Source organism: Mustela erminea, chromosome 5, assembly GCF_009829155.1.
Source record: "Mustela erminea isolate mMusErm1 chromosome 5, mMusErm1.Pri, whole genome shotgun sequence".
NCBI classification, from domain to species: Eukaryota; Metazoa; Chordata; class Mammalia; order Carnivora; family Mustelidae; genus Mustela; species Mustela erminea.
Window position 1 is genome coordinate 88271124 of NC_045618.1, and position 72089 is coordinate 88343212.

Consider the following 72089-nt stretch of genomic DNA (forward strand, 5'->3'; position numbering starts at 1 on the left):
TTGAAGGAGTGAGTGAGAATGGCAGATTGACATCTAGTCTGTGCACCCCCAAAGAAATGTTAGGGCTCCCTTTTCAGGTGTACAGGGTGGTGAGAACACTGCAGGCAGCAACCTGCTTTTCAGTTTTGAATGTGTATCACCTGTAGTCAACTGGGCCCTGAGATCGATCAGAAGTGTGACCTACAGTCACAACATTTACGTGGGTGTTCCAACATCAAAAGCATTCTGCCTGAAGTTTCATTATTTCTTACTCAAATCACATCAACTGCCTATTTCAAGTTAAGGTCCTTCTCCAAAGGAGAAGCCATAGATAGCCTTGAATCTTTCTCTTTCTGTCTTCTGGGAATGATTGGCCACTCTCTCCTGCAGTTCCACCTCGGACATGTCTCTTAATTGTGCTCTTTCCGCTCCCGCCACCTCTGCCCTAAGTCACTTAAGGCTCTTATAACAGCCTCCAAATCAGCCTCCTGGTTTCCAGTCCCACAGCTCCCCATTGCCCCTCCTACCCTGCACACCACCTCACAGGATCTAACTTAGGTCACACTCCACTCCTCCTCCCTCCCCACTCTTTCTTCCAATTAAAAAAAATTCTACATGGCTTCTTATTTCCCTCTAACAGCACCATTAGAGTAGGCATTTTGGTTCTAACAGGATGCCTGGCAGGCAGCAGAGAAAAAGTCATGGCCAGCTATCAGGAAAGTCAGAGGCCTGTCTTGGCAGCACTCCAAAACAAAGCCAACAGACCCCAGATCAGAGCAGATAGGCCCACGATGGCTGACAAAACAGGCCAGAAACCCTTGACCAAATAGGGAAGAAAAGGCATGAAACCCTGCTTCCAAGAAATTCCTGCCCCAAGTCATGATATTCCACTCCCTTGTCAGCAACTGTCAAGAAATGATAGAGACTGAGACCCTAGGACATACAACTCCCTCTACATAGTTCACCTGCTTTCAGATCTCTGGAGTGTACTTTTGCTTTAAAAAACTTTCCTGCTTATGTCTCTCACCCAACATGTCCTGTCTGTCCTTGAGTTCTTTCTTGTGATGATTCCAAGAGCCTTCTGTGACAGCTTAGGGATGGCCTAAGGCCTCAGGGCCCAGGGTCTCCATAGTTCACTGGGCAACAGAACTAGAAGCCTTTGCTCTATGAACATAGCACCTTGTATTATTTGCAATTGTTTCCTGTGTGATAGTCCTGTTTTCCTAATTCTATGTCTTGGAGTATTAACTCTTTGTAATGGGACTGTATCCATATCTTCCAGACCAACTACAATAGCAAAATGCAGATTGTTTGATTAATATCCATAGCTGATACGTGAAGTTCATGGGTGTCCTGTTTTATTGCTAGAGGCCGCTTAAGACTGTAACTTGCTTTTCCATAATTAAAATAATAAACGTCTGCCTTATTTGAGCAATCAAAGTGTTTGGTTGCCTGTGGAGGTTAGCTTTCTTTCCTTTGAGCCCTTGGTCTCTACACACTGGAGGTCATTTTTGCGAGGGCACTTCACAAACATTCACCCTATTTTAAATCATCCAATCGTTACATCAGACACTGCTCACAGAGTTTAGCACATTGATGGGCTCTCCTTTCAGAGGAGCTGGAGAGAAAATAGCTTCAAGGTGTAAATCTTTTAATTTCTTAAGTATACAGTGGACAAGTAAAACATGCTGACAGGTTTAAACTGTGTATGCTCTCAAAGGAAGTCAGTTGCGATCTTTCTTTTTAATACTGGACACAAGAAGAAGGGTCTGGAAAACACATTCTTCGTTGACATGATGATGGAGAGAACTGCTTTCTTTCCTTTTTCTGTTAACATACTCTGAGAGTTTAATTCCAAGCCTGCCAAGGTTTTAGTAAATTTCCACGCTTCTTGAATAGTCATCGAGGGTATATCGCAACTTTTATTAATTTCAAATATTCTGAAGTTTTAAATGAAGATAGGGAAATTTTAGAAACAACTGAATTTAGTAACAACTATCTCTACCTGAGACTCCTTAGGATAACAGTCAAGATGCTCCTTAGTTAAGATCTGGTTTGGTTTGGATTTCACCATCAGGAAATTTCCTTTGATTTGCAGACCTACAACCTCTTCTCAGGAAACTGCTTCAGTTTCTTCCTACCCCAAATGCAATGGATTGAAACAATATTGTTTTTCTTTGCATTATGTTGAAATCTAATCTCTTTTAACTGCAATTTAACTTGCTTGAAATTATAATTACCAGGGGGTCTGATGCGTTAGATACAAGAAACAGTTACTACAAGTCAACAAGTACATTCATCTAGTATTTTAAAAATCCACTTGGAAAAACTTTCAATGAAATAAATCTTTTCATCCCTTCCCAATAATGAAACCGTCCACTAATCTCCATTCCTGGAAAGCTAGACAATCCAAAGTAGAGATGATTTCATTCCATGTAGTTGCTTCATACTGGTCCCTTGCTGCTTATTGTGATGTCAGTTTTCCTGATCTACGCCCATCACCTATCTGCCACTGACCACACTGCTTCTCCAAAAGGAATTACATCATTGATTTTTGGCTCTAATATTTACTCATTTTTAAATAGAAAATGTCAGTATAGCAGAAAAGACTTGTCTGATATTTAGAATTTTTGTAAGAATCCCTGTCACATTTTTTTCTGAATTAAAAAAGTGCATCTTTGAAATTTCAGAGTGCATCTTTTACTCAAACACAAAGTGAGGCTAAGTATTGCATTTATTGCCTCATACCATTATATTTATAATCTTATAAGGACAACTTTTTTTTTAAGATTTTATTTATTTGAAAGACAGATCACAAGTAGGCAGAGAGGCAGGCAGAGAGAGGAGGAAGCAGGCTCCCCCTTGAGCAGAGAGCCTGATGCAGGGCTCAATCCCAGGACACTGGGATCATGACCTGAGCCAAAGGCAGAGGCTTAATCCACTGAGCCACCCAAGCGCCCCAAGGACAACTTTTTATAATGCCTTTTAATTTATATGTTCCTGCAAGTTGTGTTTGTCTCCTTTGTCCACACATATAAATGATTCTTTGTTGTTTTCAATGAATCAACTAAGACCCTAATAAAATTAAAATGCAAAAGGGGACATACTGTTTTGGAGAAATGAAAATCAATTATTATATTTATGTATACTGATTTTTTTTTTTTTTAAGTAGGCTCCACGCCCAGGATGGAGCCCATCACAGGGCTTGAACTCATGACCTTGATCAAGACCTGAGCTGACAGTACAGACAAAAGACTGATATCCATGATCTATAAAGAACTCCTCAAACTCAACACACACAAAACAGATAATCATGTCAAAAAATGGGCAGAAGACTTGAACAGAGACTTCTCCAATGAAGACATACAAATGGCTATCAGACACATGAAAAAATGTTCATCATCACTAGCCATCAGGGAAATTCTAATTAAAACCACATTGAGATATCACCTTACACTAGTTAGAATGGCCAAAATTAGGATCATAGGAAACAACGTGTGTTGGAGAGGATGTGGAGAAAGGGGAACCCTCTTGCACTGTTGGTGGGAATGCAAGTTGGTGCAGCCTCTTTGGAGAACAGTGTGGAGATTCCTTAAGAAATTAAAAATAGAGCTTCCCTATGACCCTGGAATTGCACTACTGGGTATTTACCCCAAAGATACAGATGTAGTCAAAAGCAGGGCCATCTGTACCCCAATGTTTACAGCAGCAATGGCCACGGTCGCCAAACTGTGGAAAGAACCAAGATGCCCTTCAACGGATGAATGGATAAGGAAGATGTGGTCCATATACACTATGGAGTATTATGCCTCCATCAAAAAGGACAAATACCCAACTTTTGTATCAGCATGGATGGGACTGGAAGAGATTATGCTGAGTGAAATAAGTCAAGCAGAGAGAGTCAATTATCATATGGTTTCACTTATTTGTGGAGCATAACAAATAGCATGGAGGACAAGGGGAGATGGAGAGGAGAAGGGAGTTGAGGGAAGTTGGAAGGGGAGATGAACCATGAGAGACTATGGACTCTGAAAAACAATCTGAGGGTTTTGAAGGGGCGGGGGGTAGGAGGTTGGAGGAGCCAGGTGGTGGGTATTATGGAGGGTACGTATTGCATGGAGCACTGGGTGTTGTGCATAAACAATGAAATCTGTTATGCTGAAAAAAAAAAAAAAAAAAAGACCTGAGCTGAGATCAAGAGCAGGACCACTTAACCACTGGAATGGAAACACATGGAGGTAAATCTCTTCCAGCCAAAAGATTTGCCAACATATTTTGGTGATAAAACTATTCAATTTATAAGACTGTTGTGAGGATTAAATATAGTGATATATATTCTTTTTAAATGTTGTTTTGAACATGATGAATAATCACTAGTAAAGAGTATTATGACAGATGGGGGAGGAGGTTGGGGGGAGGACAGAGGGAAGGGGTGGGGGTGGGGGGCTTCTACGTGTTTATCTCTATCTCCCAACAGGGTGCAGAGTTGGAATCAATGGACTAGGGCTTCCTCCTTACCTCTATCATTGGGGAAACTCAACCATAACCATGACATATTACAGAATCACCAGGTGAAGTCTGAGGAGTTAGGTATGAAAAGGAATAAACATGGGTGCCATTGACACATGTCCCCAGTGTTGGGGCCTGGACTAGGTTTTCCCTGATGGTGCACTTGGAAAAGTATTCTAGAAATGTGTGGTGTTGGGCACTGCTGGTCCACATACCATATGCTATTATCTTGTCTTAGACTGGAGGCATACAGATGAATTTGGTGGGAAGACTACTGAAGAAATGTAGAAATTCTTTATCCATTTTCTTGTTTCTGAAACAGTTGAATAAGTCATTTTTGCCCAGGGTGTAAAAATAAAAAAGGGAAAATTCTTCTTAGCAAATAACATGTTATAATTCATTTGATGTTCCTGTTACAAAATAAGCATTTTGACTAAACAAAATTTGAGACTAAAGTAGCTTATGACTGCGCTTTTTTTAACCTTATGTTGACAGCTATTTTTAAACCACTGAAAACTCAAATAGTGCTTTCGTTTGAATTAACAAATTATTCTTCAAATTTTAAAAAAGGCATTTTTATTCCATTTATGAGTGCCTCAAACAGGAAGGAGATTTTGCAAATGAACAGGGAAACAAACACAAAGAATGTTACATGGATCATTTATTTTCTAATAGTTGTATCTGAGAAATGAAATTTGACTGTTGACTGTGGGTGGTGAGTGTTGCCATAGCAACCTATTCCTTAGCCGAAACTGGAGGATGCTCATGGTGACAAGGGTAAAAGTCAGGAAACAGACTAATCGAGATGTATTTTGGGGCATTATGAGATCACGGATATTTCCGTTCAAGGTATGTGAGGGAAAGCAGTTCTGGGAGAGTCAAAGGTTTCAGGCGACAGGTGCAATGCTGTGCTTTAGTCCAAACACTTGGTCCTTATGGGATCTGGTTGTTTTGGTTCACACAGTGACAATTCTTGCATTAGGCAGCTGAGCGATACCAGCCAGAGTGAGAAAGCATTCAGACTATTTTCTGATACCTCATCATAACAACAGGAGCCCACACCAAAGTCATCAGGGCCTCTCTTGGGTGTGCTTGACATGTATTATTCTTCACAATCTTCACAAGAACATGAGGAGGTAGGTAGTATTGTTCTCCCTCTTTATAGATGGAGCAACTGAGGCACAGGGAAGTGCAATCACTTTCTTACGGTCATGCAGCTGGTGAGCGGCCAATAGGAATTAAACCCAGACTATTCGACTCTGTGCCGTTCTAACTCCTGTCATGGCGCCACTCGGCTTGATAGGAACAGCAGGAGCAGCATGGTGTGGAGCAGCACGGTGCGAATGAGGGAAGCACGACTGCGTTTGTGAGAAGGCTCCACTTTCCGTTTCCTCAGAGGTGAAAGATCATCTTGAATAGAGGGAGGGTCCTAGCGGCAGAATCCTTGAGTGCAACAAATGGTAAGGTATTTGTCCTTACTGGACATTTTAAAAAGAAAAAGAGTATAAGGAAGGGCCAGTCAGAGACTACTGGCTTGAAGCTATTAGTTCTTAAAATACATGTCAGCTAAACACTTTCTACAGTGTTAAGGCAGAAAGAAGTTCTATGGTCAGGAGTTGAAGTGCCGTGGGTTCATAGTCGTCCTCTAGGTGACAAAAAGGCAAACCATTTTTTAAAAGACAAACCTTTTTTTTTTTAAAGAGTTTATTTATTTATTTGTCAGAGAGAGAGAGAACACAAGCACCAGCAGGGAAGCAGGCTGCCCACTGAGCACGGAGCCCTATTCAGGGCTCCATCCCAGGACCCTGAGATTATGACCTGAGCTGAAGACAGACGCTTAACCAACTGAGTCACCCAAGCATCCCAAAAGGCAAACCTTTTTAACCCCTTTGTGCTTTAGCTTCCTTATCTTTCAAAAATAAGAAAGAACAGTTAGCCACTTTTGTTGCAGAAGTGTTGTGAAAATCCAATGATGTAATGAATGGGAAAATGGCTCATAAACTCAACAGGACAAAACAAACATAAAGGGAGGATTATTAGAGTTAATGACCATCAGCATTATTTTCAGCTTTTCTTGGCCTTGATCATTAGTGTACATGTATTTGCTTATCTAGGGAAGATGTGAGGCTGGAATCTGGTTTTCAAAGGCAAACAGTTCTTGCTGGAAGGTTATTCAGACAAAGTAGAGAGAAAGGAATTGGTTTTAAAATGGCTTTGTAGGATTTGTAGCTTTTTATAATAAAAGCTAACAGGCACTGATAGCTCACCACTTGCCAGGCACTGTTCTAAACACTTTTTGCCTGCTTTCATTCATTTATTTTATACAATAGCCCTATTCACTAGATACCCTTTCTATTTCTCTGCCATTTATAGATGAGGACACTGGAGCAGTTAAGTAAAAAATTCACTCAAGGTTGCAGGTATTGTAAGTTACAAACCCAGGTCTTGAGACTTGGCACTGGACTCCAAAGCCAATGCTTTTACCTGTTGTTCTGTACTCTCTCTCTATTACATAGTGTTAATATATTAAAAATAAAGTGTAATATATCAGAATATATGTGTGCAGATTATTTTAGTTATTTGTTTTCAGTCAAAAAAAAAAAAAAGACTTTTCTAAGCTACCTGGGTGATACACATGTCTTAACTATTGAGAGAACTGGAGAACAGTAAGTTTTGATAAAATGCTGAATTTTTAAAATGTCAGTTATTTCACAGATGAACAGATTCATGGAAATGACAGTCAAAGAGAAAGAGTTACTTTCTAGCCAAGATGCCCACATTATGCTATCATCTGTTCAACTCTATGAGGCAGCAGCTCAGGATACCAAGTGTTCCCAGGAATAAAAGATGCATTTGTTCGTTTACCTGTTTTCTGGGAGCCTTCAGTCTAAATGTGAAGCTAAGACGTGCGCATGATAGGAAAAGGTAGCATACAAGAAGTTCAAATAAAATGCTAAAAGCCGTCAAAGGAATATCAGTACTTCTGCTGTGGTTGAGGGTAGGGCACAGCCATGACCTGGACTTCCTTCCCTTTTAGTTTTAAGTAACATTCTTATTTGTTCCATTACATAGTCCTTTAACTCTGTCATTAATATGTGCTACAGGTTACTAACTTACTCATGGGTTCTGCCTATGTCTCACAAGACCTATTTCTTCACTATCCATACTTACTATAGGCTGTGAATTTTGCCTGCATGTCAAAAGCTACCAACTTAATATCAATGCTTAACATTTCTTTTTTTTTTTTTTAAGATTTTATTTATTTATTTGACAGACAGAGAGAGAGAGATCACAAGCAGGCAGAGAGGCAGGAAGAGAGAGAGGGGGAAGCAGCTCCCCACTGAGCAGAGAGCCCCGATGCAGGGCTCGATCCCAGAACCCTGAGATCATGACCCGAGCCAAAGGCAGAGACCCAACCCACTAAGTCACCCAGGCGCCCCAATGCTTAACACTTCTTATGCATTTCATCCATCTTGTGTAGTAGTTTTTATAGCAGAATTGAATATTCCCAAATAATACAGCAAACTTCTATTAGCTGTGATGGGGCATGATCTATCTTCAGTGCTTATGGAAAGTTCAAAGCAACAGAATGTGAGACTGGAGAGAATGGAACTAAGGATAAAATCTAAGGGGATTTCCTTAGATAGCCAAAAGGAGAAAGAAAGTAATTCAGGATGTGGAGAGGTACAAAAGCTAAGATACTTTCTTTCCAAAGTATCATGGAAGTCAAAAGAACAGTTTCAAGTTGAGGAGATGCAGAAAATGTGAGATTAGGGAATTAAATCAAAAGGGTCCTCCTGAAGACACTGGTAAGAAACAAGTCCTTCCCAGAAGACAAAACTTCTGCCGAGGATTTGGCTGTATCCTGGCTCTTGGGAAATACCAGCAATAAGCAAGGAGTAGTACAAGTGAGGAGTATAGACTTGGGAGGGCCAGACACCTATAACATGGAAGCTAAATGCACAAGGTATTGACGTCCATCGGATCAGGTCCCAGCTAATGAGCTGACTTTGGACAATTTGCTTAACTTCTCAAGACTGAATTTCCTCAACTGTAAAATACAGTAACAGTAGTACTCTTAGGGCTATAATAAATTGAGATGATATACACAAAGTAAGGACCTGAAAAATTACTACCTGTTATTTTTGAGATAAACATTAAGAATATAGGAGATTTTTTTTTTTTTTTTTTAAGAACAAAATGAGGGCTCCTCTATGGTCACAGAACTGAGGTTAATAGAGTGTAAGTTAAGAGTATGGAGGGCAAGATCTGGATTGAATGTGGGGAAAGATGAAGGTTGGGGTTTGAACGACTGTATCTAAAGCTGGATTTTGGGTAGACTTCTCCTAGCTGCCATTTACATGGTTCCATCCATCTGTAACCCTAGAACAAGATGATTAGATTGAATAGCTTTATTCTTGCCAGAAGCTATACCTTTGGGACGGTACCAGGGATTGCTTCATGTGTGATCCAGATTCATGATAAATCTCTTCTTTAATAATAAATGGAATAGTAAACTGGATTCACAATCATTTGGACATTATTTTAATCCTGGGAGGTAGAAATCAGTCTAGATAGCCCCTTTTTTTTTTCAGGTATTGTGAAATTTTTATTACAGAAAAACAATTGGAGAAATAAGTTAATTCTCAGACTCCTCTTACTAATTATCATTTGAATAAAAATTCATTTCTAAAAATTATCCATAAGCTTATGCACAAAGTTAAAATCATTTGTAGTTTAATCAAAATAGCTCATTAGTGGATGCCTAAAAAAATCTTCAGTTCATAAACCCATTGATTCCTTTGAAAGCCTAGAATGAAATTTAATCTTGACTTGAAATTCATTTCCATTCTCTCCCACCAGGTTTCTATCCACCCATTACAATTCAGTCTTACTGGTTTAGTCATGTGAGGTGGATGGATGACAACAGGATAGCCAGGCAGATGCAGTGCGGTGTGAACTGAAGGGAACAGGCATGTTTGAGATCATGCAAAAACACTCCAAGGGCACAATTACTGAAACACATTTGAATCCACAGAAGAAATCTGCACACTGTTATCGGTCCCACTGAATAGGTCAAGGAAACTACTGGCATGGAGGAATGGCACTTCAATGAGGACATCTTGTTTTCCAGGATGAAAGTGACAAAGACAGAAGTTCCACCAGAAAAGAAAATTCTGATTGCAGCATATATAGATGAGAACTTGATTCTTCCTAGAAGCACCATAGTTAAGATAATTTAAAGATGAGTAAGAGCTTTCTAACTATAGCCCTGCTATTTATGAAGGAGAAATGCATACAAAGATCCCTATAATCGCCAATATACAAATAATTTAATGGTAGTCAAAAGATGATTCAACAGCCCCAAAATGAATACTCTTAGAGTAAATACTTCTTTTATCCATTTTCAAGTATTTTCAAAATATTTATATTTGAAAATATTTGGGAAAGTATAAACACAAGTTACATCATATATTCCGAAATATCTGATTAAATAAAGAAGATACACTAAGACTTCCTGAATTTGTACTTTGCCTTGCTTTTACAAAATGGGAGGTAGTTTCAGGGCACCTGGGTGTCTCAGTCAGGTAAGGATCTGACTTTTGATTTTGGCTCAAGTCATGATCTCAGGGTCACAAGATGGAGCCCCTGCTTTGGGCTCTGTCCTATTGAGGTTGGAGTCTGCTTAAGAATCCATCTCCCTCTGTCTTTCTCTCTCAGGACCCCTGCTCGGTTTCCCCCTCTCCCACTTCCCCTGTTTGTGTTCCCTCTCTCACTATGTCTCTCTGTCAAATAAATAAATAAAACCTTAAGAAGAGTGGAGGGGTAGTTTAACATACACTTGTAGAAAGTGGAAGTACTTGGTGTAAACAATAAACAGTCTTCTTTAAACTAGGGATGAAAAATAATATTTTTCAGTAGTGTCATTTATATCCAAATGATAAATATGCAAATTACATAGGCCTGTTCTTGTTGTTTCCCCTCTTAGAGTGGATGAATTTCCCAAATCAAGGTAGTTCTTTTTTTTTTTTCTTTTTCAAATCAAGTTATTTCTTGAAGCAAAGATATGATTTGACAAGGTAACATGAGGGGGCGAAGGAGTTGATTATTGGACACTAAAATTTCCCTGGAAATTCTGTGTAGTATATGGGGTACATATCTTTTCTTTTTAATTTTCTATTTTGATTAAGTTCGTGCACATGATGCACACAGTGTAACAAGGCTTGGTACTGAGACAGTCCTCCCCTGACCACTGCTCCTATTCACCACTCCCCACTCCTCACTATCTGTCTTTTGAAATTGACCTCTTTATCTTTCTTTCTTTTGTCCTCCCCCCCTTTTCTCTCTCTCTCTCTCTCTCACATTCTTTCTTCCTTTTCTTTCTTTCCTCCCTCTCTCTCTCTCTTCCTTTCATTATTTCTCACTTTTTCTTTCTTTCTATAGAGCGAGAGAGCATGTTGGGGAGGGGCAGAGGGCGAGGGAGCCAGAGAATCATAAGCCGACTCTACATCCAGCATGGAGCCCAAGGTGGGGGCTCTATCTCATAACCCTGAGATCATGACCTGAGCCAAAATCAAAGAGCCTGAAGCTTAAGCCACTGAGCCATCCAGGTACCCCAACCTCCACATCATTAAATATCATGCTTATGTTTTAACTTCTTGATGTTCCAATTCTAGACTGAAGAAAAATAAGGGTTTAATTCTTCAATCACTACCATATTCATGCATACTTCCCTGGTTCTAATTTGTCAAAATAGTTTTATTTTTTAAATAAATTTTTAATTTAGAATTGTTCTGTTTTATTTACTTATTTTTAAGGATTTTATTTGTTTATTTGACAGAGAGATGAGCAGCGAGACAGGGAACACGAGCAGGGAGAGTGGGAGAGGGAGAAAGAGGTTTCCAGTTGAGCAGGGAGCTGGAAGCAGGGCTTGATCTCAGGGCCCTGGGATCATGACCTGAGCTGAAGGCAGATGCTTAATGACTGAGCCACCCAGGTACCGTTAGAATAATTTTAGATCTACAGAAAAGTTGCAAGGATAGTACAGAAAGTATGAGTGTACCTTGTACTTGGTTTCCTGTATTGTTAAACTTCCTCTTCATTCATTAAATATACTGGTGTACCACCCTTTCCTTCTTGAAGAGGTCTTTTAGATCCTCACCATGCTCTAATTCAGGTTCATCTTTAAGGCTGCTGGAGCTTTGCAGTCTTGGAACCTGTATTCACCTTTGTCTCCTGTGTTATTTTCTTGCTTCTTTGACCCTTTGTCTCTGTCTCTCTGCCTCTCTCTTGCTCTCTCTCTTTCATTTTTGTTAATTTATTCCTTCATTCTCATAGAGCACAGCCTCTAAAGAAACTTGGCATTTCTGACAATGACTTTATTTGACTCTTGTGTTTACTGGATATTTGTTGGGTCAGGAATTTTAGAAAGCAGTAATTTTTCCTTTGTATTGTGTGATATTGCTTGATTGATTTCTATATTCCAGTGTTATCCTTGTGATATCCAAACCATTCTGCTTTATGTCCCAGCTATTCTTCTTAAATTCTTTTATGAAATCTGTTTTTTCTTCCTTGATACTTCAAAAATCTTTGTCCCCAAGTTATCTTTGAAAACTTCTGCTCTGTTCTCTAAATATTATAGGACTCTTACCTGTTCTTTTGGATTTAAGAGAAATACACTAACAGTGTAATGAAAGCTCTGTGTGCAAGTAGGCAGTTTATTGTCTGAGGGCCTTTCTATCAGAGAACCTTCAGTAATAGCCAGAGTTCTGTGATCTTTTCACTTGGCTGTTAGACTAGACTCTGGGAGTCCTCAGAGGGGATGCTTTAATCTCCTGCTTACAGAGCCAAAGCCTGACTGCTCACCCCCTATTTTAACGTCCCGTCCTTCACCTAAAGATGGTATATTTATATTTTGCAGAGATGAACACTCCTGAGAAGCCTTGCGAATCTTTTTTTTTTTTTTTAAGGACTTCCAGTTATAATTCAGTTTTTAGTCTGAATATTGCCCCCAGAGGTTAGTGGCATCATTAATTTGAATCTTTTGAGATTCTTCAGTATAAATTTAAGTGGTAGCTCAGATGCCATTGCCAATTTAGGATTTAATTTTTAATTCATCTGCTTGTCAGTTCTCCCAAATTTGTCACCACTGTACTCTCTCCAGTTATTTCTGTCCTGGCTATGCTTCTTTCTTTCTTTATTTTTTAAAAATACTGTTTTATTTATTCACTTGAGAGAGAGAAAGAGAGAGCACAAGCAGCGGGGAGGGGCAGAGGGAGAGGGAGAAACAGACTTCCTGCTGAGCTGGTAGCCCAACACAGGTCTCAGGGCTTGATCCCAGGACCTGGAGACACTTAAACTGTGTGAGCCACCCAGGTGCCCCTTGTTTTGCTTCTTTTAAAAAAAAAATCCCTTTATCATTGTGTTATTGTGATTTGAGCAAGGAATAGAAGCTAGTGCATATGGTCAACCCACCACATTGGTAGGTGTAACCCTGTCTTTAACCCAATTAGAGAAAAAGTATTAGAAAGGGGCGGGAAGGGGGGAATCACATTTCCATCATATTTCCTCTTCTTTAATGGGAAATTAGGACAGAAATTAGGGCAAATGAAGACTATTTAATGATTGTAGATTTGCCTAAGATCTTCAACTGGACTATTTGAAATTCATAAACCTTTCCTAATTGTTTAAATTCAGTCTGAATGTTATGAGTCATTAAAGCCCAGAGTTCCTAAGAGGAAAGCAGTTACATCATGCTCCAAAACAACTCTCAGTGTTTACTGGAAAATACTTTTTCCTTAAGGAGAGAAGGTTAAAACTCCAGGAAGCTTATCTTGGTACTCTCAGATCAAAACTATTCACACAATGACTGAATAAACATATTCGTTAATGATGAAGGCAAAGGTTCTGATATGATACTTTAGGAAAATAACAAATCTTGGAACAAAGTAACCGTGGAAAGAATTAAGGATATCCTTAGGAAATAACTTTTTCAGTGCATAGGTAGGAGTGTGCTACCTTGTCAATCTAAGTATGTGCTGGTGTGAATCATATTACCGAAACTCTTACAAGACAATTGTTCCTTGAATAATCATTTTGGGATATTGCCTTGGACTATCACATTAATGTGAAAATAAGCTGCTTTCAAAATCTTTAGAATATATATTTATTTATGATACAAGGCCCAAACTTAGACTAGTATTAAGTTAAGCAGTATCTGGATTGTTCCTTTAGATTCTTTATAATAAAACAATGTATAACAATGGGATAAATGAGGTTAGCTTTCAGTCTTGGAACTGGAGATTTTTGGAGGCAGGACTTTTTATGCTTTTATTCTCCTTGCACAAATGGCAGCATGGCCCGTCTTGAAATAATTATGCTCTGCTCCAGATACCTGTCCATGAGACCTACAGATAAGAATTGATATAGAAGCAGCTTTTTAAAAGGACAATTATCCAAGAGTTTCCAAAGTCCTCTAATTTCCAAATTCCTCTAATTTTTATTCCAAGGAATTTTTCCGTGCCTCAGATGACAGCCTTTCTAAGTACATCCCACATGAGAGATTACACTCTTTGTTAGAGGAATCTAAGACCATAAAACTCCCAGATGAGGCTGTGTCTCCCTTCACAGTTTCTGAAGTGCATACCGGCTCTATGACAGTCTTCTACAAGTGAGAAACAAAAAACTAAAAAGGAGAAAGACATTTTTTGAAAAGGAAAGATGGTCAAGCATTTTACGAGGCATTTATGATAAATGTTAGGTAAAGAGTTCCTTCTTAAAAACCAGGAGCAAGAGAACTGGTTTGGGAGAGAAATCAGGAACCACTCTGCCTTGGAAGATACTAGAAAACTTTGAGTTCATTGTTTGGGTTCTACTCTGGGACTTCTGCTGCAAATAGCCACCAAAGTATATTCATAAGTCAGGTGTTTATTGCCTGATTTTTTTTTTTTATGACAGTAAGGAAAAATCTTAAGGAGGGATATAGAGGCAGGAACCCCAAATATGAAGCTTAGAGCTGCTAAATTTGTATCTTCTACTAAAGGAAATCCTTTGTAGAAACATTCAGAAGATTCCAGTCCCACCCATGGCGTCACCCTAGTCACCAAATCTTTCCAGCTGAGGCCCTAGCCGTTGTAGAGAAGAGATAAGCATTGCTGTTACACGATAAAACCCTTTTTAAGCCACTAAGTTTGAGATCATTTGTGTTCAGCCATTCCCACATTCTTCTGAGCCTTTAATTTTGCCTCATAGTCCTTTCTACCACTTCATTTACTAAAATGCTTTCCACCAGGCTTGAAGAGGAAATATTAAGAATTAGCCTTTTTGGGGTGTTTGGGTGGCTCAGTGGGTTAAAGCCTCTGCCTTCGGCTCAGGTCATGATAAGGGTTCTGGGATCGAGCCCCGCATTAGGCTGTCTGCTCAGGGGAGCCTGCTTCTCCCCTCTCTCTCTGCCTGCCTCTCTGTCTACTTGTGATCTGTCAAATAAATAAATAAAATCTTTAAAAAAAAATTACCCTTTTCATAGAGCAGCTGAGGAGATATGTTCTCAGTATTCCTTGCCTCTGCCTCCTCTCTCATCCTGTGGTGTCTGCAAGATATTAGGAAGCCCAACGTCACTGTGTGAGCAGGCTAAATATTGTAGTCAACAGCAAGAAGTTATAGTCTTCAACCAAGATCAAAGGACTCCCCATCAAATCCCTGCTTTGTGAGCATGTGAAGGAGGTTGCTGAGGAACTGAGAGGGGGGAGTAGGGAATGGGCATGTGTTGAGGGTAGGCAGGAGGGGAAAAAGCCAGCAGTGTCCTGGTGGACCGAGGCTTAGCAGGAGCATGAAGAAAGGTGAGCTGTTAAATCCATGGCAAAACAAGGAGTGCTGTTCAGGTAATCCAAAGTGTTAGTGTTCTAGAAAAATTACAATGTTTAAAACTTTAGTCAACTTCCAGTTGATAAAAGTCATTTAGTGATCTGAAGAGTGTAGAACATTAGTGAGTAGCCAGATACCAAATCTCGAAAGAACAGCCAGGCATTGTAAAATGGTTTGATTAAAAAAAAAAAAAAAAAAAAAAAAAAAAAAAAATCTCAAGTTGTTCTATTGTTCAAACTCCGTAATTGGAGATTGAAACTCAGTTTTATTTTTCTTGGACTTGAAGCTCAATTTTATCTTCAGGAAATAACCTGGAAGGCTATTCTTATTCATTTCCTGCTTTGAATATATCAAATTTCAATCAGGAAAATTAAAAGGGAGGAAAAGAATGAGGTATGAACTCAAATAAAAGACTGGACTAAAATAACTCTCCCCAAATGAAAACAAAATATGCTAAAATCCAGTAGGAATGTGTTGAGAAATTAAGCAAGGAGAAAATCAAAACAAGAGTTTTGTTACCATGTTCTTTAAACCCAGGCTTTGTGTTTGGGTTTGCCAATGGGCAGGCATTAGTGCTTTCTTTTTTCTTTCTTCTTCTTCTTCTTCTTTTTTTTTTTTTTTTTTTTTTTTGGGCATTAGTGCTTTCTAATGGAAACTTTAAGAATGATGTCTTTTTTATAATAATGCCTTATCCTCATATTGCTATAGCATACTATGGTTTTCTTTTTCCCATTAGACATTACATAGGACTGTTATAAAGAAAAAAAAAATGTTAGAACTGTTGGACATCTGACCTCAGGAACTGCCTCTTGCATGTCAAACGTTGATATGGGTTTCTGCTTTAGAAACAAGGCTGTTTGTTGACAGTGAATAAGAGAGAAAAGCAAATAGGATACAGAGGGGAAATGAGAATTTCTTGCACATAAAAGGGCACACTGCTGAATAAATCAAATGGAACTAAGAAAAGATGAAGATACCAGTGCTTTAAAACCAAAAGGCATAAGTAAACAGAACCAAACAGGGCAATGGTGACTGGATCAAAATTTACACTAACTGCCATTTTCATCAAGTTTCCAAAATGGATCACAGTGTCAGAGTCTAGTAATCTTGCCAGTAAGAGTCTTTGACGGCTTACGGAAAACCTTCCTTTTGTCAGGCAACTGCCATCATCTATATCTCAAAAAGAGGCCACCATAGTTTTTTTTTTTTTTTTTAATTTAAATTTAAATTTATTTATTTTTATTATGATATGTTCGTCCCCATACAGGACATCATTAGATTTGATGTAGTGTTCCATAATTCCTTTTTTAATGACATATTTCTTGTGATTTGTCTTTACAAATCAAAATTAAGAGGATAGGATTCTTACCAAGTTTCCCCCAGTGACTGGTAATTTACAAATGCCTAATGGGAAAGAAGAACAAAAACCAGCCCATTACCTTTCACAGAAAGAAAGTGCGGAGACTGCCATTTCTGAATTCAAATTCGTTGCTACCAAAAACATTCCTGCTTCTTAGGTGTAAAGATATATCTGGTTTTGCCACAGTTGTCATCAGATAATTTTCCAGGTTTGGTGTAATGTCTGCTTTTAATAAATGTCTTTTGTTTTGTTTTGTTTTGTTTCCTCCCACACAGGATGTAAGAATCAACAGTGCTTCTCCTCAGTGGGTTCTTCCATCAGTTCTGGACCCCATGAGAGAAATCTCAGAAGTTTGCTAGTCCCCCAAGCACTGTGTAAACTCACTGAAAACCCCAAGTAATGGGGTAAACAGTTTCCTGTGGCTCACTGATTTTTACACTCCCGTACTCAAAGACTTTCCTTTGCCAAAATAAATAACCCCAACACAATCATAAATGCTGAAAATTTCATGAACATATTAAAAGTATCTCATGTATTATAAATGTTTTCTTTGTACACTCAGCTCAACTTCTCTGGAGCTAATTAGCCCCAGAATATTTCTGAATTTGTTTTTTAATTCACTCTTGAGATCAGTCGACTATAGCTGCATTTCTAATTGCTTAGAATATTCTACTTATATGTCTGATTGTGTGTATCCAGTTCTTTCAACGTTGGTGATTGTGTTCTTCCTACAAACAATTCAATAGAAGAGAGATACTCCAAAAAATCCAAACTCACTTTTATATATGGAATATGGACTATACATGGTTCTCCCATTTTTTCAAAGTTCAAGTCACACCACTTTGCCTTTATGGAAAGCTCTACATTAGTGCCTGTTTTCACTAACTGAAAGAAATCTGAAGAGGATTTTTGCTTTTAGGAAAAAAAAAAAAAAGAGAGAGAAAAGTGAAAATAGTGTTCAGCATTTGTTTGGCAGTGAGCCCTTATAGAGGCAGCATGGGTCCTGAGCAGCAAGTGTGGTGCTACCCAGCTTCTTCCCTGGGAACCACATTCAGCAACAGAGCATCAAGCCACCATAGCTTTGAACTGTGTCTGTGAGCATCTCTGTGCTTTATCCTGATGTATTTTGTGCATCTGTTAGCAAGATATGTCCTAAAGTATCCAAGAAACTTAAGAGAGACTATTTTGGGGGTCTGGGAATGTTCAAAACACTTTCCATCTCAATTAATAGTAATTGCTTCTTTGCTTTATGCCATTCAGAGGAACGCTCTACTTTCAGATAGCAGGGGGAACCCATCATTGTTTTTCATAAGGAAGTTCCATAGGCTTTTTAGACTCTTTATATCTCCTACTATCACACTGAGAAAATTGAGTTGAAGGAAATTTGTATTGTTTTTCACATGCTTTTAGCAATATCTAAGTACATGGTGTTCAGTATCCCAAATGTCTAAGAGACAGAAGGATTTTGCTGAGGGATTTTCCCTTTTCATTCAATGGCAGATATTGTACCTCCATTCGTTTAGCAAATGTTATTGAAAGTCACCAAGTTTTTAGGCATTTAGCTTTGAGGACCATGAACAAATTAAAGAACATCCCAGTCCTTCTGGGGCTTACAGTCTAGAAGGAAAGAGAGACTAAAAACAAATAAATAAATATGCTAAACAGTATCAGGTAATGATGAATGCTATGAAAGAATATGTAGGAAGAAATTAGACAGTGACTTTGAAGGGACTATTTACTTTTTTTTTTTCAGTTTTTTATTTAAATTCTGGTTAGTTAACATACAGTGTAATATTAGTTTCAGGTGTACAATATGGTGATTCAGCAATTCCATGTAACGCCCAGTGCTCTTCACAACATGAGTACTCCTTACTTCCCGTTGCATATTTAACCCATCCGCTCACCCACCTCCCCTCTAGTAGCTATCAGTTTATTCTCTAGAGACTATAGTTAAGAATCTGTTTCTCGGTTTGCCTCTCTCCCTCCATTTTCTCCCCTTTGCTCCATTGTTTTGCTTCTTCAATTCTGCATGTGAGTGAAATCATATGATATTTGTCTTTCTCTGACTGACTTATTTCCCTTAGCCGAATATTCTCTAGCTCCATCCACGTCATTGCAGATGGCAAGATTTCATTCTGTTTTATGGCTGAGTAATATTCCATTGCATTTATATACCACCTCCTCTTTATTCATTCATCAGTTGATTGTAACTTGAGCTGTTTCCATAATTTGACTATTGCAGATAATGCTGCAATAAACATCAGGATGCATGTATCCCTTTGAATTAGTATTTTTGTATTCTTTGGGTAAATACCTAGCAGTGAAATTGCTGGGTCATAGAGTAGTTCTATTTTTAACTTTCTGAGGAATCTCCATACTGTTTTCTGCACTGTAGCCACTGGGTTCACATTCCCACCAAGAGTGCACAAGAGTTCCTATTTCTCCACATCCTTACCAACATTTGTTGTTTCTTGTGTTGTTGATTTTACCCATTCCGACAGGTGTGAGGTGATATCTCATTGTAGTTTTGATTTTCTATTTTGCTGATGATTAGTAATGTTGAGCATCTTTTCATGTGTCTGTTAGCCATCTGGATGTCTTCTTTGGAAAAATGTCTATTCATGTTTCTGCCCATTTTTAAATTGGATTATTTGTTTTTTGGGTGCTGAGTTGTATAAGTTCTTTATACATTTCGGATACTAACCCTTTATCAGATAGGTCATTTGCAAATATCTTCTCCCATTCTGTAGGCTGCCTTTTAGTTTTGTTGATTGTTTCCTTCACTGCGGAGAAGCTTTTTATCTTCATGAAATCCCAATAGCTTGTTTTTGCTTTTGCTTCGCTTGCCTCAGGAGACATACCTAGAAACAAGTTGTCATGGCCAATGTCAAAGAGGTTACTGTCTGTGTTTCTTCTAGGGTTTTTATGGTTTCAGGTCTCACGTTTAGGTCTTTAATCCATTTCAAATTTATGTTTGTGTATGGTGTAAGAAAGTGGTCCAGTTTCATTCTTTTGCATGTTGCTGTTCAGTTTTCCCAACACCATTTGTTGAAGAGACTGTCTTTTTTTCCATTGGATATTCTTTCCTGCTTTGTCAAAGATTAATTGAAAGATTGATCTAATTAATGGAGTTGTGGGACCATTTCTGGCTTTCTATTCCATTCTGCTAATCTATGTGTTTATTTTTGTGCCAGTACCATGTTCTTTTGATCACTACAGCTTTGTAATATACATTGGAGTCTGGAATTGTGATGCATCCTGCTTTGCTTTTCTTTTTCAAGATTGCTTTAGCTATTAGGGGTCTTTTGTGGTTCCAAACGCATTTTAGTACTGTTTGTTCTAGTGCTGTGAAAAATGTTGATATTTTGATAGGGATTGCATTAAATGTGTAGATTGCTTTGGGTAGTATGGACATTTTAACAATATTTGTTCTTCCTATCTATGAGCATGAAATGTCTTTTCCATGTCTTTGTGTCATCTTCAATTTCTTTCATAACTAAAAATCTCAAATAAATAACCTAACCTTACACCTAAAGGAGCTAGAAGAAGAACAAATGAACTCTAAAGCCAGCAGAAGGAAGAAAATTACAAAGATTAGAACCAAAATAAATGGTACAGAAACTAAAAAACAATAGAACAGATCAATGAAACCAGGAGATAGTTCTCTGAAAAAATTAATATAACTGATAAATCACTAGCCAGACTTATCAAAAAGAAAAGAGAAAGGACCCCAAAAAGTAAAATTACAAATGAGAGGGGAGAAATAACACCACAGAAGGGGCTATTTTCAATAGGTCATCAGGAAAGCCTTCTCAAAGAAGGTGGCATTTGAGCAGACACTGGTTTGTGCTTCAACTAATTTGTGGTACCTTCTGTAATTACTCACTAAATGCTACAGCTCTTATTTCTCTGTTATGCTTGAGCCCTGTTAACGGTAATATAGTGAACATAAACTCTGTATCTGAATAGGGGCCAACTACTTACTAAGTCTTTCCTTATATTCCTGAGACATATTTGGATTTGTAGCAACATAGGTGGAGTTGTGAGATCAACATTCAGCTCCAAGGCTGTAATTAAATTTAATAGTAGATGATGATGATGATGTATAATCAAATGTCCTCAAGATACATTTTTAAACCTATGATAAGTACACAATTTGTCCTTGTTTTAAATACTTCACTAGGCCTGGGGCACCTGTGTGGCTCAGTCATTGTCTGCCTTCAGTTTGTGTCATGATCCAGGATTCTGGGATCGACCTCCCCATTGGGTTTCCTTCTCAGGGAAGCCTGCTTCTCCCTCTCCCACTCCCCCTGCTTGTGTTCCCTTTCTTAATACAACCTTATTACTTTTTTATGAATACATCTTTCTCTACTGGTTCCTTTGAAACTAGCATTTAGATTGCAAGCATTCCTGGATAGTGTAACGACGATTTCGTTACAGTGGCAAAGTATAAGCAGTCATTTGTATGCTAGAGGCCAAGTTTCTTGCTGTGTCTCTCCATCAGATAAATAAACAAAATATTAAAAAAAACCCCACAGTATTTCAGTAGGCTTTAACATTCAACATATTTTCCTACTATTGTTTCTATAAAAGTAAATATTGATGATTTCTTTAAAGTTTTTACCTGTTAATTACAATGGACTAATAGTGAACTACTGCTCAGGAAATCCTATGACAAAAATAATGGGTAATTTTAAGATGGAGTCATTTTAATACAACCTTATTACTTTTTTATGAATACATCTTTCTCTACTGGTTCCTTTGAAACTAGCATTTAGATTGCAAGCATTCCTGGATAGTGTAATGACGGTTTCAGTGGCAAAGTGTAAGCTGTCATTTGTATGCTAGAGGCCAAGTTTCTTATGAAGACTTTGGTGAATAGGGAAAATCCCAATTTACAAATATGTTGGAGGACAAAAAAGCCAGATATACTATTAATGTTGTCATAACACTTTTATCTTTTATCTTTCATTGGTCTTTATAATGGTTGTGTGGTTGTACTCAGCTTTACCATTTGATTTATTTTCTGAACATGATTATTGATTGCTCATCTTGACTTTTTTTTTTTTTTGCCATTTTCCATGGCTGTTTATGATATTAAATAACCAACTAATCGGCAGGCATTTCTTCCCTCTTAATTATGGTGGTTATATTGAAGAATTAATTAATCTCATAGAAATAAGAAAAGTGAATCTAAATTTGGTCATCCATTCTTTGTTAGTTTATAAAAGAATGGTTGGTTAACACTATCTTCTTATTATAGTTAATTATACATTTTTTGTTATTTAATGTCCTTTTTACTTATTGACTTTTAAGGGACTCAACTAAGTGCTACTAGTCCAAGTGATACAAGACCCTAAATGTTTTTACTGTGAAAATTTGGCTTATACATCAAATGGAAAAATAGTTCTTAAAAGAATATTTTCTAGAATAACCCTGGGCAGAAGATGGTTGATCTTATGATTTATTAATGCTAACTGGACAGTTATTTGACTGAGAACTTTGGTATGTATGACTACAGAGTCTTTTTCAAGGAACTTGAGCTGAAAACTCTAGAATGGTAAGATTACAGTTTATAAGCTGAATGGGACTTTCACCAAGGGTGTCTTTATACTGTGTTTTTTTTTTTGTAAAGATAACTTATTTAACCTTTTAATTATGCTAGAAACTAAACTTTATGGTAAACAAACTGAATTCTGCTTCAAACAAAAGAATAAGTAGTACATGAATTTTCAATAAGAATTTATCTTCTGGATCCATAAACTGAAACTGAAATTAGAGAAAGGAAAATGCTATGAATTGCTGCCAGTTCACTTAGGAGTCAAAAGAACTCAGAAGGAGTTGGACCAACAACCTGGATTTTATTTTATTTTATTTTTTAAAGATTTTATTTATTTATTTGACAGAGAGAGATCACAAGTAGGCAGAGAGGGAGGCAGGCTCCCTGCTGAGCAGAGAGCCCGATGTGGGGCTCAATCCCAGGACCCCAGGATCCTGACCTGAGCCGAAGGCAGTGGCTTAACCCACTGAACTCCCGGGCACCCCAACAATCTGGATTTTAAATAGAAGTTATCGAGGAGACACAAAGTGATAGAATCTTGAAATCTCTGAAGTACCTTAAATAGGTACCTTAAATTGCATGAAATAACCAACTATCTAATGCTTATCTCCCCTAAACTGCCTACCAGTTGATTTTCTTCCAGCCTATGACTGAACACATACAACAGATAATTCACTACCATATTCTATCTTTCATTTCTCTTACTAAAAATTTATTGTAATAAAAATTAAAGCTGTTGATATTCATCCCAATTTTATCCTTAGGGGCTTAAATAGAACAAGATTTATCAGATAGAACATATCAACAACACCCTCTTTAAAGACAGTAGTGAATATCATAGAGCCGAATGAGGCTACCACTCCTTTATTCCAGAGTCTAGAAACCATTTCTATTAATGTGGCCTAGCTGACATTCGCCTTTGTAGGTGGACATCACACATTTGACACAAGTGAACTCAGTTTCAACAATATTGCTGCCAGGTCATACAGCCCATTAAAATGATTTAGAATCAAATTCTACCTCCTCTTCAGTTTTCAGTTTAATCTTCTGGTCTTTTCAAAATCACATTACAAATATCAATGCATTGATCATATGTTTAAAATTTGGTACAAACCATTGACAAATACTTGAAAGGAAGAGGTGTAAAGACCTAGGCAAGTGATATGCCCTTAGAAACTTCTAGATTTATGTTAAACCTTCCATCAGTGTCATATGGTACAGTGATTTAACCAGTTTGTAATCTATCAATTTAGATAGGTACAGTAGAATGTACCTATTTTCCCACTGTGGCAAGAAAAGTATCATTGAGATGCCTATTATTTATTAGTTGATATCCAGATATCCTGCCTGTTACAGATGATTTATCTTTGAACTTAATAATACCATCAAAGAAAGAAATAGGATTGTTTACTTTTTATTTCCTTTTCTTCTCTCCACAATCCAGTCAGTCACCAGGCACAGCTGATAGTCTTCTAATGTATTTTCTATTCTTTCTCCTTCCATGCTTCCACCTTTGTCCAAGCATATTTCACCTCTCCTTCTTACCCTCTAAGCAGAGGCAGATCCATGTTTGAGAAGATCTGAAGCTTATACAATTAGTGGGGCCCTCTTAAAGAAAAATAACACAAAATAATAAAAATAAAATTATGTATATTGAAAATGACCTTACTAGGGAAAAGGCCTAAGGCTTAGTTAGCTTCCTAGTAAAGCTGGCTTTGGGCTTCAATGATTTGTTAGGGCTTTGGAGGAGAGTGGCAAAACTGACAAGCTTCCTGCTCCCATGGTGCTCACATTCTAACCACAGGAAATAGTCTGCTTCATTAAGACCAGGAGCAAGTCATGGTGTTTGGGTGCTGATTTGATATGAGCACAATGTGGCCACTAAGATGGGAAATTAGCCCTTAAAACAGACTATGATTGACAACTCATTTCCTTCTCTCTTTCCTTCCTGGTTTCTTTCTTCCTTCTGCCTTCTTTTCTTTCCTTTTTCTTTCTTGTTGACTTTTGGTGGGGATGGGCAGGATTCAGATCGCTATTCATCCTGACCAGACCCCCACCAGAGCTACCTTCCTAAACTTGACCCTGATTTCTGCTTCCATGTTTTAATTTAAGGCATCTTTCCCTGGAAAGCTATTTTCCAAACTTTGGGTTCCTAGTATCCTGTCTTCCTCCTCAGAGCCACCAGTACCAGAGGATGAGCAGGCAAGTGAAATGTGAGGTAGAGAGAAGCAGGGGCTGGAACTTCATGCTTTGTGGTCTTTGCAGGGGCCTAGATCCTTATTGTGGGTGTCAACAGACACTGGGGAACCATATTTGTGTTTTTGCTCTTCTAGAAAAGCTGATATTCATTATGATAGTGATTATTTGGACATCAATTTAATACTTTAAGTTGCATGTACATGAGACCCTTGACATTTGCTGTATTCCAAGTCCTTTCTGAATGTCACTTATACACCGTGAAATTTATATTCTGAATAGCACTATTAGATTATCTCTTAGAATGTAAACCAGTGAAAATGAACCACCAGCATCAGGAAGAACAAGAATGCTTTTAAAAATCTGATTTCTAGATTGCATCCCACTGTGTGAAAGAGAGAGCAGCAAAGGCCTTTAAGGAAAATGACAAAGCCAGTGATTCTCAAAATTTGACAAGCACCAGAATCACCTGGAGGGCTGGTTAAAACAGATTGCTAGGCCTCAACCCAGGAGTTTCTGACTCCATCAGCTTGGGGTAAAGTCCGAGAATCTGGATTCCTTTCAAGGTCCCAAGTTATTCTGATGCTGGTCCAGGGACTATGTTTTGAAGGACATTGCCCTAGGCCTTCCCATAAGTTCAGTGACATGTGCAGTGCCAGGCTCACAAATTCACCAAGAACACCTCTCAAAGAGACACATCAGCAAAAGTACAAATCAGCCTAAGTCACAGACTTAACAATCACTTGCATATTGTCAATTTTAAATCTATAAATGCCAAGTTTCTACTTAACTTAATTTCCTTTTGTATAGCTGAGTGCTACACTGAAGCATAACCTTTGTCTCTTTTCTAAAGGACAAATGTTTCTTTTATTCAAGTATCTGGGCAATGCTATAACTAAGATGATGAAAATCCAGTGACAATGGATCAAATGCAAATATTAAGCTTTTGTGTAAATTTCTAACTGACTACCTTCTATCTGTTAGAGCTAAAATAGTTCTTTATTCAAATCTATCACAATATGGTAAGGACTGTGTATTACCAAATTTCGCTAGGATATTTGCGTTAACAAATAACTGCAAAATCTCAATAACTTACAATGCTATTTCTGCTCTACCTATCTTCTCGTTCTGGAACCCAGGCTAAAAGAAGCAGTTCCTACCGGCCACACCCTTGTCAGTGCAGAGGGAGAGGAGAATGGAGGAAGCACACCATGGTTCTCAAGACTTTTGCTCAGACATACATGGTGTATGCCACCTCTGCTTAGATTCTACTGCCCAAATAGTCACATGGCTCAGACTGATGTCAGTGTGTCATGTGACTGCACGTGGGGATGTATAGTCCTATAGGTTGGGCATCAGAAAATTGGAAAGAAAGAACAATATTGCATATTTGAAACTAAGATTTTCATTTAGCTCTAAATAGTCCAGAGTATGACTAGGGATTTTGGTGATTGACATAAGAATCCAAAACAAAGAACAAATATTTGTTATCTGCTCGCTCTGTATTAGGAAGAAAAAAAAAAAAAGGACAAGGCCAAATGATGGACAAACTGAAAGGAAAGAACATAACAAGAGTCTCAGCTAGTCAGTCCATCCCTAAAAATAGAAACTTGGATAAGCTCTTTAGTTTCCCACCTGCAATGCAGAATTACAAAACATTCCATAATCTTCTAGGAATATTTTAAGGAATCTTTTTAGGAATATTAATTTCCAGAGAGGTTAGTAATTTCTCCCAAGTTATTTTTAAAATCTATGTTTCTTCAGGGAAAAAAATGTTTCTCAAAAGTCTAAATTTAGTTTCAGCTGTTATTAAAGTCATGACATTGCACTTACTCTGAAAAGAATACCTGAAAACTTAATTTCTGACCTTGTTAAAGCAATTTTAAATTGCTTTAAACTTTTTTTTACTTTGATAGATTATGTATCCTCTACCATTAAATGAACAGGGCCAAGGGCATTTGATAATAAAATTAAACTTGTTCTCCTTTCTAAATCTAATAGAATTATATTATATACTAGTTAATATATATAATTAATACTTTGAATAACACATTTTGCTCCTCTGTCATAGCTTTCTACTAACCTATTTTCTACACATACTTAAAGGAAATGTTTATTTACTGAGATTTTTTTGTTCTCTAAGGAATAAATTCTAATTACTCTTTCATGATTGGCAACAGCTGAGATATCAAGACAATAACTATGTCTATACCAAATGGCACAAAGGTGTCTAATGTGATGTAAGTGTCTGCCTGGACTTTCACTGGTGGCTTACCATTAAGACAATACAGAGTTATGCTCCACAAATAAGTGAAACCATATGATAATTGACTCTCTCTGCTTCTTATTTCACTCAGCATAATCTCTTCCAGTCCCGTCCATGTTGCTACAAAAGTTGGGTATTCGTCCTTTCTGATGGAGGCATAATACTCCATAGTGTATATGGACCATATCTTCCTTATCCATTCATCCGTTGAAGGGCATCTTGGTTCTTTCCACAGTTTGGCGACCGTGGCCATTGCTGCTATAAACATTGGGGTACAGATGGCCCTTCTTTTCACTACATCTGTGTCTTTGGGGTAAATACCCAGGAGTGCAATGGCAGGGCCATAGGGAAGTTCTATTTTTAATTTCTTGAGGAATCTCCACACCAACTTGCATTCCCACCAACAGTGTAAGAGGGTTCCCCTTTCTCCACATCCTCTCCAACACATGTTGTTTCCTATCTTCCTAATTTTGGCCATTCTAACTGGTGTAAGGTGATATCTCAATGTAGTTTTAATTTGAATCTCCCTGATGGCTAGTGATGATGAACATTTTTTCATGTGTCTGATAGCCATTTGTATTTCTTTATTGGAGAAGTGTCTGTCCAATTATCATATGGTTTCACTTATTTGTGGAGCATAACAAAAAGCATGGAGGATATGGGGAGTTAGAGAGAAGGGGGTTGGGGTAAATTGGAAGGGGAGGTGAATCATGAGAGACTATGAACTCTGAAAAACAATCTGAGGGGTTTGAAGTGGCGGTGGGGTGGGAGGTCGGGTACCAGGTGGTGGGTATTATAGAGGGCACGGATTGCATGGAGCACTGGGTGTGGTGAAAAAATAATGATACTGTTATGCTGAAAATAAATAAATTTTTAAAAATTAAAAAAAAAAAGAAATACATGTGTGTGGGAGGGCAATACAGAGTTGCTACTGAGTTTTGTAATCTGGTAATTCCCAAATACCAAGCGTTATTAACATAAAATTAAGGGTGCTCTTTGCTTACCAGCTGCCACACCGAATAGGAAAACTAGTAATTTCCATGACTACTGGAATCCAACACTAATGGAAGGGTGCTTGGACAAACCCAAGTGGCAAATTCAGCACAGCTCTCTGGGGTCTGAGACAAGAACCATGATGATAATTGCCAATGTGAAAGGAGTCAGCCAGAAATGGATCATCTCATAGAGGGCTGCCATGCCTGACAGGCAACAGAAAACAGTAAAGTAACATGGCTGTGATTTACTGACGCTACCTGTACATTTTCCTTCTCTTAAATTATGTTTTTTTCTAACTTATTATTAGTACATGGCACATTACTTGCAAAGATCTCCTCATGCATTATCTCATTCTCTCCTCACAGCCTTTCTGGTCATATCTATTCAGAGAATGTAAGCAACTTTTCCAAAGTCATACATCTAGTTAAGGAAAGTATTAAAACTTGAATCCAGGTTCTCCATTTCATATTCTGATAGCCTTTACATTAAACCACGGCTGCCTACTCCTGATTTTTTAAAAAATAATCAAATTGCCTTGCAGTCAATTCAGTTTCCTCATTAAAATTTATGGGAGCATGAACTGATTATTCTTAATCTCAAGTTCTTTATTACATAGAAAGGATCTCTATGTCTATTACATACCCATTTATTAGAAGTGTTTAAGAATAGCCCAGCCTTGTTCCTGGGCAAATGATCTATTTACCAGAGCAGGGTAGGCAAATGTCCAGAATTACAGAAAGTGTTTCTTATAAGCATTTTGAGTTTGAGTTTGCCAGAAGTTTTTACCAGATATCTGAATCACATCCCCCATAGGTGAGACACCAAATATGAGCACAGATGACATATCTATTATCAAACCCCCTGCCCATACCTCTCAAAGCTACCTGAATAAGTGAGAAATCAATTAGGACAGGCAAAGAGATGCATTTTAGGAAAAGCAGGAGTTGCTAACTTTTATTCTACTGCTTTTTCTAGGTCACCTTGCTAGATGTTACGAATGATATGATGGCAAACAAAACCTGGTTTTTGCTGTAGAAGACATACAATCCAGGGAGAAAGATGGGAAAAATACATCAGTGATAACCAACAATGCATATTAATTAATTCTTTCATCACATACTCAACAAATGTGTATTGAAGACCAAACTTATACCAGGTACTATGCTAGAGGTGATGGATACATAAAGGAACAAAATAGAGGAGACAGGAGTGTAGAAATTAAAGCAACATGGATTCCATGCATTCTCAAATAACACAATATAGAAGCACCTTGGTGGCTCAGTTGGTTAAGCTGTGATGGTTGGTTTTGACTCAGGTTATGATTTCAGGGTCATGAGGTCAAGCCCTGTGGGTGCTTGGCATGGAGTCTGCTTCAGATGCTCTCAAGGGGAACCCTCTTACACTGTTGGTGGGAATGCAAGTTGGTGCAGCCACTTTGAAAAAGTGTGGAGATTCCTTAAGAAATGAAAAATAGAGCTACCCTATGACCCTGCAATTGCACTACTGGGTATTTACCCCAAAGACACAGATGTAGTGAAAAGAAGGGCCATCTGTACCCCAATGTTAATAGCAGCAATGGCCACGGTCGCCAAACTGTGGAAAGAACCAAGATGCCTTTCAACAGATGAATAAAGAAGATATAGTCCATATATACAATGGAGTATTAGCCTCGATCAGAAAGGATGAATACCCAAACTTTTGTATCAACATGAATGGGACTGGAGGAGATTATGCTGAGTGAAATAAGTCAAGCAGAGAGAGTCAATTATCATATGGTTTCACTTGTGGAGCACGAGTAATAACACATTGGGTGAAGGAGAGGAGAATTGAATTGGGAGAAATTGGAGAGGGAGATGAACCATGGAAGACTGTGGACTCAGAAACAAACTGAGGGTTTGGAGGGGAGGGGGTTAGGGGTTGGGTGAGCCTGGTGGTGGGTATAGAGGAGGGCACGAATTGTATGGCGTACTGGATGTGGTGCATAAACAGTGAATTTTGGAACCTGAAAAAAATAAAATTAAATTAAAAAAAAGACTCTCTCTCCCTCTACCCCTCCCCCCACATGTGTGTGCATGCTAAGATAAATAAATAAATCTTTTTAAAAAAGAAAGAATTTAAGACTTCACTGTATATATTGAAACAATACAGATGCATTACTTCCTAAGAAAGCAAAATACAAGGAGAGTGCTCTGTAGAAGTTAAAGCATCATAGATGTCACACACTTCAGGCAAATGAAGGATTAACCTGGTATTTATGTGGAAAGCCAAATGAAGCCCTAAAGAATGGTAGGAGAAAGTATTTTAGATTGGAAGACTGGTATACGTAAATTTATAGAAGATGGAATTGAGCAAGACATACCAAGGAGAGAATAATGAGTAATGTATTCCATCAATGACAAGGGAAGAAGTGAGAGAAAGGAATTGAAATGGGCCAACAGAGAGGTTTAAATTGCAAGTTAATATTTAGGTATGTTTTTACAATGGGGCACCATGAAAATCAGCAAAGTTGATTTGTAAACTTGATTCTGCTTCTCCATTCTTTGGCCATTGAATAACATTGTGCTGTCCACTGCTCAACTTGGGTTTTGTTTTTGCTTTGTGACAGCTGATGGAGAAAAGACTCTCAAGGAGAGATAGGGGGTCTCTCTGGGGGTTCCAACCTCTTTGTTGGGGAAAGAAAAATCAGTCAGTAGCACCCTTAATTCTAATTTACCAAGCTCTGTGTGACCTGGACTTTGTCTCTCCAAAATCTGTCATGGTATTCTATTCTGCTATGTTCTAGATATTCTGTCCTTTCTTTTCTTCAAACATACCAAACTCATTCTCAGTCTAGGGCTTTGGAATAAGCTATTACTACTCAGGTTGTCCCAGTGTTCCTTGGCAGTTCCTGGACTCTTCCTTATCCTATAAATCTCTGTTTAAATGTTACCTCCTCAATTACCCTTCATATTCTGGTAAAGGGAGACAGGTAATAAATAAACAAATCAATCAACTAAATAAGAAAAAATTAGCATTAATTAATAAGCACTATGCAGAGAATTAAGGTAGCATAATGTGATAGTACAACTAGTTAGGCCTCTCCAAAGACTTGCTGAATTATCCCTGCTTACCCTCATGATTATTGTATCCCTTACTGGGCCATCAGATAGAAAACATTTCAGAATCTTAGATATAATACCATCTCTTTCCAAGTGATCCTTCTTTTTTAGCTTCCGTAAAGAAGTGTGCTGGATCACCCAAATTACCTTGAAGGAAGTTTTATTAACTACAGCATGTACTCACTTGTTCATAGGAGTCTGAGAGATTACACTCCATTTTAAATTGCTAAAATGATTCTGTTAGACAAATCACAAACCATTGTATCAGCACAAAGACAGTAAGAAGGCAAACAGACAATTCCTTCCTCCTTTCTCCATCTGTAGAATGGGGTTAATGAGACATTGCAACTTGCCACAAAATAGTCTTCATAAAGTGGATATAAATAGAAAGATATAAATAGATGTACATAGATATAAATATATCTATTGGATATAAATAGAAAGAACATAACTGTTTTTGTCATAAAAATGTGTCACATTTATGCATTCTGTTTTTTAAAAGATTTATTTATTTATTTACTTAAGAGACAGGGAATATGTGTGAGTGGGGGGAGGAGCAGATGGAGAGGGAGAGAGAGAATCTCAAGCAGACTCCCCACCAAGCATGGAGTCCAACATGGGGGTTGAGCCCATGACCCTAAGTTCAGGACCTGAGCAAAAACCACAAGTCAGATGCTCAACAGACTGAGCCACCCAAGAGCCCCCACCTTTATGCATTTTGAATGATCACAGGGTTCATCGATTATATGGGAAAGTTCTGTAGGTTGGCAATGATTCTGACAAACAAAAGCATCTACTACTGGCTATGTCTAGAAGCCTGGACACCAAATTCAAACACTGCCCTTAACACAAATCCCAGAGTCATCCTGAATTATATGTAATGAGTTCAGATATTTTAAAACAAATTTAAACTCATGTAGAGACACATAAAGACATCTTTGAGAAAGGTATCATTTGGAACTCAAAAGGAACAGCACATAAGATTAGGTTTCAATTCTTAACAATGAGTTTTCTGTATTAGGTTGAGGAAATTTCCCACCATTGCCAAACAGTACCAGTGTTTATTTCATAAAATCATGGTATATATATCCTTTCTTTCATTATTAATTTTACAACAGATTTTAAAATTCAATGTGGATTGTCTCTTACTATATGTGTATTGCATGTCTTATAACGGCATTACAGTTTTAATATTCTAATCACTAGAAAAAAATTAAGTTCCATTAGACTTTTTTTCTTCTTGCTTAGTAGTACTGCTAATCTCATCATTCTCCCAACTATGATTCACATTCTGGTCTTTGTAGTTCCATTAGAGATTCCTTACATAATAAAGAACAATATTTTTATTACACTATTGAGGACTTTAACACAAAATAAGGTGATTATTATTAAAAGTGTCGAACTTTTAAAAAGGAAACTCATAATTCTGCAAGCTGTCAGATATCTTCAATTTCTAAAGATCAAACAACTGAATACCTGATTTTCAACTGATTCTCATTCATAGCAAAAAAATGGAAGCATTTCTTAAAAGATTGAGGCATATTTTAATAATGGAAAATCATATTGCAAATTTCTCTTTTTAAGCATCTTAAAATATTTCAAAGAATCCTTTTCATCAAATGTGTGTCTTTTCTTAAGAAAGAGAACATACCCTCGGGATGAGATCTCAGCATTATTCAAAAATGGAAAAAGGCAGCTGTAACAGAACTAATATTTAAGTTTCGTAAATTACACTAGGATTGAGTTAATACTCACACTAGAATATCAGCTGTGAAAATCAGAAATCTCAACTGATAGATTAATGTCATTTTACAACTGACTCTAAGGATATTTTTTGGCGTGTTTTGACTTAGAAAGTATCAATCTAAATCTTTCATTCTTATAATATTCATCATAGCAATGACAAATGACAATTAGATTAAGCTCTACCTAGAAAACTGCCATTTCTCCTGTTTTCTAATACACATAATCTGCATCTTACATAGTTTTTATATGCCAGGCACTGGGCCAAATATAGCGTATGTCTCAATTACTACAACAATCCTATGAAGTAACTTAAGCTTGATGACAAAAAGTAGTTAGTTTTCTTCACTGACAACATCTAGTACTTAGAACAGTGTCTGCCACATAACAGGGGTTCAAATAAATATTTGTTGAATTAAATGATTTTTACATATGAAGTAAGTGAAAGTGCTAAGGACAAAAATGAATAGTCATATTCTTGTGTGGCTAGATTCTTTCTTACCTTCCAGCTGAATTTCCAGAAAAAGAACAGTTTCTTCTAGGACAAGAAAAAAGAAATCAATAGTCCTACATAACTTTTGAGTTTTCCTTTGTGGGTTCACAACAGCTAGGCTTCCAAGCTACAAATCAGATAACAGACCTGACAGTAGAGGACAAATTGTACTTATAGCTAGAAGTTGATATGTTACTCAAAGTAGAGTTTGAGAAGATAGCAAATTAATATTTCTTCAGGTCTCTCATTTGCAGGGGATCTGGGCTGGAGTCTGATGATCTGACAGAGCTCATAACTCTGGATGGCAGGGGTAACATCAGCAGTCAGATGGCAGGTGCTTCTGTTTCTAAATATCTTACTGACCTATGGAGTCTCAGCCTGTTGAGATTGGCCCCAAATGATCAGGAAAGATGGTTGAGAGGTACTCTTGAGTAGACTCGAGGTAATCCTGTTAACTCACAGAACACCAAGCCACCGTGATAGCTTTCACGGGAGTCTAGTTATTGCCCTAACCACAATCTAGGCCAGAAGAGAGAGTGTGAAAGTCCATAGAACCAAAGCTTGGAATGGGGTGGTCAAGAAGCCAGGGTGATCCATGCATAGGTCTAACTTGGGATATGTAGGCCATTGGGCAATGTCATTTAAGAGATCTCTTTAAATGCAGGGACTTACTGGATTAGAGGGGCCAAAAAGAGGTAACATCGCTGATTCCAGAAAGTGAGGACCCAAAGATCATGGCAACCCAAGCTTCTCTTTACAGCCTTTCCCCAAACCCACACAAGCATCCAATGCCCTTTCTTTAGTACAAGTACTACATATTTCTGAACATATTCCGAAAACCAGGTAACTGAATTCTGACAGAATGAATATCAGCAAACTCTAGGAAACAACTTAGTAAAATGCCTTAATACAAAAGACTACTTCCCTGAAAGTGCAATCCCACGCACCACATTAGTTTTTGACTTGAAGTTTCTTTTGATCATCCCCATTCTGGATATGTTTCTCACTCTATTCTTAGTAGATCTCCAGCCAGGAATTTGAACACAAGGAAAGAAATTTCCAGGGTAGTATAGATACAAAGACTATCCGTTGAAAGAATTGTCCCTAAAGGTAGTATTTAATATTAATACCAATAGCTTGTATCATTTTCCCTTGGGAGACTGAAAGAAAAAGGCAGAAAGCCTCAAATATTAGTAATGACTAGAAAAAATAATTTTAAAAAGTCTTAGATAAAAAATAAAACAGCTCTCAGGGCGCCTGGGTGGCTCAGTGGGTTAAGCCGCTGCCTTGGGCTCAGGTCGTGATCTCAGGGTCCTGGGATCGAGTCCCGCATCGGGCTCTCTGCTCAGCAGGGAGCCTGCTTCCTCCTCTCTCTCTCTCTCTGCCTGCCTCTCTGCCTACTTGTGATCTCTCTCTGTCAAATAAATAAATAAAATATTTAAAAAAAAATAAAATAAAACAGCTCTCTAAATTTATCCTTATAGCTCTTTAATATGATTTGTTGTAAATTCTTTGGCTTCTTGTTAGTTGCTTGGTAAATGCATACACACATACACTATGACATCAATAGTATTCTCGCAGGTCACTTAAAACATCCTCATTCCTCCTTTCCAACCTCCTGATCCCTCCCCAAGGCTGGTGACAAATAGCAATTATTGCTGGCACAAAGCTGAAGGGAAATTGTACAAATTATTACATGACCTTGAGATCAATCAATAATCTGAAAAACATGCTAGAAAAGAAATCATTACGTTTTTAGAATTTGAACAATAGCCTCTGACTTTCCAATTTGAGCTTGATTCTGGGGTGAGTAACTACCACGTCTTCATTTGTAAATGGACTCTCTTGGTATCACCCTTTGTCTTCCTTATAGGATTTCCTGAGGAGTCACTAGACTGCTATTACAACAAAAATAAAGTCAGAGAAGTTTCAGGAGAAGTTCCATGTAATTATTACAAACATCATTCTGAATCACACTGTGCTTGTTGCATGAAATAGGAGAAGCAAAACAGGTATTTTCTTTAAAATAACAGAGTTCCGGGGCATCTGGGTGGCTCAGTGGGTTAAAATAACAGATTTCTTCCTGACTTTTGAAAGCAGAAAACTATTTCTATATCCAAAAGATGAAGTAATTTTTTTATAAGTGGCGGACATCAATAGGTGATTAAAAGAACATGTTTTGAGACTAGTAGCTGAAGAAGAGTTATTATTAAACAGGCTTTCTAATGAAAACCAGTCTTCACAAATAAGATATTTAAAATGCATTTTAATTTTAGAGTCTAGAAGTGCTTCTGGCACCTCATAAGGGCTCAATAAATATTTGTGTAATTGAATAAATTTTACAATAAAGTACAATCTATAGTAAATGAAATGTTGTATTCTGTATTTTTTAAAAAGATTTTATTTATTTATTTGACAGACAGAGATCACAAATAGGCAGAGAGGCAGGCAGAGAGAGAAAGAGGAGGAAGCAGGCTCCCTGCGGAGCAGAGAGCCAGATGCGCGGCTCCATCCCAGGACCCTGAAATCATAAACTGAGCTGAAGGCAGAGGCTTAACCCACTGAGCCACCCAGGTGCCCGTATTCTGTATTCTTTTTAGACTAAATGCTTACCTTTCATCCTTACCACACAGAATAGTAGAATGTTCCAATAAAACTATTTTACCAATGGAACCATTAGGATTCCTTCACTTTTTTCTAAAACATTGCAGTAATACAACTATATATAAGCAAGCCAGTAATCACAGTTTCAAAGATGGCATACTATCCCTTCAAACCAAAAGCTTTATTTGAAATTTTGCAGGTAGGAGGGAGTAAAAAGTCTAAATATAGGTAAAACTAAAATACAAGTTCTAAAATCCAAGATGTCAGGGTGCCTGGGTGGCTCAGTGGGTTAAAGCTTTTGCCTGGGTGGCTCAGTGGGTTAAAGCTTTTGCCTTTGGTTCAGGTCATGATCTCAGGGTCCTGGGATGGAGCCCAGATGGAGCCCCGCATTGTTCTCTGCTCAGTGGGGAGCCTTCTTCCCTTCCTCTCTCTCTGCCTGCCTCTCTGCCTACTTGTGATCTGTGTCTGTCAAAAAAATAAATAAAATCTTAAAAAAAAAATAAAATAAAATCCAGGATGTTCACTAAAGAAATCTGTTAGATGTTTGACAGTGATTAAGGCACTTCCTGTATTATTGCCCCCCTCTTTTTTTTTTTAAATCTCAAGCAGGCTCTACACCCAGCACCAAGCCCCCTGTGGGGCTCAATCACACAATCCTAAGATCATGACCTAAGCCTAAATCAAGAGTCAGAGGCTTAACTAAGTCACCCAGGATCCTCTATTATTGTTTTTTATGTAGTTAAGATAAAAGCTTGGGGTAAGTATTGGATCTAAGATTGTGTTGATCCCAAATGCCAAAGTAAACTTTAAGTTAAAATTTTATATGACGGGGCACCTGGGTGGATCAGTGGGTTAAAGCCTCTGCCTTCAGCTCAGGTCATGATCTCAGGGTCCTGGGATCGAGCCCCGCATCGGGCTCTCTGCTCCACAGGGAGCCTGCTTCCCCCTCTCTCTCTGCCTGCCTCTCCGCCTACTTGTGATCTCTGTCTGTCAAATAAATAAATAAAAATCTTTAAAAAAATTTTATATGACACCCCACTACCTAATTATTTCAATGCATGCTTTTGACCATTAATATATAAGAATGAGATTTAAGCAAATTCAATATTTTTCTGCCTGTTAGCAACATTTTTTTACTTTTTAGTATTGGATGGATGGTTCCTTTCTGTCATAAACACCAGTAGGATTGCAGTAGAATACGGATAACTCAATATAATTAATTTTTCAAATTAGGACAGCATTATTTTATCCTCTTCTTACTATTATCTATCTTTGGTCATTGCGTTACTTCTTTGCACTTCCATCTCAGGAAAAGGAAAAAAGCAGGTAAAGAAGGTACAGTTAAGAGAAGTACTTATGACTGTTTGCTCAAAACTAATGAAAGATGAGATAGGAAGATTGAAACCAGTCCTGAGGCAAGAACTCTTGAGGAATCTGAATTTTTGCCGAAGATGAATAATCATATAAATTTTCTCACATATTAATCTCTCATATTGGCATTAACAGTGAGTTTCTCTACAGTCATCTAAAGAGATGACCTGGTACAGGTTTGAAGATAGTGGAGGTGGTGAAGGTGGGCTGATAAGGGAGCTTCTCACAGTGACAACTTCTATTTAAAAAGAAATTGTGCAGTTATACTTTCCCAACATTCGAATTTTCTGGTTTAGTTTCAGTTTTATATGACTTGTTTTAAACAAGAAATGATGTATTTATTTGTATTAAAAATGTGTATAAATGTGAACCTGATGCAATACCCTAGGAATCATTGTCCATTTGGCCTCAATCCTGCTCATGTGTAAACATTTTCTCATTTTAGTTAGTATTGCTCCCTGGTTGTAATCAAGAAGCGACTGCTCTGTGGTTCAGCTTTCTGGTTGGTGGGTGGAATATGTGAGACTTACTGAAAGGGCATGACCCTGAAAGATGATTGCAAATACAATCTAGACTTCTAGGACAAATAAGCCCATAAAATTTAATAAAATACAGGGGTATAAGGCAAGCAGAAAAGTCAGAATTGTACTGACTTACGTAGGTTTCTGATTTGTTTATGGAGTTGGTCATTTGCCATTGATTTTCAAATCATAGGTTATACAGCTAGATAAGCATAAATAATAGATACAGCTTGGTTTTCTATAATATTGAAACTCTATCTCAAATTTGTTTTCATGGAATATAAAACATACTGATATACTGAAATCCTAGTATGCATATATATTTTATGCTATGTGTATGAATCTATATATTTAAGTCTAAGAATCTCAATGATTTATAGGCTAGTTAGTATCAGTGGTTGAAATCAAATGATAATGATAGTGAGTTCCATGTCATGGGTAGGAATCATACAAAGTAAAATTCCCATTGAATTATGTAAAATGTTTTCCATGCTTTACCACTGTATGCTATAATTTGGTTATTTTTAAGATGTCTCACTGATCACAAAGGATGACATAAGAAAGTGTCAGAAATTTTCAGCCTTATAAATACAAGTAATCAGCACGTTATTAAGCATGCAGTAAGTGTTACGTAAGTAACTATTTATATATTTATTTATATTTATAATTATCTATTACTATTACAACTTCTTCGAAGATAACCAGAAGATCAGCTTCTACTAAGAATAACTAGTATCAATTTCATAAAGTGTCACACACATCTATTATTATAGATATAGATATGATTACAATTTTATAATATTATAGATGTTGGCAGTAAATACATACATTCATTTCCTCTTTTTTGACATCTGGAAGAGACCATCCTATTGGATAATGCTATCTTGAAGTGACATATTCAATGGATTCCTTCAGGAGATATTTATAATAACAGAGAAGAAAGAAGAGACTGTTTGCTACTTTCGCATTTCATACTAGATGTGCCCAATATCTACCAAGGGAAGATGGTACTCTTAATACAAATCACACAAATTTCAATATGCATTTTTGCTATAGAAATTATCGTGATTGGAGTTATAGTTATAATTTCAAATGTTAAAATCTTACAAGAGAACTAAGCTTCAGTTAATTTAAATTCTATTAGAAAATTATTTAAACTGTGTATTTATTCAGAAAAAGAAATAAAGACAACATCAGTGCATGAAGATTATCTGGCAGGACAGATAACATAACCCATATCATTCCTTTACTGGAGTGAACATAGAACAACGAGAGATGGACCTTTCAGGTCAATAGATTTGTGTAAACCAAAAGTTGAAAAAGCCTTCTGGGTAAGCGCTGTAAAATATTAGCTTGTAACATAACCCCCAAAGAGACATCATCCAAATTTTAATGTGGCAATTGTCATAAGAACCATGGCCTCCATAGATGACCTTCAGTAACATCAGATCTTATTGCAATTCCCGGTAAAATTTGCATAAAACATGACTTACTGCTTGTTTCAATTACTTCCTTTCCATCATTTCTCAGTCTGCTTATCCAGTGGTACTAACTTCCAAACAATTTTACTTTTCTTTTTTTTTAAGAATTACTTCTTTAATTTTCTAGAGTTAAGAAATGGTAAGCAATTTTTGATATTTCCTATAAAAATCCATGTTCTGTTCCTTGTTTCTTTAGGAGACTTGCCTTGTCTAAATCTCAGAATGGTAAATCAATCAATAAAATAATATTTAAGCTGAAGCAAATGTGCTTACTAAGTTAACTTTGAAGAACAAAACATTTAAGATGTCCATACCAGAAGGAAACAATCAACAAAACTACAGAATGAGAGAAGATATTTGCAAATGACATAACAGATAAGGGGCTAGTATCCAAAATATATAAAAAACTTATAAAACTCAACACCCAAAAAACAAATAATCCAGTTTAAAAAAATGGGCAGAAAACATGAATAGACATTTTTCCAAAGAAGACATCCACATGGCTAACAGACATATAAAAAAGATGCTTAGCATTACTCATCATTAGAGAAATACAAATCAATACTACAACGAGACATCACCTCACACTGGTCAGAATGGCTAAAATTAACAACACAGGAAACAACAGGTATTAGCAAGGATGCAGAGAAAGGGGAATACTCTTGCACTGTTGGTGGAAATACAAACTGGGGCAGCCACTCTGGAAAACAATATGGAGTTTCCTCAGAAAGTTAAAAACAGAACTACCCTATGGCCCAGCAATTGCACTAGTAGGTATTTACCCAAAGAATAAAAAATACTCATTCAAAGGGATACACGCATCCTGATTTTATAGTAGCATTATCAAAAATAATCAAATTATGGAAAGAGCCCAAGTGTCTAGGCACTAATGAATGGATAAAGAAAAGGTGAGATATATATATATATGAAAGGTGATATATATGATATATATATATATGAAAATAAATTCATAAATTTATTTATATATTATATAAAATATATATAATAAAATAATAAATACATATTTGTATATATAAATATATGTATACCAATATATAAAAATATAAAATATTAGTCAGCCAAAAAAAAAGAATGAAATTTTGCCATTTGCAACAACATGGATGGAGCTGGCTATTAGGCTAAGTGAAATAAGTCAGAGAAAAACAAATATCATGTGATTTCACTCATATGTGGAATTTAAGAAACAAAACAGATGAATATAGGGGGGAAAAAGGAGGCAAACCTGAAAACAGACTCTTGACTATAGAGAAAAAACTGAGGGTTGTTGGAGGGGAGGTAGGTGGGGGAATGGGTAATGGCTATTAAGGAGGGCACTTGTGATGAGCACTGGTGTTGTACGTAAGGGATGAATCACTAAATTCCACTCCTGAAACTAATATTACACTCTATGTTAACTAAATGGAATTTTAATAAAAACTAAAAATAAAAAGATAAAATATAATCATGGTAAGACCTAAGTAGATATTCTAATAAAAAGAAAAATAATTTATTTTGAGAAGAATTTACCTTAAATGGCAATGAAACTATTATCTACCATTGGTAGCAGAAGTATACAAATGCCAAGAGTGTGAAGAGGAAATAATATGAATTAAAACACATTTTATAGGACACTATGTGCATCATTTTAGTAAGTAGTGCTTTATTCACATCACCATTAAATGTCTCCCTGATGGTTAGTGGAATTCATTAAAAGACTAATAAATCTCAACATGAAATGTTAAGGAAAAATGGGAGCTATTATTTGGACAACTATGTGGTCTCTAAGTAAATTTACCAGGAAAAAGCAATGGCTCATTAACACTAATGGAAATGATAGCAAGGTATCTGTGGAATGGTGAGATTTAATTAATCAGTCTCTGGATTTATAGATTATAAATGATTTACCTTAATTATAATCACTTAAAATATGTGGTTGGATCACACGGTACTTTAAATTGCATGACTCAGACATTATGTTAACCAGGGCACCCTGACCTTCTGTCTCTGCACACATAAGTCTGAGAAACAAAATTATTCTAGGTAATGCCTGATATAGTGTTTTTTGTATATTATTAAGTATGGGAATACTTGTGAAACCAGTTTGTCTGTATACGGAGATATTTGTAAAGTGCTACTCTGTTGGGACCCAAATAAGCTGACCCAATTATACCAATGTTATAATGAAAGTAAAAGCAGAACTGGAAGACAAACTTCCCTGTACGATGAACCATATTTGGATAGTTGATCTATTGGTACTCTTGAACAATGATCCTGTTTCTGAGCCTTCGTTTCTTCTAGTTAACATTTAAGGGCTTCTTTAAGTATATGTTCTTGAATACATGGCTGATTTACCTTAATACCTGATGGGAATTAAAGGGTTGCATCTACTAAATGTCAGGTTGAATGAAAAATATCTACCACTAGATAAGGTACTAAAGTAGCATCTACCACCAGACAAGTAATTTTACTATGGGTATTCATTGTTTTGATATAAATGAAGTAGGAATATTGTATATAGCAAATGAGTTGTGAGTACATATAGAGCAGCCAGAGTAATACTGCAAAATGAAGGTCAGATCATGTCAGTTCTTTGCTCAAAACCCCTTTCTAAATGCAATGTGGTATCTTCAATTAGAGCAGAATCTAGAAAACAGGAAAAGGGCATTAGTGGGAAAATTGATAAATTCAAATGGAGTCTATACTTTGGTTAGTAATATTGTAGCAATGTCAATTTCTTGATTTTGAAAAATCCACAATGGTCATATAAGACACTAACATTAGGGGAAACCGGGTAAAAGGTTTAGAGGACCTCTACAGTATCTTGGCAATTTTTTCATATATTTTAGAATTTGAAAAAAAAAATTTCCTTAAATAAAACCAAACCTCCATTTCCTTCCTGTGTCACTCTGAATAAAAGTCAATGGCCTTACAATGACCCATGAGGCCCTCCGTGTTCTGACACCCTAGTACTTCTCTGACCTCAACTCTCTCTCATGCTCACTCCTCTCTAGCCACTGGCCTCCCTGCTATTTCTCCTGCTATTTCTCCCTGCTATTTCTCCATCATGCATGTTCTCACCACAGGGCCTTTGCAGTTATTCCTCTCCTTGAAATAGTCTCCCTCCAGCTATCCACCAGGAACACTCTTACATCTTTCCAGTCTTTACATATGAAGACCTTCTCAGTGAGGCCATCCCTGGCCTTGTTTGTCTTCTCTGCTAGAAACTAAATTCCAAGGGGTCAGGGAAACTTGTATGTTTTTTATTACTTAATCTCTTGTGCCTAGAACAGTGCTTTATATAGAGTGGATGCCTAATAAGTATTTTTGAGAGAATGAACATACAAATGAAGGAATAAAGGAAGAGATAATGGAAAATAGAAATACCAGATGGTGACTAAAGGACTAGGTCCTTAAAATACATTTATCAATCATTTAATATCATAGAATCCTATAGTTCTTAAATAAGCGGGATTTTTCTTTTCATTGTTCCATCACCCCACATGCTATTTCTGCAATGATTTATATTTATCGCTATTGTTAATAGAAATGGAAACAGATGTTATAGCTTGATATTTAGATCTTGGGTAGAATTGCCTATGAAAATCATTTCCATTTGGACCTTCATACTAATTAACTGGCATAATTGTTCTGCAAAGAACTGTTTCATCCCCACCAGTATTAGAGAAACACATTTTCAACCTCTTTTTAAAACTCATTTGTTCTTGTTTTACTTCCTGGTGCTTCCTCCCTTTGTCCCCACCATCACACATTGCCTCTGTTTATAGTCAGGTGACATTGACAAGCAAATGTTTATGTGGATTTTCAGTTTGAACATTTCAACATAGACTTGAATAGTGGAATCTCAGAAAGGTAAAAGAACACTGAGTATATATTTACACATCTCCTCCAACACATACACACTGATTAAATACTGAGTATGTAGAGCTAACTACACTGATATCCTTAAATTCTGTATTTCCAAGGCTATTGTTTTAAATCTAGTTTTAATGCATTTTTAAATCAGGACAGTTATTGTTTAAATGAAAATGAAAGCTCATAAAGACACATGTTCAGGGGCACCTGGGTGGCTCAGTCGGTTGACTCCAACTCATGATTTCACCTGGGGTCATTATCTCAGGGATTTGGAATCAAGCCCTACTTCAGCCTCCATATTCAGTGGGGAGTCTGAGGATTTTCTTTCTCCCTCTGTTCCTCCCTCCCCTTGAACTCTTTCTCTCTCTCTCAAATAAATAAATCTCTAAAAAAATACATATTTTTAATTTTTATCCAAATATAATATAAGCCAACATTATGAGTGTGTTATAATGGTGACAATGAGATACATATTGTCAAATTAGAGGAAGGGGTATTGTCATCTCTAGTCCCTTCCCTACTACACCCAAGAGGAACAACGAGTAAATGCCCAAATACAAATGTTCTAGTATTCCATATTAGTATATTCTATTAAATTATACAACATATATATTTCTTTTACTTTCCTTCTTTATCACTACCCAGGAGCACAACTACTTATTTTGTCTACTTATTTGTGGGAGCCCATAATTTGTGGTGGTGACATTCTTATGGACACTACTTCTGTAAAGAGGTATTTTAAAAGTCTAGTCCCCAAGGCAGACAATGAGACATTGTAGCTTAGGTCCCTGTAAGATTACAGTATCAACTGAGACCTTCAATCACTTGTGAATCCCCTGCTCTCCACCAGTTTTCTACTTGATCTCGTTTTTTGGCATACCCTTGTGGAGATGTCATCTGTATATGTTCTCCACTCTGTAGGATGTGACTCATCTTGGCCTGGAAACTTAGAGCACATTTAGAACCGCCAGGTGTTTTCATAGATTGTTCTACTCCATCTTGGACTTCCTTTCCTTCCTAACAATGTTTTCCTACACTTTTTGTGCCAATATTATTCATGATAGAGAAGAAAAATCAGAGTAATAACTAAAAAGACATTTCAGAAGTAAAAAAGTTGCAGGTTTTAGAGACAAATTACATGTGAAAGTTCAGGGAAATATGGAGCTGGGGACAATTTCCAGGACTTTGGGTGGTATATTGCTCAGAGTTCTCCAGAGAAACCCATAGGATGTTTTTTATATATATATATATATATATGTATATATATATATATATATATATATGTATATATATATATATATAAGATTTGTTATAAGGAATTGGCTCACGTGATTATGGAGGCTGAGAAGTCCCAAGACTTGCAACCAGAAAGCTGGAGACCCAGGAGAGCAGATGGTAGCTGATGGTTCCAGTTCAATTCTGAAGACCTAAGAGCCAGAAAAAGAGATAGTATAAGTTCCAATCCTAGTCTAAATCCAAAAAAAGGGGAAGGCCAATGACCCAGCTCAAAGATAGGCAGAGTGAACAAATTCTGTCTTGCTTGGTCTTTTTGTTTTGCTCATGTCTTCTACACACTAGATTAAGCCCATTTACATTGAAGAGGACAATTCAATCTACCATTCAAATGTTAATCTCAGCCAGAAACACCGTCACAGATGTATCCAGAATAATGTTTAATCACATACCTAGGTACCCCAAAGCCCAGTCAGGTTGACACATAAAATTAAACATCCTAGGTAGTCAGGTAAATTGTGATGTTTTTATTAACAGAAAGAAGATTTCACTTCTAGACATGCACAGTATAAAGTTGCCATGGAAAATTTAGTTGGAAATATTGTTTGCAGCCCAGGAAAGATTTTGAGGCTCTTGATTTAGATTTGGTGGAAGTGCAAGTCATTTAATTGGATAAAATTATCCAGGAAGAACACATAGATTTGTTAACTCCATCATTTATTGAACATTTATTATATGGCGAGTACATAAGAAACACTAGGAATGTAATAGTTAACAAAACAATGACACTTTCTTCCATAATGGAATTTAAATTCTAGGGAAGAAGATATAAAGTAAATAAACAAGTTATTCTACCAGAAACATAGTGAATACGACAAAGAAAACTGTAACACCCTATAAGGAAATTAAACAAGGGACTCTGAATTAATCTGGAGTGATTGGGAAGATTTTCCTGGGACAGTAACATTAATACTAAGACCTGAAGATTGTGTAGGCAAAGCAAAAACAGCATGGCATTAGAGAAGCTGAAATGCAGCTTTATGTCTAAAATTTTGCAATGAAGAGGAAAAGTTGTAAGAAGCAAGACTATGGAAGAAACTAAAGTCTGATCATGCAGGGCCTTCAAGGTGATAAGGAGGTTTAATAGGTTACATTACTATTAAAAATTCTTCCCTCACCTACAGTAGTATGATGTAGCCCCCTTTTGTCATGGCTTCATGATAAGCACAGGATACTCCCTTAGACTTTGATTTTGGGTTAGACCATATGACTTGCTTTGGGAGGCAAGATATGAGCAGATTTAATGTAAGTGAAAGTTTGAAATATGCATGGTTGGGCTTGCTGTCTTGTACTTTTGCCAGTACCATGAAAAATATATGCTCCATCTGGGCTATAAGTCAAAAGAGAATGAGAGACTTATGGATCAGATCTGCCTTTGGAGGTAACGCCAACTGAACTGTCTAATAATCTGACCATTAGCCAACTTACAGACATGATAGTAGAATAAATCATTATTCTATACCACTTAGCTTGGGAGTAGTTTGTTACACAGCAAAAACTGACTAATACAGAAGCCTTAAGGAAAAAGAATTCTTAAGGGGTCAGTTAAGGTCAAGGCACCAGAAAAAGACTAAGAAGAATACATCAGAGTGGTAGAAAGGAAATAATGAGAAAACAGTGCTGAGGAAACCAAGACTGAGAAAAATCTCAAGGCAGAAATGGTCAAACTCTATAGGAAGATCACCCTGAAGGCAAAGTAAAAATAAACCACTGACTTTGTAAATTAGAAGTCCATTTTTTGTTGACTTTTTCAGTTAGTTGGTAGAGACAGAAATCATATTTCAGTGGATTGAAAAATAAGTGGAAATGGAGAAAGCAGGGGCAGGACATGTAGACCTCTCTTGAGTACTGCAGTGACATGGAGGAAGGCAGAGTCGAAGAATATACAAAGACCACCAGAGCAAAATCAGGGGTGAATTTGTTTCCTTGTCAAGCAGAGTGGAGCTAAGTCATTCCAGAAGAGTTCAGCTGAAAGCTGGAAGAGTAAGCTGAAAGACAAAGGACTAGATACAAGGCCAAAGAGGGAATTTATTCCACAAGGAAGGATTCTATGCACTAAATTCTAGTTTGTTAAGGAGAGGATTATAAATTATCTCCTGGAATCAATCGTTAGTCTTTTTTATGTCACAGAAGTATGACAAAGTTTTTAAGAGTCCCAGAAATGTTCTGCTGGGTTTAGGAGTACCTACTATGTCTTTTTATATGCACTTTCATATCCTTGGGACTTGGCACATTTTTCTTTCGCCCTAGGTGAAGACTTGAAGAGAAGGCACAGTCAAAGGTACTGCTTTTAGAATGTTTTGAAGATGTTTTGAACAGGATTCTAGGTTTAAAGTATTAAAGGGGACAGAGTGAGAGAGTGACAAATGTATGAAACAGAGAGAGATCAAGAGCTTTAGCAACAAGTAGAGATACCTCCTCCTCTAATACAGCAGGTGACACTGAACGGAAATAAGGTTTGAGGGGTAAAAACTTCAATTCCATTGGGGCGCTGGAAAGCTTTGATCCCATTGACTTCTGCTTTCTATGGAAGTTAAAGCTGGATCATCTGTCAAGAATGAAGGGACAAAGAATATATCCCTTCTGTGATTACCTTCTTGTTCCAAACACCATTTTAAGAACATAGTTTTACCCATAGCAACTTTTACTTGTCTTAATTCCTTTTTTAAACTTCCTGACAGTCCCTCCTAATTTAAAGTTCATGAATATACATGGGAGTGTAAATTGATAAAAAATGTGGGAAGCAATATGGTAATTGGCATAAAAAATGCTAAATGTTCGTACACTTTGATTTCATAATCCCACTTCTAGGAATTTATGAAAATTAGAAAAATGGTACACAAAATTGGTAACTGAAAAATTGTTTGTATTAGTGAAAAAATGGATAAAACCTAAACATATGTCAATAAGAATTTATAAAATTAAATTGTAGTATGAACATACACACAGTAAAATTCTATGAAAAATAAAAATTATAATATAGATTTATCCCTATGTGTACAACAGTGCTGTCAAATGAAGAAAAGCTAGAGACTGGTGTAGTTTGCTACCAAAAGTGATTTTGTTTATGTAAAATCATTTGTATTGTAATGCCTGTGCGTGTGCATGTATGTGTAAAATAAGAATAAAGATCAAAATATTAATAGTACTTATTCATTGCTTGAAGGATATGGAGTGGTTTTTACTTTACTCTTTTTATTTGTTGAATTGTTTGAATTTTTTATATGAAGTATTTATCACAGGTGTTACATAAATAAGCCAAGGATGACCTCCGTGTATAGGTCAGTTTGTTTATTTCTTCACTACTGGCTGAAACTTGTTAGCTCAAAAGTCCACCAATACCAGACTCAAATTATGACACATCCAGTTTTTAAAACAGCCCAAGCAACCATTAAAAAAAAAGACTTAAGAAATTAGCTCATTTGAATTTTTAACCATTTAAAGCCTACCTGCTTTGCATACCCTAGGAGACCTCCCTGGACAGTTATTACACACTGATAAACTAGAGCAGTGTGAGCATAAGACTGCAAGTTGCTACGGCCCTCTGGAGCTCTCCGACCCAGAGATTCCTTGCAGTGCTGCTGAAAAATGTAATCTAGATGTGATTTAAGTTCCCTCTCTGATACCCTTCTCCCACAAAAGTGCTTTTGTGCTCCTCTAGATGGAGCCCCTCTTGCCTGTGGTGTCATGCAATGAAAGACTTCCTCCTCACTACGCTCAAGAGCTGCCCAAAAAGCTTGTTGTGTTGTGTGTTGCTGCCTCCCATGGTCATATGTTTCACCTTGATGAGCCATGAGCCTCCAGATCCACTGGACCCCCTACAATAGGCATTTGTAATAGCACATAGAAATAATAAAGCAGTTTTTAAACCAATTTTAAAGAAAAATTTAAGTGGACCCCAAGTCTGTGCCAAGGGAACCTGAGCAGGATCCAGCTTCTAAGAAAAGGCAATTTGCAAAACCAGGACCCAGGGAGCCTTAAGCCTCCAAACAGAGGGTCTCATTCGACAACAAAGGTCAGACAGAAAAGTATCCTACCAAGTCCCAGCCATGTTCGCAAAATCACATTGTCCTGCTTTTTGATCTTAAATACTCTTTGTTTTTAATATCGCCCAGGTTCTTTGATTAGTACTGAGGCGGTGGATATTTTAGGCGTTATTTCAGGACAGTGTTCCAGTTCTTAACCTGGTGAGTCACCCGGGACCTCCCCCAACTTCCTCTTTCCTCTTGTGATACTTGCTCCTTCTATAAAAGTTAAGTTTCATGGATTTTTCTGGCTATTGTTCACCTTGCTCTTCCCCAATCAGATTGCAGGCCAACAAGCCTCCATGTTTCCCCTTCATGGAACGCTCCCCTCCCTTAGGAAAGAATCTTCATTTCAGCATCTTCAACTGTGTTTTGGAATCAAATGCACTTTGCTGATACCATCTGCGTTTCTCCAGTCTTTCTCTCCCCACTGGCAAAGCAGAGAGCTGCTGTTTAACTACACAGTGACTCCCTAAACTATCTTTACTGATTAGTTAAAGGCTCATTTACTAACTGGAAATGAACACCAGTTAATACCAGACTTTGATAATCAACAGATGTTAACGCCTACTATATCAGTATCCATATTATCTGTTGATATCCATATTCCTCTTGTCCAGACTGGGCTGCAAATATGCAAATTTAGCTGATTCTCTTGTCAATTTGACATACAGAATGAATAAATAGCTACTAGGTATTAAACCTTTATTTGAATCAAACAGATGAGACAGGTGGTAAGAATGATTCCCATTTTTCCCAATTCCCTGAATTGTCTTAAGAAAGCAGGGGAGGGACTTGGCCAGAGAGTCAGAGGAAAGGCAGTCAGTTAATGGAGAAAGCAAGCTAATTTCCTCAATTCCAACTCCATGTTCTTGGGCAATCTACTCTGATCATCTTTGCCTCCTTCCTCCTCAACTAAGAAGTGCTTAGTGTTAGTTTTCCTCATGTGAGATGTTTTATGATTTAAGCAACAATAAGGAGTGGAAAATTTTACTCCAGGATTTATTTTTGCACACTTCCATGTGAACTGCAGGAACTCAAACAGGCATCTGAAGTGAATTTCAGTCCATGGAAACTCGGCAATTTTCCTCTCCTAACCTGTCGCCAAAAAGTAATTGCCAGGTGAATGCGCTTTTGTAGTAAGTCAGTATAAACCATTTTGATATAATTATGTGTTTCTTGGGGCACCTGGGTGGCTCAGCCATTAAGAATCTGCCTTTGGCTCAGGTTATGATCCCAGAGTCCTGGGATCCAGCCCCACATCAGGCTCCCTGCTCAGCGGGAAGTCTACAAGTCTACCTCTCCCTCTCCCACTCCCCCCCGCTTGTGTTGCCTCTCTCGCTGTCTCTCTCTGTCAAATAAATAAATAAAATCTTAAAAAAAAAAAAAAAAGAATTATGTGTTTCTTTTTTACTAGAAGCCTCTTTCCTTAGACCTTTTGTTCCTTCCCTTGTCTCCAATCCTCACTGTTGACTGGAAATGATTTACGGCAGCTACATACAGTCACTCTGCTTCTCTCCAAATGTCAATCCTCAGAATTTTCTCACCCATTCTGAGAGCCGTGTCAGGGATAAAAAAAACTCCCAAATCAGAGGCTTTAATTACAAATTACTGTTGAGGGCCGAATGGCCTCTCAATAACGACTAAGGTCACATGTTCACAATACAGTCCTATCAGTGATCCAGGTTTTTCAGGCACAAAGTGGTTTCATCAATTCCTTGCTTTCATTTCTTTTAAATAAACTAGGAAAATGCCTCAAAGAATAAACTTAAAAGATTTCAGTTTTTACACTTGGTTCATCGTTGCATATAATTAACACATTCTTGTTCTCTACTTAATTTAGAACAACATTGAATTTCCATCCAGCCCACAGAAGTGTATGTGGATTATTGGAATGCAGTTAAGAAACCCAGTTGTCAGTTGGCAAAAGTTTCATCCAGAGACATTTGGAACCCAATTTCCCGGGAATGGATTTATGCAAACTTGTGAGGAAGACAAGTTTAGCAGGTCTCTTTCTTGCTTTGGTAAATTTGTTCTCCTCAAAACACCTTCCCATGGGGCTCCTGGGTGGCTCAGTCGGTGAAGGGTCTGCCTTAGGGTTCAGGTCATGATCTCAGGGTCCTGGAATCAAGGCCTGCATCAGACTCTCTGCTCAGTGGTGAGACTGCTTCTTCGTCTTCCTCTTCCTCTCCCTCTGTGATCTCTCTGGCTCTCATTCTCTCTCAAATAAACAAAATCTTAAAAAAAAAAAAAAAAATTATTCCCAGCCACCTCATTGCTATCCGTGGCTCAGAGGATCCCCACACCCAGGGATATGAAACTTCCTTTGCAAGAAGCCTGTCTCACAATACTCACGCTAAAAGGGATCACTTTATCAATGAAGCAACTTGATAAACTATGTATTACAGTAGCCATCTGAGCAGCAGCTTCCTGAACATAATGCCTCTCTTGTCATCTAGACCCATTAGTGATTCTTCTGGAGGAACTTCAGTTCTGGGGACATAAACATCTTAGCTTCTCAGTAAATATTTCTCAGTATTTAAAAAAAAAAAAAAAAGCCATGTGGTAACAACAACAACAGTAATGATGAGAAATAATAACAATTATTCCCAGGGCACTTATTCTGTTCCAAAATGTGTCCTAAGTGCTTTGCTCATGTATTAACTCATTTGATCATCTTTAAAATCCTACAAGGTTGAAACCACTATTATCTGCTATTTTACAGATGACCTTTTGATGGGGTGTAGAGACTGCTTTGCCACAGACTAAGGAGTCTCTTTCTCCTGCTTCGGATTCTGTAATGCCATGCAAAATATTTTTGGCAGTAGGTAGAACATATGTGGGGAACACATTTTAATCTTGCTGGTATCACCCCGCACTGCAGCAAAATCCCTCACAGGGTGAGATAAAACGGATCAGTGGGTGGAGACCAGAACCAGGCAGAGGTTCAGAGAAGACTCGGGTCTCTCCCTGCCAAGGGAGAGGGTACAGGAAGGATTTCTTTGACCCTTGCAGTTTTAGGAGGTCATCTAACTATGGAAATATCTTGTGACATCCACAAAAACATATCCTTTGAGGAAGAACTGGTGATAAAAACTCTAGGAATGTATGTCATAGATTTCTAGTTGCTGCCCCAACATCCATTTACTCTCATTCTTTATAATACAGTTCTGATTTTATTCAGAGTGGCAAAGTGCCCAGCTAAAATAATGTATTTCTCAGCTTCCGTAAAATGGTCAATTTAACTAGAGCTACGACCAGGCGGGTGCAAGCAAAAACTATTAGGTGGGGAAGACAGAAGGTTAGGGTGTGCCACTTTGCCTCTTTCCCTTCCCCACATCCTGCTTCCTGGAATGCAGATGATTTCATAGATGAAACTCCAAACACCATACTGGACCATGGAGGTGACCTTGAGGATAGAGCCAGATACTAAGAATGAAAGAGAAGAAATAGAAATGAAAGGTGGGTCCCTAAAACCAGTGAGTCACCACGCTCATGCTGGACTGCATGCCTCCAAACTGATCTTATGTGAGATAGAATATAATACATCTTCTTGTGTTTAAGTCATTACCATCTCTGGCTGTTTTGTCATATGCAACTGACTATGATTCTAACTGGATACGTAAACTTAGGTGGAGGTTTTATGAGCAGCAGAACCTTTCAATTTTTTACAACAGGAAAAAGAAAAAAAAAACAAACTTGAAAGACCCTTCTATCAATAGACTGGCCCTGCAGAGAGAGGCCGGGTGAAAAAATCTAGACTGGAAATTTCCCAAGCCCTGAATAAGGGAATCAATCTCTCTGCTTCTCAGTTTTTCTCATTTACCAAAGGAGGTTGCTGGATTTGATCATTAAGGCTTCCATGCTGGTTGAAAATTCTGCAATTTTACAAGTAGGAGAGAATAAGACACATACAGGATTGCTGTCTAGCCCAGCTGAAAGGGCATCAGGCTTAGCACGTTGGATGGTTCTCTCCAGTAGGGCAGGGTGGCTTTGAGACCAGCTCAACTGAAACCCTGTCTGAGGCAGCACTGCCGCTCAGCTATTTCTCTTGGCACAGAGCTGCTCCTACTTTTGGATCAAGTCGTGGTTACTGTAATCAGGGACCATCTGACTGGAACAAATAAAGGCTCAGTTAAATAAGCTTAAGCATTCTTGGGTGTTGAGTTCTCCAAGTTCCTTACAGATTTTGGATACCAGCCCTTTATATGAGATGCCATTTAGGAATATCTTCTCCCATTCTGTTTTGCCTTTTAGTTCTGTTGACTGTGTCCTTTGTTGTGCAAAAGCTTTTTATCCTGATGAAGTCCCAATGGTTCATTTTTGCTTTTGTTTCCCTTGCCTCTGGAGACATGTCTAGCATGAAGGTGTTGTGGCCAAGGTCAGAGAGGTTGCTGCCCGTGTTCTCCTCAAGGATTTTGATGGTTTCCTGTCTTACCTGCAAGTCTTTCATCCATTTTGAATTTATTTTGGGGTTATAATGTAACAAAGTGGTCCAGGTTCAGCCTTCTGCTGTGGCTGTCCAATTTTCCCAGCACCATTTGTTGAAGAGGCTGTCTTTTTCCCATTGGACATTCTTTCCTGCTTTGTGGAAGATTAGTTGACCATAGAGTTGAGGATCCATTTCTGGGCTCTCTATTCTGTTCCATCGATCTATGTGTCTGTGTTTGGGCCAGTACCATACTGTTTTGATCACCACGGCTTTGTAGTATAGCTTGAAGTCCAGAATTGGTTTGCTTTTCTTTTTCAACAGTACTTTGGTGATTCTGGGTTTTTTCCCAGTTCCCTACAAATGTAAGGATTCTTTGTTCCTGCTCTGTGAAAAACGACCATCATCCAATTGCCCATCTCCCCACAGATCTCCCCTCCTGCAACCCTCAGTTTGTTTTCTACAGTTAAGTGTCTCTTATGGTTTGCCCCTCTGTTTTTTATCTTATTTTTCCTTTCCTTTCCCTATGTTCATCTGTTTTGTTTCTTAAATTCCACATATGAACGAAATATACGGTATGTGTCTTTCTCTGGCCGACTTATTTTGCTTAGCTTCATACCCTCTCGTTCCATCCCTATCATTCCAAATGGCAAGATTTCATTCTTTTTGATGGCTGAGTAATACTCAGATAATACAAAGATAACTTACCGAATCAAAGAGAACACCAGGGCAAGAAGTCCCAACGGGAAAGTGGGAACTTGAAAAAATCCCAAACTCCCTCTCTTCGTGTGTTTGGTCAAAGTGACATGTAATTTTTGCTCTCCTCTCCTGCTTCTCACTTCTGACTAGCTTTCTCTGCAGCAATGCTTACATGGTAGAAAAATGAGCATGGCTTTCCAGCTCTGCATAATCTGTTTTTCAAGCTAGCCTACGCTGGTGATTTAGACTCCATGTCATTCAAATTCTTGATGGTATCTGATTGGCTCATATTCAATTAGTAATGGTCCTGGGTGCACATAACGACACGGAATACAAACAGAGCAGGCAAGGCTGAGGGGCTGATTCTCTAAAACAGACCTTGACCGGGCGGGGACAATTTGCATCTTCAGAAAAATAATAAGGAGGGCTTCCAGCATTTCTCTTTAGGAAGGTACATGTCTCTTTACCCTCCAAGAGCTCTGTCCATGAGACTCTGCTGAGGTGGAACAAGGCTAGTGTGCTTGTATTATATCAAGCTAGTAAGTTATGCTTCCTAACTCACCTACGCTGATAAAAAATATATATATCACTGTTTTGAGTTTGTAATATTTACTATAGATGACATGTGCATATGGGTATACTTGGAATGATTATAGTAAATGGAAGTAAAAAATTCATTGTGAAATGTCTGTTTACAATCTAGCAGCATCCCTTCAGATAATTAAAAGGTCAGAGGTAGGATTGAAAACTGTTAATTTAAATTCTCTTTTATCTATTTCTCTAACTCCTGTTATAGCCCTTCCTACTTCATGCAGACCTTATTTGTGTTATTCAGACCTTTCTAAATACCATCTTAACCAGTTCTAAACTCTATTATTTGTGGATCACCTTGATAATTAACTGAATGTTTCTATATTTTAATTGGAGAGAATTCATCATTTTATAGTGTATGCATAATTATTTTAGTGTGAAAGCCATCTCAGTAATGGATATTCTTGCCTTTTTTGAGAACTATAATAATACAGGTAAACTTACAGTGTTTTTGTTTGTTTTAGCATTTGGCCCAAAATATTAATTTCAAGGACATTTTTCAAATTTCACATTAATAATTATTTTTACTGTTGAGAACATAAAGAAATTTGGCCCATTGGTAAAATTTTCCAACTTTTCAAATTTCAACTTTTTCTTCTTTAGTCCTTAAGCACAAAAAGGTGAAATATAATACAGACAGAATACAGTAATGTGGAAGTAATATGATCCAGATTTAAAACTTACCAAAATATGTGATCATCCTATAGTATCAACAGGGAGTTTACCCACCTTTCCATATTTTGTAAGATGATGAGTAGCCATTGCCAGAAATAAAAGTAGATGAAACATAAATAAATCAGGTCACCTGGGCTCAAATCGGTGAATAGCACAAGAGTAAACAGACCTCTCTATGTTAAGTATAAGTAAAACATCATGATTAGGGGCAAACTGATGTACTATTTCATCAAGGCAGCATGCCCATACAATACAACAGAAAGGCTTTTAGGGGAAACTCTCTATAGTTTAATGTGATGCTTGCTAATCAATCATCATTTATTTTTTTATCATGTAAATTGCCAGACTACAGATTTGACAAGAACCTCATGAATTAGTATAAATGTATGCCTGATGTGTAATCAATATCTCCAGCAGGCTTCAAGAATGCATTTCAGTGTGTATATGCTTATTAGAATATCAAAATGAGACCTGAAGCTAATATCATCAAACCACTCAAGAGCTTAATTCTAGCTCACTAATCGACTCCTATAAAATTGTCACTGGAGAGTCTGAAGGGGCTGCCTAATAGAATATAAAATTGCAGCCTTGACTCCCTCATACTTTTGCAAAATGTATTAGAGCAGATCTAGTTAGACAAATGAAAAATACCTTAACTCATGTGAGTATTACATGCATTCTGTAAATGAATTTCATATTCTGAGATCAGAAAGTGTTCAATCCTCTAGATCAGGAATTGCATTAATATTTGACTCACTTTTCTTTAAATCTCCTATTGGTAACTTGTTGGTGTTTGGCCTTCTGAGAAGAGATGACTTGGCCCAACTGTCTCGTGCTAATCTCTGTTTCAGCTCTTCCGAGGTGTGCACATAGCTGTGTCTCCAGACCCAGCTGAAGAAGTAAGCCAACTGTGAGAGCTCTGGCTCTAAGGAAAAACTACATCCCATATTTCTCTTAAATAACGGTAGATTTTTTCAGGAGGCCACCTGAAAATGGTGGTCTGCACTGATTCTTCTTCGTCAGTACCTGAAACCACACCCCAGCAAGAAGGCCGTCACCTCAGACAGAGGACAGCAGTGAGCTCTCCTACAGTGGGGAGCTGAAGAAAAGGAGGTGTCCCTACTCCTGACCACACATGGGAAAGAGAAGGCACTACAATAAGGAAATGTGGCAGATGTTACAAATATCAATATAGAAAGGGAATTATTTATTTATAATTTTTTTGCTTACCTATAAATTTAAAATTCTCTATGATGAATGTGTATTACTTTTGTATTAAGAAAAAAGAAAATGGGGGCGCCTGGGTGGCTCAGTGGCTTAAGCCTCTGCCTTCAGTTCAGGTCATGACCTCAGGGTCCTGGGATCGAGCCCCCCTTCAGGGTCTCTGCTCAACAGGGAGCCTGCCCCCCGGCCCCCCACCTACCTCTCTGCCTACTTGTGATCTCTCTCTCTCTCTGTGTCAAATAAATAAATTAAAATATTTTTTTTTTAAAGGAAAGAAAATGGCTAAAAAAAGCCTAAACTACATTGATGACATGGCAAAAAAAGTCTTTGGTTTATTCACTTAATCAAGTGATACAGTCATTTATTATGCCAAAGGCAAGGACCATATATGATGGGCTGGAGAAAGATGTTGGATTTTAGGACTCTGGGTCAGTATTGTTTTATCCTTTCAGAATATGATATTCTGTTAAAATCACTATATATTAATCAATGCTTACCATGAACATTACCAAAATAACTTTTTGTTACATTTGAATATTTCTGGTGGGAGAATGAGTTGCTAACTAGCAAACTAATGAGTTGCTAACCTTACCCAGAGCAATGCTTCCTTCCTCTTACAGAATGACATTTTTTTTTTTTTAAGATTTTATTTATTCGTTAGACAGACAGAGATCACAAGTAGGCAGAGAGAGAGAGAGAAGAGGAAGCAGGCTCCCCACTGAGCAGAGGGTCCAATATGGGGCTCAATCCCAGGACCCTGGGATCATGACCCGAGCTGAAGGCAGAGGCTTTAACCCACTGAGCCACCCAGGCGCCCCCAGAATGACATTCGTATGGGTTCATGGTCAAACAAGAAAAAAGTTTTTTAATGTGATGAGCTTTATGTGAACATAAATTCATTTAACTTTTCCAAACTTTGTTTGTGAGAATGGTGATGATAGTAGCTCCCCTCCCAATAAACCATCAATCCTCACTATGTGCAGATTCCATATTCATGAAATTGCCTATGTCAAATGCTAAAATGCCTAGAATGCACAGAACAAAGAAAATCTGAATCACCCCATGGGCACATTCTCGCTGAGGTAAGCAGAGCATTGCCCTGCCTTCTTGTTTCAGCTCTCATTCTACAAACAGGTGCCATTTTTGCAATTCATTTAGTGCCACATTCTTCACATTTTTTGCATTTTTTGACTGATTTTGCTGTTTAAAATTGCCCCCAAGCACAGTGTTGAAGTGCTGTGTAGCGTTCTTAAGTGCAAAAACTGTGATGTGCTTTATGAAGAAAATCTGTGTTAGCTAAGCTTTGTGTAGGCATGAATTATAGTGCTGTTTGCCATGAGTTCAATGTTAATAAATCAACAATATGTATGAAGTAAGGTGTCCTTAAACAGAAACACACATAAAACCAGGTTATGTATGATTAATGAAAATATTGTGACCAAAGGGTTCTCAGGAACCTAACCTGTAATTCCCTTAGGTACAGTGGTTCATTATCCACTAAATTCAGTATTCCCAGCAACGTTACAGAACGTAACTATTATGAATAACAGCAATATAGTTTTATTTTTTATATGGTTATAGGGTTATGTTACTATTTTGTAAAAAGTAAATTCAGTAATACAATATTCATCTTCACATATTCCTGTTCTAAATATTCACATTAATAAGAACTTTAAAGTCTAAGAACATCTCACCTTCACTCATGCAAACATTATTTATTTAATAACCTTCATTCCTAGTAGGTTTTGCTGAGGGAACAGTGGTGAAGGGGATAGTTGATATGACCTGCTCTTTCAAGAGTATGTCTCTTGGGGAAAGACACAGTACACTGCTCAAAAAAGTAAGTATGAGTAAAGTGAGGCTATGGTAACTTATGTTATGAAAGGAACAAAGAAGGGACTAAGGTTGAAAATGTGAATGGAGAAAGGTACTACTCCTAAGTAGTTTGGTCAGAGCGGGTCTCTGGGGGAGGTAATATTTAAGACTGACACCAGCAGGTCTGGAGGGAATTAGCCACATGACAAGAGGGGAGAAGAACATTCCATTCAGAGGGGAGACTGTACGTTGAGACCATGAAGCAGGAATGTACTTGGCACATTCAAGGCCAGTGTGATTAGAAGATGGGAAGATGGGAAAAAAGTGGAGGTGGAGATATAAACAGGGGACAAGGATGCCAAAACTGTAGGTAGTGGTATAGAATGTGGATTTGATTTCGTTGTTATGGGAACCCACGGGAGGATTTTAAGCAATGTATTAACACGATCCCATTTGTACTTTAAGACCATTTTATTGCTGGTAGAGAATGAACTGGAGAGGAGCAAGCACCGAAATGCAGAGACCCAGGGAGAAGTCTGGTCCAGTAACGTATGAGATCATGATGGTCTAGCCAAGGCGGGGGAAAGAGACCAAAGCCAAGACATCTAGTGGAGATAAAATCACCAGGGTGTGGTGATGAATTGGATGCACGGTGAGGAAAAGTGAGTGTTTAAGAATAGCCCTAGGTTATGGACGCCTGGGTGGCTCAGTCAGTTAAGTGGCTGCCTTCAGCTCAGGTCATGATCCCAGGGTCCTGGGATCGAGTCCCACATCAGGCTCCTTGCTCCACCGGGAGCCTGCTTCTCTCTCCGCCTCTGCCTGCTGCTCCCCCTCCTCGTGCGTGCACGCTCTCTCTCTCTTTCTCTGACAAATAAATTTAAAAAAATAAATTAATTTTTAAAAAATTAAAAAAAAGAATAGCCCCAGCTTTCTCATTTAATGATAAAATAGGAATGCTAATGTTTACTTTATAGGACTGTTCTGAAGATGAAATAAGGTATTCCATGTAAAATACTGACAGTGCTTGACATATAGTAAGTACTACATAAATTAATTATTATTATTAGATATGGTTTAGAAACAGATGCTATTTTGTATTTAAAGTGGTATTTTTCAAGTAGTTCAGTATTTGTTATTATAGAAAATGATGGCAAGTTTAAGGTGGAACTTAAATGCTATTTGACCAAGGAGCCTAAGAACATGAAATCTTGACTCGGTCCAATAATCCTGTCTTCCTGTGAAGTCTTCAAATTAAAATAACATGTAGTGGAGACCCTGGGTGGCTCAGTCATGAGGCATCTGCCTTCAGCTCAGGTCATGATCCCAGGGTCCTGGGATTGGGCCCCCACATGGGCTCCCTGCTCCGCAGGAAGCCTGCTTCTCCCCCTCCCACTCTCCCCGCTTGTAGTCCCTCTGTTGCTGTCTGTCTCTCTCTATGTCAAATAAATAAATAAAATCTTGAAAAAAAATCAATAAAATAACATGTAGTTTATATTTAGAATTTGGACCGCAAAATCCAATACAATTCACACTAGACCACGGACAGTCATTTTACTGTATCAAGTAAGCTGCATCAGCTTCTAACCAAAGTAGACTTGTGCATTTCTCTGGTAATACCTCCTCCTCAAGTGGAGTTTGCATCTAAGCTTGGGTTGTGTGAGCAGGAGCCCTCCTCAACCTCTTGGAATCCTCCAGTCACTGTAGTGAAGCACAGTCAGTACTGTGGGCTCTTCTTAGGGGTAGCAAAGGGCTGGAGTGAGCGGAGGCAGGAAGGCAGAGTTCTTGAGCTACCATCAGAGGACAAAAGCTACATTCTAAATTGAGTTAGAAAATTCTTTTTCTCATGGCTTAAGCTAAAACAGACTTATTTTAATCCCTAACCAATTTAATACAGATCCTGAAATCATAAAGAGTAATATGATATACCAATTAAATTAGTCACAGTAAAGACGACCGCCCTTGGAAGAAAACATAATGAAGTCTAGGGCATGTGAGTTTGGCACCTGGTCAGACAAACGCTGTTAACAACCGCTGAACAGAGCTGGTGCCTGTGAGCAAGCTCATGCATTCAGTAAGCATTTATTTAGTGCTCGCTCCTAAGGCCCATCCCATAGTAATCCTACTACTTCTAGTCTTCAGAGTTTTCATTTTTAAGGATAAGTGGTTGATATTACTCTTTTCTGGTAAAGATGGGTATTTTTTTTAAAATTAAGTTCATTTTCATCAAATACAGCTAATCTCTAAAATTTTGATCAAAATGTAGCAGAATAGGTAATCTTTCTTTTTTGTACTCATCTAATTGCTCAGCACAAAATGCTTCTTTGCCACTCAGGATAAAGCTGTTAAATGAATAATTAACATTTTGCTGCCTGGGTCTGGTTAACATGTCAGTTCCTCATAAGGAACCCACTTTTTCCGGCTGTGGCACACTATTTGAGTGTGAGACCCTCCCCTAAAACACATAGAGGTACACACACATATGCATACGTGCAGATAAATACATATAAACTTGGAATCCCATCTTGTCATTCCAGCATGGTAGCTCATCAAAAGAAGAAACCTGTAAACATGCCATCAGAACACAGAAATCTGAAGATGTTGGTCTCCCCTATACAGCTAGCTTATTTTAGCTGCTTGTGAGGGAATAGTATGAGCTAATTAAATCAATGCTTACAATATCACTTAGCCATCAAAAAGGGCCAGAGACTGATTACATGTGGTAAGAGTAAAGGAAACAATGTATGTGGATATATATATCGTAGCTCTCTGAAATTTCTCTTCTAAGAATCAATTAATACAAGGTCAGTGAGACCTCTACTATTTTAATGAGTTTAGTTCATATTCATCAGAACTTAAAATAAATAGTAATAGTAATGATTAATTGTTACAGTTATCATAGCATGAGTACATAATAAACAGGAGCTCACTCTAAATGCCATCTGCTGAAGTGTAAAATTCAGTAGAACAGATTGATTTCAGACTCCAGATTACAGACATATTCATTAGAGCAAACTAATTTGTCCCAAGTGACTGAGAGACACAGTCATATCATTATTTAAGAATTAGTATATAAAACATGCTATATTGTATGTATATATGTAAACATATTAGTTGAATAACTTGAACATAACAAAACAAAATCCTAAAAAATTTCACAAAAAATAATTGAGTCTTTCTTTGCTATTTCCTTAAATATTCAAATTGCTTCAAGGTGATTCTTTCAAACACAAATATCTATATAAATATAACATCAAATTTTCTGCACTGGGTTTGTGAATATCAGATTAATGGGTCTTTTCTGTATTCTGGGCAACCCAGACTCATGACCTAGACCTTGAGGATGTTTGTGTTACTCAGCCCTACTGTATGACAATGATATTTTGGATTCCTTTGAAATTTCACAAGTTCATTTACCAGCTGTCTCAAGAGTTCTAGAACAGCTTTTTCCTTGTGGCAGAACAGATTATATCTAGTAATTTCACCCCCTAAAAAAGGACAAAACAGAATAACAATGTTACAAGTGACATTAAAATGTAATCTTTAGACTGTAAAATAACCAGGAGTACAATTTCCACTCAATTAGGTAGCAGAGAATACATTCTAATGACTGCATTTACAGAAGATATCAGCAATCCTTTGTAAACAAACTGCATGCTAATTCACCAGGTAACCGAGAACACCAGGATAGTAAAGTTCCCTTTAAGTGCCCTGAATATAAAAACAAATAAGCAAAAAAATAAACCAACACAAAGTGTGGAGTCTCCAACAAAGCCTGTCTTCTTTGTAATGAACCAATAATTAACAAAAAGGTTAATGTTAGTGAAGATAAAACAGAAACCTTCTAACCATAAGCTTCAGAGAGATAAAATCCAGTTAAGTTTTATTATAATAATAATGCAATGGACAACAGGCAGAAATACAAAAGAAGAGAATTTTCTATTACCTGGGAGGAAAATACAGAATGTGCTGACAGTGAGTGAGGAAGTGGTTTACTTGGGTGGGATAAAAAAGCAGCAAACAACAATAATTAAATCAAGGCACTAGCATTACAATTGTTGAATACCAGTTCCATCTAGTCTAATTAAAGGAGTAACGACAATGGGAAACTATTTTGAAATGGGCCATCCATCTCCCCTGCTGGAATAAAATGCCGTGATATTTATAAAAAAGGCAAACCTGAGACATTTACTTTCATACTGAGGGACATTTTCCTGTCAAAATGTTCTCATTTAATAGCTTCATCCCATAAAATAATTAAACAAAAACAAGCAGCATGCAAGCTAGTCAGCTGGCCATCTAAATGCTTATTTCAACATTTTTGCAGAAATAATGTCACTAGCATGCCTAGTAAAGTGGCTTTTTTTTCTCCTTTTTTTTTTTTTTTTTTTTTTTTTTTTTTTGAGCTGTGCCCCTCTTGGTGATGGGGACAATGTATCAGTTGAGTGTGTCATAAAAACCTCTGTAAATATACAGTTCCTTTTAGAAGTTCCTTTGTCATTGTATCAGTAATCTGTTGGTTCACTTGTTCTCGTTAAGCATAATGCGATTTAGAATATTAGATATCTTCATACAGACTTTGCAATAAAAATGGGTGCATTAGAAGGAGCAGGATGTTCTTACTCTGTCCTCCACCAAAGATGAGATGTGAAGGAAAGAACATCAGTGTGTCGATTCAGGCTTAGTCCTGCTACAACAATCTGAAAAAGCACCGTGAAAACTCAAATCTAATTCCCCAACCCTTCTGGTTATCTTTCTTTCTTTTTTTTTTTTTTAATTTTTTATTTTTTATAAACATATATTTTTATCCCCAGGGGTACAGGTCTGTGAATCACCAGGTTTACACACTTCACAGCACTCACCAAAGCACATACCCTCCCCAATGTCCATAATCCCAACCCCTTCTCCCAACCTCCCTCCCCCCAGCAAACCTCCGTTTGTTTTGTGAGTTTTGTTCATCTTTCTTAAGTGGAAGTGTTTTCACTAACAGGTTAGGAGCTCTTCATTATTAAGAAATCAAGAAGAAGATTATGGGGCTGGAGGAGAAGGAGAAAAAGACTGCTAGAGGCTAGGTGTTTTAGACCCTTTGGGGTTTACATGTGTAAAAAGTTCTGAGGTTCCTCCTGTGTGCAAGAAAATTGAGGAATGGGCAAAAAGGGAGTGATAAGTACTAGTCTAGTGTTTGAATGAGATCTTTTTTAAATTGCCAATAAGAAACGAACTGCTTTTAAAATATCTTTGTCTGTTGAACTGAAACTCTTCCAACATAACTCCACTCAGAACTAAGATACCTCAAGGATTCATCTGGGTTATATGCATCATGGCTCCATCACCCAGAACCCATAATCCAAAACGATTTCAAACAATAAAAAAGTCATACTTTTTGATTTGTCTGATAAAGTCATATAGATAAAATAGTAACATTTAAGAATCGCTGACATTGCCATACAAAGAGCAGGAAGAAAGAAGTGTGAAATAGCACCCTTTCTAAGTAACCAGTCAATGACATAATTGAGTGAAGAATAATGGGATTGTTGTTTCCATTGCAATCACCTTAAAGAAAATATAAGGAAGGCATATGATTCTTTGGTTTAAGGCTCTCAAAGATACATTTAATCACAATGTATTAAATGTGTAACATTTAATCAAATATGTGCAAAAGAATCTTCCAGATTAAGAGGGTTGTGTGTTCAGATTTTACCACTCTTTAGGAATATTCATGAATGGTTTCTTCATGTTAACATCTAAATTTTAAATTTATTTAGAAAGTAAATTTAAATATATTTCAGAAACACACAGAGATCTTATAAGTTTTGTACTTTATCAATGGATCCATAGCAATCTATTTTCTCACTCTCCTATGGAAATGATCATGAGTTAAAATTTCCTCTTATCAGACTTTTTATTTTATATTCACTTGAAGATTCAAAATAAAGTCCTTTGCTATTTAAGATATGACTGAATCTCTCTCATTTTGTATCTTCTCAAGGAGACCATGACAATCCCGTTATATCAAAAAAGGAATCATGTGAATGAATCTGTCACTTATCAAGGAAAAGTAACTTCTTGCATTAAAAGGCATCAATATTTAGCCAGGAGTTACTTCTATGCAAAGAGATTTAACTATTTGGATAGAGGTAGGGAAAGCAAACGCAATGACTTCTTACGCTAACTACCCAGGGTAGGGCCAGAATTCACAGATTAAGGCACAGCCCTCCACAAGAGTGCTCTCACTTTGGTATCAGCCATAGGTTCGGAGGTCCCCATCCTATATTCACTTCTGACCAGCTGGCTACAGATTTGGGAGTTTCCACTGCCCCTTCAGGTCAATAATTCACTAATATGACTTGTGGAACTCAACAAGGTGTTATACTTAATGCTATAGTTTTATTATAGACAGAGGATATAAATCACAGCCAACCAAAGAGAGCACTGCATAGCAAGAAGTATGGGAAAGTCCCCAAAATGAAGCTTACAGCCTCATCTCCGCATGAAGTCAGGACACATTACCCTCCTGGCACATGCAGAGTATTACCACCTGAAGTAGCTCACTCAATCTTCAGTGTCCAGAGTTTTTATTGGGGTTCCAATGTATAGGCAAGACTGATTGAATCATTGGCCCCAAACTGGAGCTCAATATCCACTCCTCCTCCCTTCCCTAAAGATTGGCCTAGTATCATGTGGATCAAATGTCCAATCCTCCAATCACGTGATTGGTCTTTCTGGCAGGGTCAGGCCCCATTCTGTTACCTGGTAACATAAACTATCTATAGACCCACCATAATTAACAAAGAAACTTGTATTACTTTAGAAATTCCAAGAGTTTAAAGGTCAACTTCAGGAACCAAGGACAAAGACCAGCCAAATTCTTGATTACCCAAAGCCTATAGAATCCCATGTCTTTTTTTTTTTTTTTAAGATTTTATTTATTTATTTGACAGAGAGAGAGAGATCACAAGTAGGCAGAGAGGCAGGCAGAGAGAGAGAAGGAAGCAGGCTCCCTGCTGAGCAGAGAGCCTAATGTAGGGCTCGATCCCAGGACCCTAAGATCATGACCTGAGCTGAAGGCAGAGGCTTAACCCACTGAGCCACGCAGGTGCCCTGGAATCCTATATCTTATTAAATTATTTTATAATCAATTTTGAACAGTTAAGAGGAAGTAGAAACACTTATGGAAAGCAGTCTTAAACCAGGCTCACAGTTGGCCCTTACCTATTTATTGACTTATATACCCAAATTAGGCAAGAAAGAGTTAATAGTTTCCAAATATAAATGCAAAGCTTTCTATTAAATACAGACTTGCTATAAAAATTATTTCCTAGGAATTTTATCTCAAACAACGATGAACACATTATACATTCCCCAAGGGAATAACTATAATTAACTAGATGGTACATCAGAGTAATGATAAAACCAGGATTTGGAGTTACTATTAAATATGGATTCCAAATCTGTATATGGATCCCAGATTTTCCATTCATTTCTGAAATGGGAAATACACGAAACATTTTTGACATGATCTAATAAAATAACATATTCCTTGAATATACTATGTCCAATAAATGAATTCTATTATAATTATTGATATTTATATATGTGAAGTAATATATATATATTTATATATCAGAATGTGTATGTGTATATATATAACATGTATATATGTATATGTTATAAATGTTAAGAACAGAAGGAAGTTTCTCAGAGAAAGATAAGCAAATATCTTGTTGGACCATAAAACTTCTATATTACTGACATTCCAGTATAACTCATAAAAGCCCATTGGCATTTATTGGCTTTTATGAACGATTGACATGTGTCAGAATGTATGAAAATAATAAAACACAATGCTGAGTTTCTTAAGATCCTTAAATTTCCTAAGATTCTTCTCTTGTCTGCCTCTTAATCTTTCCTAGCTTGTCTAAACACTCATTTATTCATCTTCTTGGTATATTACTTAAGATAATTTTTTAAATTCATTCATTAAACATGTTTATTAAGCACATATCATGTACCAGCTGGGGAAGTCTCCAACACTAACAACACAGCAGTTAACACAAAAGATATAGTCCCTTCTCTCAAGGAACTTATACTCTAGTGGGGAATAATAATTAACAAGGTTAAAAATAAAATAATGTTTTAGATGATAAATCTATGAAAAACATGATCTAGACAGTAGGTGAAGACAATAAATTTAAATAGGGTTCTCAGGGAGACTACAACCTGATGATGGTGAAAACAAGAAGTATAGAGTTATCTAAGAGAAGAACATTCCTGCTATTCAGAAGCAGCTAATGAGGTCAGTGTTGCCCAAGTGGAGTGAGGAAGGGGGAAGAAATAGGAAATGAGGTCAGATAGGTAATGTGGGGGGCAGGTGAGGATGCAAGTTATGTAAAGCCTAGCAGGTAGGTCATAGTAAGTTTGGTTCTTACCTTAAGGAGCCTTTGAAGGGTTTTGAGCAGAAGAACGACGTTTTTAAAGGATTCTTGCTGCTGTGTTCAGAACAAACAGAAGGGGAGAAAGTGAAGAAATAGAACTATTTAGGATGCTTTGGACCATGGTGTTAGCCATAGGGGAGGGGGTGTGAAAAGTATTTCACTTCTGAATATATTTTGAAGGTTGAACCAACAGGATTTGATGGCAGATTGTTTATGAGGCTTGAAGGGAAAGAATGATCAAGAATCACAAGACATGTGGGCGCCTGGGTGGCTCAATTGGTTGGATGTCTGCCTTCTGCTCAGGTCATGACCTTGGGGCCCTGGGATGGGGTGCCGCGTGGGCTCTCTGCTCAGCAGGGAATCTGCTTCTCCCTTTCACTCTCCCTCTCTGCTTCCCACCTCAAATAAATAAATTTTTTTTTTTAAAAAAGATCACAGGACATTTACCTTGAGGAATGTGAAGAGTGGAATCACCATTAACTGAGATGCAAAGATTATGAGAGAAGCGGTCTTTGAGGGAGGGAAGGAGAGGGGGAGGGAACAAACAAGAAGAGCCAGAATTCTAACCTAGATTCACTGATCAAAAGCTTGTATTCTTAACTACGATGTCAGTGTATCAGCTTTCATTTATTGGACACCTGTAATATTGCAAAGGCTATGGTTTACATATTTTTGTCTTATTAAATTCTTTCAAGAAGCTTATGATGATGAAAATAACAATAAGGCAAGTATTTACATAAGGCTTACTATGTATCCTGAGCTGGTATCTCTCTCTCTCTCTCTCTCTCTCTCTCACACACACACACACATATAATCCTCATAATAATCATAGAGATAGCTCTCAAGTCTGTGCGTTATCATCCCAGGAGGAAGGTAGGGGAGAAGATAAATGATCAAAGGGCTTGTCATCTCCTTGAGATCACATGGTAAGAACTAGCATTTTAATCTTCATCCCTTCTGCAGCCCTTTGGCCCGTGTATAAGAAAGAATAGCACCTTTCAGCTTTTGGTGAGAGAGATGCCAGGAGTAATAATAGAATCAATGGCCTGCTATTCTGGGAACTCTGCTTATGGACCCTAAAGTAACCTCTGTGTGTGTGTGTGTGTGTGTGTGTGTGTGTGTTTATGTATGTATGTCTCTGTGTTTAGTTTTACTGTGTTAGTTTGCTAGGGTTGCCCATAACAAAGTACCACAGACTGGGTGGCCTAAACAACAGAAATTTATTTTCTCACAATTGGGAGGCTAGAAGTCCAAGACCAGTGCCCGTGGGCTGATTTCCTCTGAGGCCTGTTTGGCTGGTAGATGGCCACCTTCTCCCTATGTCTGCATATGGTCATTCATGTCAGTACATCTGTGTCCTAATTTCCTCTCCTAAAAGGACACCTGTCATATCAGCTGAAGGCTCACTCTAATGACTTAATTTTCTCTTTAAAGACCCTCTTCAAATACAGTCACTTTCTGAGATATTGGGGGGGGGGGGGCTATAGAACTTTAACATATCAGATTTCCAGGGGTGGGGCACAATTCAGCTCCTAAGTGTTACCAAGCATTCTTACTTATAATCCCCTTATAATGCAGAAGTTAAAAAATCTCTTTCCCCCTGAAACTTAAAGGTAGTTTCTAAACTTATGTGAACTGCATGAAGGATAGATATACAGAGGCAGGAGTTTGATGGCACCTGGCTCTCTTTTTGACTCTAATGACCTTTTCTCTTCCACTCTTGTGTCTCAGACATGGGAGGAGAAACAACAACAGCACCTGGTTCACCACTGGGGATTGCAATAGAGTGTGTAGTGAAGAAAATTCAGTCAGTCCTGTCAGTAGTTCAAGAAAACTTTTCTCATTCACCACCCTTTACTACACAATAGTAAAGAAAAATAAAGGGGGCTTTTAAAACTCTTGAATTTTTAGGGGCGTCTGGGTGGCTCAGTGGGTTAAAGCCTCTTCCTTCAGCTCAGGTCATGATCCCAACATCCTGGGATCAAGCCCTGCATCAAGCAGTCTGCTCGGTGGGGAGCCTCCTTCCCCCTCTCTCTGCCTGCCTCTCTGCCTACTTGTGATCTATGTCTGTCAAATAAATTTTTTTAAAAAAACAAAAAACAAAAAACAACCAAACTCTTGAATTTTTAAAGCTAAGACTAAATTTAAGTTGGCAGACATATATCAATGTTGAGCTTTTATGTCTTTAAGTTGGTTTCATCAGATTTCTTTTTAAGTTGAATTGGATCCTTCAATTTTGTCAATAGGAAAGATATTGAGAATTATTCAAAATGTTTATTGATGGAAGGGTGTTGGAGATTTTTATTAAAAATCTTATGTAAATATATCCCCCCAAGATTATAAGGCATTCTATCCTCTGAAATACAAGGCTGATTACACCCACTCAGAAATAATCTAGATCCTTTCCACAAATGAAATGAGCACACTTTTAGCTAAAGGGAAAACAGGCATCATGCATTTTCCAGGACTTCTACAGAAACAGGAGACTCATAAAAGTTCGCTGAAACAATGATGTGAAATAAATTTGCAAGTTACTTTCAGAAATGCCTTAACACTCAGTGGTTCCTAGTGACTGTAACCCTGGAGACAGAGCTATTGGGCCAACCTGACTATTGGAAGAATGATGAACATATAGGGAGATGTGTGGGTCACATATTTGAAAGGAGCACAGCAGGGTACCAGCAACACGAATTATAAAGTTCTTAAATTCCACTCCAAACTGGAGGCATGAGGGAGAAAAGACCTGGTGATCCATAGGATTCCGGTGTCCAAGTCTGTATTCCCCAGCAAAAGTTTAGGCTAGATGTGATTTCTGTTAACAAAGCTTTCAGCTGATTCTTGTCAAGGACCTGGTCTTGGATAACCCACTTCCCTAAAGCCTTCAGAGAAGGTCTTGAAGGCCAGAGCTCTTCTGACCCCTGCCTCATTATAAAGACCTAGAAGAAAGGCAGATCCTTAGTTTAGAATAATTATCAAGATAAGTGTAGTTTGGGAAGAGCTCAACCTTCTGAAAATTTTGGCAGTGGAATTAAATACTCTGGTTTGAACTAGAAATGGCAAGTTTCAGGTTCTAGGGTTTATTAGATTATCTACCCTAAGATAGAATCATAACTACCGGGGGCACCTGGGTGGCCCAGTGGGCTCAGGTCATGATCCCAGGGTCCTGGGGTGGAGCCCTGCATGGGGCTCTCTGCTTGGCAGGTAGCCTGCTTCCCCCTCTCTCTGCCTGTCTCTCTGCCTACTGGTGATCTCTCTCTGTCAAATAAATAAATAAAAATCTTTTTAAAAAATCATAACTACTTATATTTTCATAGTACTTTATAACTTAAGAAGCTTTTCACACCCATTATTTCACTTAATCAAGTTTTTACAATGGAGAAAAAAGACCCAGAATTCAGATTCCAAATGCCTTTACCCATTTGTCTGAGCCTTGGTTTCCTTACCCATGTTGGAGATAACCACATGAACTCCCCTTACTTCAAGGGACAGTTATGAACGTTGAAGGACAGATACAGTGTTATATGAAAATTATTTCAATTCCATTGTTAGGTGTTATTTTTATAAAACCACCTATGAATTAACCATCTATCATGTTTCAATGGTGATTGATGGCAAGAATGGCTCTACTGTCCTCATATTGGAACTGCCAAAGCCTTTAAAAATAAGGCTTAATTATTATGTTGAGTTGAGGGAATAAAGTTTCTATGGTCATTTTACCTAGGAAGACTGGGAATTTAATTTATTTAATGAATGTCTTGGGATATATCTTTTCTACTAGTGATGGAAAAAGATTTTAAAAAATTGTCAGTAGAGAAAAACTGTTATTTCTTCTTTCTACAAATGTGAAAATAACAACAATCACTATTTATTGAGCATCTACTTAGGGGCCAAACATTGTTCTAGTTCTTACTTCATCTTTTAATACTTTTAATACTTTAATATTTTTAATACTTACAGGATGACATGTGCATTATTTTTTTTCTTTTCTCTTCCTTTTTTTTTTTTTTGTGGAGCTGGGGTTTGAGCCCAGGTATGTTCAGTTCTAAAGCCTCTTGCTCTTTCTAATAGAGATTTTACAATAAAAATATTAAGACATTCAATTACCATAAGTACTTGTTTCTGAGTACATGGGGGTCTGGTAGGGCTAATGAGAAATGGACATGCTTCTTATATGTTAGAATGGGCATGGACACATCTGCAATTACACTTGACCTTGTCTCAACTTTTTTATCCCGTCCTCCTCTCGTGTGCTTCCCAAGAGCATCCTTACACTAATGCAGCAGGGATACAAGAGATCATTCACCAAATAGTTGCTAGGGAGCCATTATTTGTGTTAGGAGGAAATACTTTGAGGATTCATTAAAAGGCAAAGCTCCAGTGTGGGGAACTGTAGCGACCAAGGATTGTTAATATCCTATGTATAAGGCAAGGAGAGAAAATGTTCCTGAGAGGGAAAAAGGAAATCTGAGATAAAAAAGGAAAGATAGAGAGCTACCAAGCTTGGGTTCTGAACAATGAAATGGCCAGAGAATGAAGCTCTAAAAAAGACAATTAGAGAAAACAAATGCATGTTAAGGGTTGCCCAAATGATTGGTTGAAGAGTACAATGTAAACACCCCCTTCTACTTCCTTCAAGAAAATTTACTATAAAACTCAAAAAGACTTTGGGGATGCTATGGCCTGAATTTTTAATATCCCCCCCACCAAATTTACATGTTGAAATCCAAATGCCCAATGTCATGGTATTAGGAGGTAGGGCCTTTGGGAGGTACCTATATCATGAGGCATTAATGCCCTTGTAGAAGAGACCCCACAGAGCCCCCTAGCCACTTTCAACAATGTGAGGACATAGCAAGAAGGTGCTATGAACTAGGAAGAGGGCCCTCACCAGAACACGATCATGCTGGCACCTTGATCTTGGGACTTCTCCACCCCCAGAACTGTAAAAAATAAATTTTTATTGTTTATAAGACACATAGTCTGTAGTATTTTGTTATAGCAGCCCAAATGGACTACAACTAGATTATAGATTACTGGGGAGGAGACTAGCAGTGATGGATCCTCAGGTAGAGTCAGCAGAGATCAGACAGGCAGCATGTGTGGATGGAGAATACAGAGGTTGAAGGACAGCCACCATCTGCATTCTGTGGTCGTCTGGCTGTGGCATCCCCCTCCCGCCACCACCACTTGTACTCTCCCTTAAAGTGAACCACCTTGTAAAATATTATTGGCCCTTTTCCATCAAACTTGTTCTACAAGTGTACTTATACTAGGCAAATATTCTGATATAATTAATCAAAATAATTCAGAAAACTTCAGGATTGTGTGGAACCTCAGAGGTAATATAATTCTGCACCCTGGAGTTTGATTTCTCCCTTAGAATATTAAAATCCTTTGTGAAATATCCTTGAAAATATTCATTACATAGCAAATATTCCACAAGAGCTTGTTAAAATGCCATATTGTATGACTACTCACCAATATCTATCTCCCTTTCTTTTTCTTGGGGAAATACAAGATCATTAAAATACAGATCAGTTACCTGACTTGCTTCAGCCAGTGATGTGATAAAAAATGACACATGCCACTTTAGGAAGAATCACCCTAAGAAACCAGAGCCCGGGGGCTTTCAGATAGCTCAGATGACAGGTAAGTGTGCTATGTGTTGTGAGAGATGGACATGGGTTGCTTATGGATGGTCAAAGGTTGTAGATGGCAGCATTAGGATCCAGAGAGGAAGTAGATTAAGGTAACTTATTTCAGTTCTTCTCATCAGCTAAAGAGAGTTTGGGTGAATAACCTGAGGAGGGAAAAGAAAGGAAAGTTTTATGCTTTCAGATTTAGAAACATTGAAGGGAGATGGCTTGCTGCCAGAAAAAGACCTGAGTGTTCCTGGATCAGTAAAGGGAACCCATAAGGAGTACTGGTTCTACCTCAATTTTTACCCCCTCCAGCCCAAAAAGAACAAATATTTAACCCATCTAAACATTAGT

At 37.6% G+C, this 72089-nt stretch overlaps 1 long non-coding RNA gene across 1 annotated transcript; it reads left to right on the plus strand.

Annotated features, from left to right (window-relative positions):
* The first annotated feature begins 31135 nt into the window (after positions 1–31135).
* LOC116590000 lies at positions 31136–52813 on the plus strand. The gene is made up of 3 exons (XR_004285476.1): positions 31136–31147; positions 33597–33599; positions 52677–52813. It is a non-coding gene; the product is annotated as an uncharacterized LOC116590000 (long non-coding RNA).
* The last annotated feature ends 19276 nt before the right edge of the window (positions 52814–72089 follow it).